Consider the following 72,089-nt stretch of genomic DNA (forward strand, 5'->3'; position numbering starts at 1 on the left):
ATTTCACATTGCATTTCTAGTCCTGGCTCTCTTCCATAGAAGAAATAGGTGACTGTGCATACTTTGCAAAAGTACATTGTGGTTTAGTCTTCCTGTCTATGATGGACGGTGTTTGGCAAGTGAAAAGATCTGTAGGAGAGGATCTCTGGATTGTGTGAATGTGCACAAACGCCCTGAAAACAGAAGAGACTTCAGAAAATATCAGCTCCTGGGAGTAACTTCTGGAAAGGTTTCTTGGACTTGGAATCTGTCATGATTAAAACCAGTTGTTCTCTTCCTTATCTTCTGTCAAAATTGAAAAGTGTAATGACAGCTCTTAAAGATCGCACTCTCCAAGGATTTGGAATGTTCAGAGTGGCACGTGAGCCAAAGAGAGTGTGGGAGATAAAAAAAAAAAAGCAAGGGTGAAAGTTCTCTTCTGTGTAACACAGAAATGTGGGCCTGCTTTTTTTTTGTTTTCCAAGTAATGATATAAAAATCTTCAAATGTGTTTGGCTCTAGAGTGAAAATCTAAAAGACATCTATTCATATTAATTTCACATACATTGCACTGTGCTACAAAATGAACTATTTTGGCTCATACTGTGAAATGTCATCTGAGAAAATAAGAGCACTCTGTTGTGGTAGCCTTTGATTGTCATATGTGTATATGCATCACACACACACACATAAATCTGTTTAGCGACAACCTCTAGAACAGGGTCTTTGGCAAGGTTACCACCCTACCATATGTAGGAAGTTGATTTATAGTTATATTTTTCACAGCATGACACACATTGTTGGTGAACTGAGGCTGTGACAAAATTGTAGAGGTGTAAAGTTTCACTGGCTGGATGGTAAAGAGCCAAGTCAGAGAGAGTGTAATGCGAGTCAAGGGCTGCACTCCAAATGAATGAACTTGTATTGTGGATCTGGTTACAGCCGGCACACTGCCCTAATCCATCAACAGCAAGTTCACTTACAAACCAGCCTTTGTTTTTAATCCATGAGCCTTTTGGGATTCACTATAATCAAATGACCAATCAGAGGAAAACATAAGAGGAAAAAAATTGCTACAGTCAAGTTTACTTTCAGCCACAAACTCTCCCTCTAGCCCCCTTAGGTAACGCAGATAACAGTATAATGCACAGCATTAAGATGGCAGTCATTAAAAAATTCAACAGTTTAAAGTTAATGCATGGAAAACCAGATCTTTTTTCTTTCTGGGAGCGCTTCTCCAAGGCTTGTGAAATCTTTGCTTTCAAACCACGTGTGTTTATGGCACAGATGTAGATTAGCAATGGAAGAGAGCCACGGGGATTATGGTGGCTACAGCGCACTTGGAATTTTCTCTTGTTTTGAAGGAATGAAAAGAACATACAGGATTTTGCAATTAAAATGTATCAAGCTGAAATAACATATGTTCCTTGGCAAGGAAATGATATTAATCCTTGGGGTGTGTCTGTATGTACATAAACAATTTTATTTAAAAATGTATATGTCTGTTCTATGCTTTTTCAGTTTATTATGAAGTACAAGAAAATACTAGCAGTTTGACTACTTTTCTTTCAGAAGACAGGGCCAAATATCTGTGACTGCCCAACAGCCTGCCTACATTAGGATGACAGAAACATCCATAAAGACAGAGTTGGAGCAGACTGCAGTTCCCATGTTAGTATGATAATCCTACATTTTCTACTCTTATATCCTACTTTGGGCTACCAGAGACACTGTATCTGGCTACTGTCTCCTGCAGTCCCTCAAGATGAGCCCAAAAGAAGAAGACATGGAGCAGAGCTTACTCACCACCATCTGTCTAAGCAACTTAACGTATTGTGTGTGGGGGAGCAGGGGGAAGGTGGCAAGACATGCACACCCTGCCATTAAAGGAGTAACAGATGGTGATGAAAGTGCCATAAAACCATAAGCACTGACAGCTCACTGCCACAACCAAAGCAGCTGCTGAGGTATCATGTTGTGAACAGTCCCTGCGTTGGGTCACCCCCCTGGCAGAGCCTATCACAGAAACTGTCATCTCTCATGAATGCCTCCCTGTCCTGTCACAAACTCACCTCACTGGCTACTTCCTTTGGCCACAGGCTTTTCTGGTGATAGGTGGGTGAAGGAGAAGGACTGCAAGTGTCTTATGGTAGGAGAGGAAGAAACTCATTTATACGTTGGTCCAGACAACCTTAGACATGAAAACAGGGAGAGTGCCACAAAGTCCCTATCAGGACAGGCAGGACATCGGTGCAACCAGTCAAGTCACTTCATATTTATTCTAACTTTTCCACGTTGTAGAGTTTGACTCAATGCATAGGTCTTCTATCTGCATGCAAAGCCAGGCAGTTCTTCTGAAGAGCTCCTTTCTAGTGAAAGCCTCAACCCCTGTCATTCAAGCCTGCTGTGCTAGCTGTGGTGAGCATCCAACCTTAAAGAGATTTCTATTAGATCCACTACAGAAACTCTCTTTACATTTACCTCTTACCATGCTGAAGAGAGCAAAATAGTGTACTTTCTCTACACTCAATATCAAGATCACCAGAATCTTGGAAACAAGCTCTCTGCACTTAGGAAGATCTTCCTTTTAGCCCTTAAGGAGAATGTAATACAACAGTCTTCTCTCAGGAACAGAAGTATTGGATATCAATGTTCCTCTTAGCTGATCTAAAATATCTACGCTATTGTAGAAGTTCTATCTGTTGTTTTGTTTTTCTTTCAAACACATCTATGTAGTAGTATGGCTGTCTTGTGCTGAAATTTCTGATTCCTGCTCCACTCACTCACTCAGCCTTGGTGGAAATGGTGAGCACTGATATGCACAGGGACTTAGGCAGTGAGTAGATTGGTTAGGCCTCATGTTTGATCTTTTGATACTGCTGATAGGGCAGCCCTCAGGCTAGGGCACTAGAAGAGCCCTCTAAAAGCATTTTTGGTCACTTAGAGCAGTCCCAGAGAATGATGGAGGTGTGTTTTAAGAATCATTTCGTGTCACTGTGAGCTTCCCACATGAGGAGCTGTTGGGGGTGAGGTGTTAATTTAAGGACTTTGAGTATATCCCAATGCTGGTCAATACAGTGTGGGTTAAAGCAATTAGGTACCTAGCTTGTCTTGTTTTTAGTGAGAAGAGAAAGCAGAATGACTTCTGTTCTATGCAGCCTAAACTGCTCTCAGCATTTGTCCTTTACTAATTCAGATTTAGCTCTGCTGAAGATCCATATTGAATGCACCGGGAAAGGACCAGAAGCTTTTTCACTGGGGAAATACTGTGGAAATAAACTCTACTGGAAAAATTTAGCTGGGCCACTTGTCATATGAAAAATGCTATTCTCACTCAAATAAAAACTTAAAATTTGCTGAGTTCAAAAGAAATGGTAAGATATTATATACTTTTTTTTTTTTTTTTTTTTTTTTCTAATTCAGGAAGTGATTTTTATATAGCTGGCATTGATTCTTCATACTTTTTACTTTTTTCCTGAAATAGTAGAAATAAAGTGCTAATAACACATCATTAAAATAGTTCAAGTTTATTTTAAGTTTTTTTTTTTTCTTGTTAATTTTAGTGCATAGTGCTGAAGAACAATTTGTCTCCTTTGCTTGATTCATTTGATGTCATAAACAGCAATTTTGAAATTAATTTTCATTCACAACAGAAGAGGTTTAGCCATAGCAGAACCTGTCCAAGGCACAGTCCTTTTTAGCAGCACCAGTGAGCCCACGCAAATCAAAATGTTACAATTCCTGAGAAAGCATCTCATATTTGGACTTGCTCATTTAAAACCACCTGCACAGTATGTCAACCTGCCAAGAGACATATCCATGTTCTCTTCATCACTGAGCCTATACAGTCTGCCTCTTTTCTATCACTAATGTCTTTTCCTGGGTAAGGATTTTCAAACTTTGCCAGCATATGGACAACCACTTAGTACTTTATTTATTTGTTTGTTTGTTTATTTGTTTGTTTTATATGGGCATGGACTTCTAAGTGAAGAAGCTAAGCATCCTGACTACATACTTACTATTCACTACTAGTTTCTATGGCCACCTTAGAAGTAATCTATGACGCCACAGATCATAGCTGAAAAACACTGTCTTGTGGTACTTAGATACTTACGCTAATATTTAGTTAGAAAATGGTACTTACCTACAAACATGCAGATAATCAGGCTTCAATGTCATAAATACTGGAGATTTTTGGAATCACTGATCCTAAACTATGTTGTCAGTGTATGAATCTTGTAGTCTTCAAAATAAGCATAAAGAAAGCTCTCATGAATGCTGTGAAGTTTCCAGTGTGAACTACGTGGACAGAAGATTTTGTAGAAAGCAGAGTGATTTCTCTTCCCTTACCTTCCCCAATCTGGCCTCCATTAAGTGTAATCATTCTTTGAATCTCATGTTTTTGAAATGATTGGACTTCATAACCTGAAGTAACAAAGGAGAAAGGAGGAAAATGTTTCAGTGTCACCACCAGGATATGGCAAATTATCTGTCATCTACTGGAAAACGGGACAGAAACTACATGGTGGCAAATGAAAAGACACAGCATTGGTGATAATGCAGACATCAAATCTGTCTTCTGTTATGAATCCACATGTATGTGGCAGAAAACCTCTGTAGATTGAATTAGTACCTTAAGGAACACATGAACATGTTACTAGAGACTTGGACTTAGAAACAGATTTCTATACTCCATCTGCAGATGTGTTGGTGTGTTGGCTTTTTTTTTTTTTTTTGGCTGAATTAGTTTCTTGTTTCTTATTTCTAGTTTCTTTAGTACCATATTGTGCTGTATACTCATTCACTAACTAACGTAGATATGCTGCTAGATTAAGAAAAAGCACAATGTGGTCTAATAATTGTCAACCCTAAAAGATAGCTAGAAACTAGACAGACTTTTGTTTCCATGTGTACAGAAACTGGCCCCTAGTTTGGCAAAGAACTGACATTTTATGAAGGTAAGAAAGTTGAAATTGGATAATGTTATTTTATTACCTCTATTATTGATAAACTTGGACTGCTAGAATGTTTTAACAGTGATCCTGGACAGCAATCCTTTACACACACAGACTCCGGGTGTAAGCTTAGGCCCTTAAATGGTTGAACTATTCTTAGTCTTATGTGGTGAATACCCAGGAATGTTCATGGGTAGAATATTAAGGATAGAAGATGACCCTAACAGTACTTGGCAAAGGCAAATTGGAATTAACAGAAAATTTGCTTTGATACTGTTGACTTCCAATAACTGCCTTCTGATGCTGTCCCAACATACAAAATTAGCATTAAATTTGCATTCCAGATGAATGACAGAGACTGAAAAGCAAGTGGGATCTGAGTAAAAATCTATAGAATGAGATTTATGCACATGATCCTGCCTGGCTGGATTGCTTCATCTGGGAATTCCTTTATTTTGAGAGACTCTCTGGCCACTTACTAAGCAATATCCTGCCTCTGTAACTGCTTTATAGAAGACCTATCTATTCCAAGTGCTTTTACCACAAAGTGCCACAAAGATGCTTTAAAAGTGCAGCCTTGCCACACAGACATCTGATTTTGAGGATTCTCCTTTAAAATGTGCTCAGTGAATACAGAACTTCTCTACAAATCTTTCCATAAAGTTGTGCTTGCTTGTTATCCTTGAGTAAGAGAGAAGATTACCCAAGCAAAATGAATATGCTATTTAAGGAAACAGAAAGAAAAAGGAAAAAAAAAAAGATCTCAACAGTTATCCTACAAAATGAATTCACTGTTACGCTGTAGTGTAAAGTGAAGCCACATGCAACTAATTATTAAAACCAGTTATTAATTCATATTGTTTAAAACTGAAGAGAAGTGACAAAATTCCAATTGCAGTTGATCGTATTTTGTTAAAGGATGGCTATCTGTGCACTGTTGCAGAAACCTTGAGGCTACCACGCTGTATAATTCTAAGATAATATTTTTTTATTTCACAGACAGAATAAGCGTTGTTGTTGTTGTTTTTGTTGTTGTTGTTGTAATTACCACAGCACTGAATTATACAATGCCTTTTGCAAACTAGAGATGAAGAGTTGTTCAGTCTGTGTACTAGGGAGACACTTGACCTCTCATTTTGCAGCATTTCTGCACTGGAACAGAGCAGCTTCCAGAACAGCACCACATAAATATGTGAACAAATACCTATTTGAGGGCAGAAAGTCAGGACTCCCCTCCAAAACAAAGCCAACCAACCAAGCACAAACACCACATCCATTCAAACATAGAGGGAAGGTAGGTTGTGTTTTTGTCTTGTGACCAGAACGTAGGAGACTGTGCTTTTCACTGCTGGGAGAAGCAATGAATGGTTTTGAACAATCCCAAACATCAGACTCTGCTTTAGAAGTCCTGAGCCCCAGAGGACTACATAAATGTATTGATTTAGGATGGACACAGAGGGAATAGTGCCACCTACTGAAGTAATTATTTTTAGCACTCTAATACTTTTACCTAGGTTCTTTACAACTTAGGTTTAATAATACTTTGGCATCAGTATTGTATTTGTCATATGAAACAGCTCATCTTCCTCTCTAATTTATTCAGGAACTGAAAATAACGTTGCAAAAAAAAGAAAAAAAAAGCAAAAAAGTTAGTAAACTATGTTGTTATAGAGCTACTATTTCTAGAAATGAATTCATGGTATAAGGGTGTCTTCAAGCAGCTAGAGACTTAGATCTACACTGACTCTATTTACACAAATTAAGAACTGAAAAATAATTTTGATGGGGGTAAATTCAGTTTTCTGCGATTTTCTTTCAGACAAATTTATTTACTGCAGGACCTAGAGACTTGAGCTACAAATTTGATATTGTTTGATATAGGGAATGGACATGGGGAGAGGGCTTTAAAAATCATAACTTAAGAATTGGTTGTTAATTTTTAAACCTATTTTTTAATTAATTTATTAGTTAGATGAGCAGAGCTTTTTCTAAAGCATGATGGTAAAAAAATTCCCTGCCCCCTATCAATGAATGTGTATAATATATCCAGAGCAAAGAAGAGCGCATTTGATTTTCATCAGTTGGATGAAAAACACTATCTTCAAATATTGATTAGTGCTGCTATGTGCTGCCAAACAGCTGTGTAGTCACTTCACTGACTGCCAAATACCAGCACTGTGTGAAATGGTTCCTTCAGCTTCCATTGACTACTAGAAAGACTTACATAGATAATGCCCGTGAGCCTTGTTAAGAATGCTATAGGAACACAGGGACATAAAAGCCACGCCATACACTACAAACTAAATTTATCAGCAAAATTATAAATTAACAGCCATAAACAAGTCATAAATAACAGATACAATTGCAATTCAAATGCTGTCTTAAGGATTCAACCATATCTGGATGCAGTTTCTGTTGACCCATCAGTAATTTTATTGCTGCAAAGGCAGTGCAGTGTCATACCATGACAGATTTGGGCTCTTCTGACATTCAGCTGCTTACTGTTACTGTTGGCTGTCGCTGAAGCATTAGAGATAACACAGGTGTTCGGTGCCTGACTGTGCTGAAGAGAAATCTGGGACAAGGCTGGGGTGAGGATATGTCTTCTTTGGGGGATGAGAGCAAAGAGTTGGATAACACAGATAAAATTGTCAGATAGGATTTTCTTTAGTCCACTTCCAAATTAACAGAGGACTATTCTACTAGATTCCTGATTATGTAGAGAGTATGATCTATAAATACAGATCTCTTATAGCTAGGCTGATTCCTTCCTATCTTATTTTTGCAGACAGGCTGAGTATCTCAAACGTGTCAAAATTACTAGTATGTATTTAGTTATATGTTTTATAAATTTAAGTCTAGTACCCACATCTGGCTGGTATCTAAAAGTCATCTTCATAGACAGGTTGACTGACATGTCAACCAATTAATTGCTCATTGCTTCATCTTTGGATAAAGCAATTTGTCCAAGGCTAAATGGTAAGTCTGAGAAAGAGCCTTAGTCAGTACACAAGTGCTTCTCAATCTTAGGCAGAACAGACAGGATAGCTCACGCTGAACACAAACACAGGTGAGTGGTATCTCTTTCCAGTATCAAGGAAGCAATTGAAAGCTAATCCTATGCCTCTGTTTTTATAAAAAATACTTGACAAATATAATGAGTAAATAAGCAGCTGCCTCCGAGTTATTTACAGTGCTGTTAACTGGTATTTAGGCTTCAAAATTATCACCAGAGTCAACAAAGAGTTGAGCAAACATATCTGTGGCTGAGTATTTGTATTTTAGATTAAGTACACATATATGACTGTGTACACATGTTCAGTCAAGCTATACAGGCTAGTTTTGAAGAGACATTAGACAGTGTGAATAATATAGCAATGTGGTAAAAAATCAAAAAGCTATTAATGCCACCAATGATAACTGTCTTCATTTGTCTTCATTTCCTTGCTTCTAAGCTGAACACTTACTTGTAACTCCTGTCAATAATTTATGTCTAGCTTTGATAAATAGCTTTTATTTTGCCCTTTTTAAACTTTTACTGATGATACTTTGTCTGAAGCTTTGGTATCATTTGACAGGAGTAGTTCAATGGCAAAGGCTTCCTCTCCACGCATGTTCTCTCACAGGAAAACAAGGAAATAGACTATACACGTCCTTGCTGGAACTTCACTTGAACTCAGGAGAGTCACATCAGGAAAAAAAAAATAGTGAGAGCTTTTTCTATTTCAGTCTTCCTTTTTTCATAGCGCAAATAAATTTAACAACACAACTACTTCAAGGGCTGGGTTTGCTCCTCTGAAATACTGCAAGTGAGCAAGTATTCAGATGGGTGGATACTGCAACTTTTCACTAGAGTCTTGAATAAACAACAGAACCAGAAATAACCCAGCTGTAAACTCAAATAAAAGCAAACAGCTTGGCCTCTGCACTCATGTTTACCTTTTTAAACTTTTTTTTTAACCTTTTTTTTTAATCTTCAGGGAGCCATAACTACTTGATATCTATCTGTTCTTTCCACAAAACATCCACCATCCAGAAACTGAAATATCAGAAGAAAATTAATTCTTGGAGCATTTGGCTTTGCAAACTTCTTGCATTAGACATTTTAAAAACACTACATAAATAAATCAGTCTAAATGGGAGAGAATTTGTGTATCTCTTAGCATATAAAGATCTTACATAAAGCAGTATCTTGGTTGGAAAAAAATGTATTCTACACATTCAGAGAACTTGGAGATACATTAGACTAGAAAATGTTTTTGTGGCTTTTCATCTGTCCTCAGAAATAGAGATGACTCAGGTCAAGTAGTGGTTAGCAGGGCTGATACTCAGCTAGGATGATCTAGGTTTCCATACTCCAGTGACTTTGCAGTAAAGGCAGACATAGAATGAAAGAGAAATGCCCATATGTGCTCTCATCTCTTCTGTGGTATCCTGATACCATTTTGAGTTGAGTCTTTGTTGTTAGCAACCAATGTTTACTTCATTCTGTAAGTAGACCACCTTTTTAGGTGGCCCACTTGGAAACCTTTCATTATTCACTCTGATTCTCTGGAATTAACATCAACTTTTTTTTCATACTGCTAATTATGGCTTTGGACTATAGTGAAAACTGCTTAAGAGAAGATGACTCTCCCTTGCCACAGGACAGCAAGGTAGTGGGTAGAGGTTCAGTCCTATTGACATTTCCTACTCTACAGCTATCTCCATCACCACTGGCACTAATACAACAGACATGATGATGCCTCACCACTGAGGGTGGGTGCTGGACACCTCCTGTCCAGCCAGCCAAGAGAGAAGAGTGTGTTGGGAAGCTCACAGTGCTGCTGCCTCTGTCAGTGTTATTTCTGGAAACAAAAAAGGCCTTATTATCTGGGGCTGCTAGTCTAGTACTTTTTGTCAGCACTAAACTTTCATGGGATGAAAAAAGAGTTTAAAGTAAAAACAATTCTTCCATTCCATTTAAGAGATTTCAGGTGCAAGGGTTTGTGTCCTGAATAACAAGCTACTTGACTAGGGACTATTTTTAACAATACCATGTTCTTACATTCAAAAAAGCCCCTTAACTGCATGAACTGTAGCTGCACACCCCGTTTCACCCTGGGTCTATTTTAACAGGGTTTTAAAGCTATTTCACCTGAGTGCCTGCTGATTAGCATGCTGAGTTTTTTAAACCAATCCATTGAATTCACTTCCTATCTGCGTCTCTAGTGCCCATTCACTTATAGAAATATACAGGCAAACAAGGCCACAGGTGCAGAAAATTGGGCCTTTCCTGCTGTTTATTACAGTGTTGACCTCAGGGATTTATTAGGAGGAGGGGAGAAGTAAAGAAAAAGAAGATATACATACATGCTTTCAACAGGATCCTGCTAACATACTACTTACCTTTTCTTTTTTTTTTTTTTCCCTTTTTTTCCCCCAGAGTTAAAAAATAAAGACTCTTAGCTGCCAACAAACACAGACATTGAATTATGAAGAGATGGAGTGGGGGCAGGGTTGTTTCTTTTTGTCTATGAAGGGATTTGGGGTAAATTGCTTCTGTTCAGAAAGCCTGCTCTTTCCTCAGCACTCCCCATCCACCTCACTCCCTTTTCCTCCCATTTTTGCCTTCTGATTATTCAAAGGCACATGAATTATCTGTGCCTTGTAGTCATGGGACCTGCTGGCTACTTTCACTCAAATCACCACAGGAAAAGCAGCCACCTGCATGCCTTAAAAGCAAGGTAAGCAAGGTCCCCTCTCAAAACAGGACTACCCAGTGCCAGGGACTAGCCTAGAACACGATTCAAAACCTCACAATCTATACAAAACTTGTTCTCCCCTAAAATAAGGTGTTTGTTTTACAAGTTCACATAGCTTTAGAGTGGGAGTCTCAGGACTATTTTGAGATACTTAGCCCTTGGAAACTGGTGTTTGTTGGATCTAGCTGACCCAGATGAAAAGGCTACTAACCAGGTTACAGAAGACGAGCTCTGTCATTTTTTGTACATGAAGCTGATCTCCAGTGTCTGGTCTGAAATTCAGCTGTGTTGCCTTCACAGGCACTTTAGAATTTAGGTGAAGGTTTACAAGAGCATTCTCCTGCAGAAGATGGCAGCCCGTGGCTCGGACAGGTACATTCTTTGCTGGGTAAAGAACTGGCTGGAGGGCTGAGCCTAGAGAGCAGTGGTGAATGCAGTTAAATACAGCTGGAGATTGGTCATGCAAGCCTCAGGGATTGATACTGAGGCTTGTCCTGTTTAACTTCTTTATTGATGATCTGGATGAGGGGCTTGAGTGAATCCTCTGTAAACTTGCAGATGATGCTGAGTTGAGAGGGAGTGTTGAAGTTCAACAATACCAGGTTCTGCATTATGAACTTCAGCCACAACAACCCCAGGCAACATGAAAGGCTTGGGGCAGAACTGCTGGAAGACTGTGGAAGAAATAGCCCTGGGGATGTTGGTCACTGTATGCCTGAACAATCAGTGCTTGGTCAGCAGTGTGCCCAAGAAGGCCACTGGCATCCCAACTTGTATCAGAGATAGCGTTGCCAGCAGGAGCAGGGAGGTGATATTCCCCATGCCAGCTCTAGTGAGGCTGCACTTCAAGTACTGTGTTCAGTTTTAGGCCCCTTACCAAATAAAGGGCATTGAGGCCCTGGGGAGTGTCCAGGGAAGTTATAGCTGTAGTTTGTTGTTACACCACAGCTGTTTGACTTTCACTGCTGCTTACCCCAAAGGAGAATTCAAACCTGAAAAAAAGATATGTCAGTGTCTGAGATCGTGTCCTTGAAAACGTCAAGTATAGTATTGGGTTTTTTTTTGTATTCACCCACATTCCAAGCAGGGGGAGGAGACATGAAGACTGGATTTTTTTGAAAAGCAATTATTTAAACTTTTCTACTTTTTATTTTCAGATCTCCAAACTGAAACTCCATGGTAGAAAAATGCATGTTCTAAAAATCAGATCTCACAAAAATATCTCAGAAAACAGAGACATTAAAGCTGTCACTCATTCTTAAAGCCAAACTCTCAAACACTTCTAAAGGAAAATTACATTTGGAAGCAGAGTTTGATATAATATTTGAAATCAGACAGTATTCTATGATTTCCCCTTTTAGCTGTTCTAGATTTTCACAAGTAAAATACTGCTGATAAATAAAATGATCCGTAAAATACTGCTGATAAATAAAATGATCCAACTGGTCTGATCACATCTCTGAATATGTCCACAATCATCATAGTATCCTTTCTTTTGCTATTTTTTTTTCCTGCATTCAGAGAATACATTGCTTCTTGAAGCTTATTATTCTGTTTTGCCATAAATCACAAATAATTAGGAAAAATTCTGGTTGTCTAAAATGGATATGAGTAAAAAAGCAATGAAAGGAAAGTTAATAGAGCATATTGTCATGTATTACATAGGAGGTGAAGGAAAGCGATGCTTCTCAGTGACACGTATCATTTAAACTTTGTCGATATGTGTATTCACAGAATATAATTAATAGAGAAATCTACCCTGCCATCAGGCATACACTGAATATGGTAGACAGTGCTGTGTATTATTTGTAATGCTAACATTTCAGAACTATGAAAAGTACATAACAGAATGGTTGAAACAGTCTCTAGTAGGGAGATGGGAAATGAATTATCAAGAAAGATAGCCAGAATTAAGCAGCTTTGACAATAGGTGGCTCTCATGAGATACACTGAAGGCAATACTGGAATGGCAGAAACAAAGGGAATGAACCCTGCTGATCTCTTTGAGAAAGCCTCTAATTTGAAGAGTCTGTTATCTAGGATTGTAAGGGCGACTCAGAAATGGTAAGCATTTCTGACACATTTATTTGGTGTTGTTGAAGTATTGAACAAATAACTGAAGTCAAGAGTGACAAGTCAGGGGTTTAAAAGGAGATAGTTTTTTTTTTTTTTAAAGGTTTTTTTTGTGTGTGTGTGTGTGTGTGACTACAACATTAGCTACATATTTGACATTAAATTATGCGATTTATATTTATTGGAGTTACATGGGCAGGCCTCAGTGAACCATATATTTTTCCAGAACGGTTTTCATTAAAAGAAATTGAAAGAACTTGTATTAACTTTTTGCAGATTGACAGACAAACAAATGGTCTAAATAGACATGTTTACTTACAGAGCAGTGAAAGAGAACTTGATAAGGGAAGATGATCAATGCGTGTTTTCTAATCAGATGTTTATCTACAGGTTTGAAGTTTCCATTTCCTTCTCTTAAGAACTGGCTGGGAAAAGGGGCAGTAGGAGTAAAAATAAATAAATAAATAAATAAAAATACAAGAAGGATCAAGATGAGAGAATAATGAGTGTGAAACAACTTAGATTCTCACAAAAACCAAACCAAGCCAAAACAAAATACAGAAAAACAAAAGGAAAATTAAAAGAAGAAAGTTAAGTAAGAGAAAAAATTGTAACACTCAGGCAGTTTGCACACCACAGGAACAAGTTTGCTCATTCTTCCACCTGGATAGGCAAAGTCATGTTTTTAGTGAAAGATTCTTTCCAAGCTGTAAAACTCTCTTTCTCCTGGGCACTGTAATTTGAATAGAAGTATTTCCAAATTAATTATTTGGAGCAGGCATAAAGATGTAGTTTGCCTTCAAAGAAACAAAATTTTAAGAACTGGATGCCATGGTAAAAATCAGATGAGTGACTAAATGTCAACAAATGGCAATTTAATTTTGATTTACTGGAAGCGTTACATTTCTGTTGTTATAATACAACATTCTGGGTCTGAGAACCACTGACTATTAGAAGTTGGAAGGGTACAATATGGGAAAAGATTATTTTTATCTTCTTCAACACTTCCTCCTATTAATCAAGGCAACAGACAAGGTAGCGTGTTATGTGGAGCATGTGTTTGGCCCACAGTGGCCAGTTTTATGATGTACAGTTTTCTGAAGTACTGAATACTAGAGTGAAAGTTCCAGTGTGTTTATCTGTAATAACTGTTGTGTGTGCTGTTATTTTTATCATGCATTTACAATTACAGCAATTATTCCAATATGGAAAATTTAACAAATCAAAAAGAGAGAGATTTGGTTTTACGTGAAAAAGGACTAAACTGAATTTCATGCTGGGAGTTAACAATATGTCCTGCTTACAGTACAGAAAGTATTCGCTTAGTTGCAATGACCTGATGTTTGTTAATTAATTTGAGCTAAACTGATAATTCAGACAAAGAAAGCTTTGGTCTTGGATTATCATCAAGGCAGTGGGAGAAAGGAAGCAGAAGAACTTCTAAACACATCACTTAAAAAAGTGAGCGTTCCCAAGTCAGGGGAGTAATTATTAATACTAGAGATTGCATATGGATATTTGTGACTGTAAAATCATTAGTCTTAAACTCCAGGATTTGCATTCTAAGATGTAATTGAGAAAAATAAGCAAAAATAAAAGAAAGTATCTTGCAGATTTTTGCCTGTGACTGCACAGTACCTTGAAAAGGGTCTTCTAGACCTATGCCTGCAATGCCTCCAAGAGTTCCAGGTGTCCTAGTCTAGTCCTAACTATCACCAGGGGGATCCTTGTGATGTGGTGGCAAGCATTTTCCAACAAATTGAGGATAACCTGAATTGAAAACACCCATAAGCCTTATCTGTCCTTTTGACAGGTCTCAGCAGGACTGTCATCCAGTACCAGTTCATTGACCTCCTAGCTTCAGTATACCACAGAGCTTATGCTATAGCTGTGCTTCATCACCAGCTTGTGCCTTCAGTTAAAGCTGTAGTCCAGTATAGGCAGAGCTCTGTTCTTGATAAACGATATTCATGCAAGTCTCCAAAGGCAGTATGGCAGGAGTCTCTGTACTTTGAATGGGAGATAAGTTCTCTGATCCATCCATCATCAGTATTGTTTAAGAAGGTGCCTCTGCATAATGGAATTATATAAGTGAGGGTACACTTTTTGAAATCTTCTCTCATGCCAGCTGTCCTTGACTGACAGTGCATCCACCAAGCTTGTTACCTAGAGATTTTGGTTGCGGTTATTGAAGTCAAAAGTTTCTTCATTCAAATACGCTGTAGGCTGCAGGCAAGATAGTAAGCATTAGGCACAAGGCCCTGTGACTAATTCAGCCCCAGAAATACAGTGCTTAAAGAGGAAAGTAGTAATAAAAATACAGGGTCATGCTCTGAGTATTTCCTAATTATTACCCATAACTTGTAATATCAGTAACAACCAACAAGAATGCTCTGTTCAAGCCTCAGAAGCTGACGTCTCTGTAGTCATGATATAGTCATCTCTTTTCACTAAAGACCAGCTTTATGCAAGGCTTGCAAAAGTTGTTGTATTCACCTTTTTTTAGATTTTGCAATGTGCTTCACAATATTTCTGAATTAGGACCTCCAGTCAAGGATTTGAGATAATTTTTGGCATCAATTTATCATCAAAATAAATGAGCCCAATTGATATTCCTAAATAGGCGCATAAAACCTTTATCTGTTATCACAGACCTATTATCATTGTTGGAAAAGACCTCCAAGATCATCTAGTCCAACCATCCACTTACCACCACTATGTCCCACTAAACAATATAATTTAGAACAACATTTAAATGATTCCTGAATACCTTCAGGGATGATGACTCAATCAGCTCCATGGGCAGCCTGTTCCGCTGCTGCAGAGAATAAGTTTCTAATATCCAAACTGAACCTCCCCTGGTGAAACTTGAAGCCATTCCCTCTAGTTCTATCTCTACTTCTGCAGGAGAAGAGGCTGACCCCTACCTCACCACAATCTCCTTTCTGGAAGTTATAGAGAGCAGTAAGGTATCCCCTGAGTCTCCTCTTCTCCAGACTAAATAATCCCAGCTCACTCAGATGCTTCTCATAAGATTTGTGTTTCAGTCCACTCTCAAGCTTTGTTGAGCTTCTCTGGACAGCTCCCCAGTGTAAGGGGCCCTGAACTGAACACAGTACTCGAAGTGCAGCCTCACTAGAGCTGGCAGGGGGAAGATCACCTCCCTGCTCCTGCTGGCAACACTATCTCTGATACAAGCCAGGATGCCGGTGGCCTTCTTGGGCACCTGGGCGCACTGCTGGCCAAGCACTGATCGTTCAGGCATACAATGACCACCATCCCCAGGGCCATTCCTTCCACAGTCTTCCAGCCATTCTGCCCCAAGCCTTTCATGTTGCCTGGGGTTGTCATGGCCAATGTTCACTAAGTTCTGGGTCCTGTTGTTGAACTTCATCCCATCAGCTGCAGTCCAGCAATCCAGCCTGACCAAGTCCTTATGAAGAACTGCCCTGACATAGGCAGGCAGGCCCAACACTTCCTCCCAACTCAGCATCATCTGCAAGCTTACAGAGGATGCACTCAAGCCCTTCATCCAGATCATCAATAAAGAAATTAAACAGGACAGGCCCCAATACCAATCCCTGAGGAACACAACTCATGACCGATCTCCAGCTGCATTTAACTGCATTCACCACTGCTCTCTGGGCCCAGCCCTCCAGCCAGTTCTTTACCCAGCAAAGAATGTACCTGTCCAAGCCATGAGCTGCCGTCTTCTGAAGGACAGTACTATGGGAGTCAGTATCAAAGGCTTTGCTGAAGTCTAGGTAGACTACATCAACAGCCTTACCCTCATCCAACAGGTGGATCACCCAGTCATAGATCAGGTTTGTTAAGCAGGACCTGCCTTTCACGAACCGCGCATGCCATGTGATCTCAGCCAAGACAGTTTGTTCTATGGATGCTCCTATTCTCACTCAGCTAAGGAATGAAAATTATGCCATATGATTCAGCTAATGAAAAAAGAAAAAGAAATAGGCTATTTGGCATCAACCCACATGTCAAAACAGTTTTGAAAGAGAACTGTGATTTAGATCATTACAAATACATCACTGTTTACGCAGAGATACTGCGCAAACACAGAAAGATCAGCGAAATTCACTGTTGTGCTATAAAAGATCAAAAGCCTCTCCCTCATCCACCAGGTGGATCAGCCATCCATAGATCAGGTTGGTTTAAGCAGGCCTTGCCTTTCATGAACTCATGCTGCAAGATGTAATCTCCAGAGGGTTTGGGGAAAAATCCCAGGATAGACCTAATGCCACACAATTGCCTCTGTACTTTTTAATTTAGTACCCATTACTGATGCAAAAATTACACCCACAGCGTTATTCAGTGCAAAAAACATCTGTGCTGATAATTGCTTAAGTGCTGAGGGAAGGACTGGTAAGAATTGCTTAATATTACTTTCGTCTCTGTTCTTGGAGCTGTCCTGAGTAGAGCTCTTTAAGTACGATGCAGCCCAGACACCTACCCTTACTGTGTCAAGTTGTCCGCTTGCTCCAGTAAATGCTTTGTATTTTTCCCTGTCTGAGGAGAATTAAAATTACAGCATTTTTGCCAGACAGGCTGAGAATTTTGTAGTATTTTGAAGAACAATCAAGTTGTTCTTAGTTTTACCTACAAAGTGTTTTAATTGTCTTTACAGGTTCATTCAAAGTCAACTCAATACACTGATAAATGTAGTGAGTTATACTGATGCCTGCAATCCATTCTTTCATTAAGAATGACTATAAGGGAAAACCAGGAGATAGTGAATGAATTTATCAGTAAGAGAAGTATATAATAAAACTAATTAACAAAATGAAATAACTAATCAAGAACAATTAAAAACAGCACAAGAGAAAAACAAAACACATTCCTCACACCCTTTTGTATGACTTCACACAGAAAAAGATTTTTTTTTTTTATGGTGACATATCAGCACACATTCAACAGAATAAATAAGAACAATAAACTTGCAGCCTTCTTGCAAAGTAGCTGCAGCCATCTCTAATTATCAAGATCTAACATATGGCCAATTATGCTCCTGGAAGTTTCTGAAGTAGTGATTTAAGAAAAAAAATCTCTCCATTTGCCTCACTTTTGAATCAAAAAATAACTGCCTAGTGTAAAGATGCTCTAAGCAGAGGAAAAATGCTTGTAATAACATATAGCTTGTAAAAGCATTAAATAAGTAGATGACTTATTTTCTCAGTTCATACTCAATTTTCTGTACATTTAATTTGTGTTCTTGTGCAAAAGATAAAGATCTTAACTATACATCTACTTAAATATAATTTGTTTTAAGAAATAGAAGAAAATATAAGCAACTCATTTTTACCAATATCATCTCTGAGACAAAGTTGATAATATCGTTTTAAAAACATTACAGGCTGTTGCTTCTATTAGATTCTCTTATCGTATATCTGCCTTCTGGTTGTAGGGACAATAATTTGAAGAAGAGATTTCTGGGGCATGAGAGCATGAACAAGTTCACTCCATTAAAAAATACTGCAAAACGTCTGTTGGTACTGAAGCGCATCTGTGTTATTCAGCTTAGCTCTTGGCCTATTCTTTTCACTATAAGTGTTTCTTTGCTTGCATCTCTGTCTGCACTAGTTCTGTTAAATTAGAAACACTTAGTTTCTCTGAAACCAGTGCTATAAAGCAGCACATCTGGCAACAAATACACTAGAGACCCTGCTATTTGAAAATTTATTTTAATAATACAGTCCCCAGTAGATCACACAAACACATGCAGCATAAAATCACTATTAAGTATTTAATGAAAATGAAGTCTAGAAAACATCAAATTGGTAATTTGGGAAAAAAAAAGTTTTGTTTCATCAAATCCCACTATAACAGGTGCAAGAATCCTATTAGAATCTGTTTAAGGATATCCATGCTACTGAGCAAGACCCTAAATATTTTCATATCTGTGTGCATTTGCATTTTTAACATATTCTTGTTTCTTTGCAGACTACTCCCCAGGATTTTGTTTCCTGAAAACTGCTTTGGTAAGTAGCCATGAATTTAAGAGCAGATTTTTTCCATTACATTTTTGGAAATTGTAATGTTAGTGGTGTATAATCAATCAACATACAAATGTTGTAACTAAGAAATATACAAGAAAGTTAGGCTAAGCAGGCTAACATGCTAAAGAAGAAGAGATGGAAAGCTTACCCTTATCCTAGACTTGCAGAGAAGTCTCTAGGAGAAACAATCTCCAGAAGAGATCCTTCCGCGGTGGTAGTCAGCTCTTAAATGGGTCTTCCTGTAGCACAGGTGAATTACCTTCATGTGCTCCCATGGCTGACTCATTGCTCACCTCAGGTGGTCAATCAGAGTTCAGGCTGTGATTCAGCAGTTCCCATACACTCCACCCCTTCACAGCATGAACCAATGATCAAGCTGACTAACAGGTAAGCTTTCTCTATTACAGAGATCTGATACATCGCAATGCTTATACAATTTCTGTCACAACGCATGTTGATACAATTCAAGACGAGTGACGATCGGTGAACATTCATATTCTTTTATGGGCCAGTGCTTGATGATGTTACTGGAGACATGTGGTCGTGAGGTGCAGGTCTGTCCTGTGCTCCATCAGTCCCATGTAGATCATCACCAGGTGTTTCACGTGATCTGACTGTATCACTGGAACACTTTGATGGCATTTCATTCCTTCCGATGATCCTGAAGGCTCAAAGATTCACAGGGAGTAATACAGATGTTTCAGGAGTACCAGGGCAGGAAGGTCTGCTCTCCAGGGCAAGATACAGGCCGTATTTCTATCCTGGATCAACACTTCAGCTTGTACTGGGGCATGTTCCAACCGCCTGTACCACACCTTCTGGCCAGATATGTGCAGCTGCATAACTATATCAGGCACCAAAGGGGGTGTCCTGTTGCCGCTCTCTCTGCAACATTCGTTTTCCACCCCATAAGATGCTGCTTTGCCAGCGAAACCGACCCCATACCAGGTCGGGGCCAAATGCTCACACAGACCCCAAGTATAGGTGAAGCAAAATGGCGTTTATTAAAATGTAGCAGGCACTTAAATATTCTCGTCCCGCTTTGTCTACACCCCTTGCATACACGCTGTCCTATCGTGGGACAGCACCTGGCAAGCCCTGAGCATAGGGAACCTGACCCCGTCACACACCGTGTCCTCGCCACGCCTACTACATCTCCCCCTCCCTATGCTCAGTAATATCCCGTAACAGCGCGAACACAAACGCTACAATTGTTCCCGATACCTGTGATACTCTATACTCTATGCATTGGTCCTTAAGCTACTACATAATCCTTAGCAAGCAATTCTGAAAGCACATAATCACACACGGCAGAATAGCGGCAATACACACAATTACTAAGAGTGCTAATACTATGTCCTTAACGATCTTCGCAATCCAACTCCCGAAGTTGCCAAACGTCTTCTTGAACCAGTCTCCGATGGGGTCGTCGTCCATCTGGATCCTCTCCGTATGGTCTCGCAGGGCTTTCAGCGCTTTTTGGATGGATACGTTGTGGTCGCTAAGATTGAAGCAACACATTCCTTCTAGGTCTTCACATTCATGCCCCTGTGCCAGGAGCAAGAAGTAGACGGCTGCTTTGTTTTGCAGCACCGCATGCCGAATGCTGTTTGTGTCCTCTAGCATCGCATTCAATACTAATGTTGTTAAATTCGCCTGCTTAACTGACCAACATGCTAGGTGTTCTATCTGAGCCAAGCTCTGTGCTGCAGCAACCCCAGGGTCGTTCAGAGATTTTATCAAACATGCCGTTTGGCTAGCTAGATCGGTGTTGTTACGGCAGCTGGAATGGTTTGTAGTGTACCTCGCAAAGGCTTCTAACGTGTATTGAGGGATGCCCATTAGGCAAGTGCAGAAGAGTGAGGTTGCCGATTGCAAGCTAAAGCAAAAGTCGTTTTGGCTCGTCTTATTTACCTAAATAACCCGTAAATTCCCTGACAGTGACAAAAGGTGAATTCCCTCGCTCCCTGTGATAAAGCAATAACCACCACACACACTAAACATAGCATTTGCCTGTTAGAAACGCATTTTCTCGTTGGCAGCAACGGTTGAGTTTCCTCCACGCTTCTCCCGGCCTTCTTTCGGGGTTCCTGGGCTGTCTCCTTCTTCTTCGGTGTTCACAGGAGCCATACCTGCAAAACTCAGAGTCCCTCGTTACTGTTCTCTTTCATCAGATCTGGTTTGACCTTTCTCGCCGGGATCCACATGACACTTCCCGTATTGACATGTTTTACAGCAGCATACCCTCTACCCCATACTAGAATCCTCCATCCTGGCTCCCATATTCCTGCCTCCGTTCTTATTTTGACTAGAGGGCCTTCCTCTAGAATTCTGGGTCGCCAATGCTTTTCTACTGGTGCCCTGCTGGCATCCCCTCTTTCATAGTGATTTAAGGCAAACTGAGCTTTGGCCAGTATCTCTCCTTGTCTTGCTATTGGGATTCTGTCGTTATATCCCTCCCCCTCCCCAAGAACATAGATCTTTTCTTTGAGGAGGCGGTTAGCCCTTTCAACGATGGCCTGTCCTTGTGAGTTTCCCGGAATACCCGTAGTATGCTGAATTCCCCAGGCCTCTAACCAATCCTTGGTGGACCGTGATGTAAAACATGAGCCGTTGTCCGTTTTAATCTGCACTGGCAAGCCAAGGACCGCAATAGCTACAGCCCAGTGGGCCTGGGCCGAGGTAGAATTAGCTTTTCCGTGTTGGGTAGCCACGATCATCGTGGAGGCTGTGTCAACAGTAACTGCCAACCACGACCGAGGTGACATTCACGGCTCCCACGTAAAGTCCGTCTGCCATATTTGCAGCGGCCCTAAGCCGCGGGGGTTGACCCCCGCCCCAATAGCAGGAGCTGAATTACAGTGAGGGCAGGCCTGCACCACATCCCTTGCAGCTGTAATGGAAATACCACAGGCTCGAGCGAGTGCCCTGGCGCCTATGTGAAGCGTGGAGTGGAGGTCTCTGGCCTTCCGGATCGTCAGGACACGGGACCCTGCAGCCGCATCTGCGGCTGCGTTGCCCTCTGAAAAGAATCCTGGTACATCCGAATGACTTCTTACATGTAAAATTGCTATAGGCTCTACTCGGGTGCACAAAGCATCTTCTAAGATAAGCGCTGCTTCCGTACTAGGGATGCCTTCCTGGCCCATTTTCAAAGCGAGCTTAGCTGCAAAAGCAGAATCTGTGACTATGTTACAGGGAAGGGAGGGCCAATAAACAATCGCCATCGCAACAGCCCTGACCTCGAGCATCTGAACGCTGGCGCCCGGATCTGTGAAGATTATGGAATCCCAGCGACCATTTGTTTCCCACACTACTGCCCCTTGCCCCGTTGATGATGATGCATCAGTAAACAGGGTAGGCCCTTCCACGGGCGAGTCTTGCACCCTGCACCGTAACGACAGCTGCAATGGTCTCGCCAGTTCGAAAATAGGGGGCGAGTCCGCAAATGTGAGGGAAGCTGACGTCCCTTCCAAAGCAAGCAAGATGGGCTCTGGGAGCGGTAAAGAATCACGAAATGATGTAGGGAGATAGATAATAGAAGGTTCTTGTCCAAAGGCTCTGACAGCTGTATGACGGCACTTACGAAGAAGCCTAGCCAATATTTCCAGCCAGGAGGAGTACGCACGCGTGGGCTGAACGGAAAAATGCCACCACAATGGTTGCGGTTTGGCTCCCAAGTCATGGCCTATAACAGCAGCCGCCCCACTCTCGCATTTACAGGCAGCTACTTCTAGCTCCCTTCCAGGATCATATCGAGACAGAGCCGATTGACAACAGGATTCTGTTATTTCCTTCCATGCCTCTGCCATTTCGGGCGTGATGGAACGCGCCTCGTTCGGATCCGAGCCCTTAAGCTGCTCATAAAATGGCTGCATGAGGCGAGGAGGGATCCCCAGTGCCCCTCGAACCCATTGTAGGGCTCCTACTAGCTTCTGCACATCCCATAGCGTGCGTATCCGGGGTTTGATGTCAACCCCGACTGGGTGGACAGTTTTGTCTCCCAGCCGATATCCTAAAAACTGGACCCCCGATCCTCTCTGGATCTTTTCAGCAGAAATAGTGAAGCCGGCTGATGTCAGGAGCGTCACCACTTGGGCTTCTAATGACTGGAGCCCCGATGGGGTCGGGGATGATAGCAGTAGATCATCCATATAGTGCAGCAGGAGGAACTGCCTAGGGGACTGTCGGACCGGACTCAGAACTCTGTCAATCACTATCTGACAGATCGTGGGAGAGCACGCCATCCCTTGTGGGAGCACTCGCCAGTGATACCGACGAGCCGGGCCTTGGTTATTATGGACAGGAACCGTAAAGGCAAAAGCCTCCCTGTCTTGCTCAGCCAGGGGTATGGAGAAAAAGCAATCCTTCAAATCGATAACAACAACCCCCCAGCCTGCAGGCACGGCGGATAGTACGGGCGCACCCTGCTGAACTGCACCAAAAGGCACTAACTGAGCGTTAACTGCGCGCAAGTCATGCAGCAAGCGATAGGATCCTGACCGCTTTTTTATCACAAATACAGGAGTGTTCCATTGACTAAGAGAGGGTTCTATATGACCTAAGCGAAGCTCTTGCTGTACTAATGCGTGAAGCGCTACAAGCTTTTCCGTCGGTAAGGGCCACTGATCCACCCAGACAGGTCGCACTTCCTGTCTCCAGCGCAGTGGGATCGCATACTGCGTCGACAATTGGCAGATCGTGGCCCCCATTATAAATTGTTATGCCTGCTGCCACACTCCGCAGAAAGTCCCTCCCCAAGAGGGTTCCCGGCACCTGCGCCACTAACGGGGTAAGCAGAACAGGCCTTTCCAGGGAACCATCCCTGCTGATTACGATAATCTCAACCATCTGGGCGGACCTCCGGGTGGGCGTTGTTCCTCCCACTCCCGCTATCATCTGTGCCGCCCCTGTAGGCCATGTAGAGGGCCAATCGGATTCCGCAATAACCCGATGCGATAGAGAAAGCGCCCGTGTTTGTAGGGTTAACTATAAACGCGGCTGGATTCGCTAGGCCCTTTTCTTTCGCTTTCTCTTTAACTTTAGCCCAGTCAGTAACCAGGCCCCCCCCCGGCCGCGGGCTCCCCCGCCCCGCTCCGCCCACCGCCCTATCGCGTTCTTCAAGGGGCGGTTCTGGCTGAGACGTTTTGTCCAAAGAAGGGCATAAAGACGGAGCAGGGTAAGGCGAGGGCGGGGCTGTCGGCTCACATGACTGACTCGGCGACTCCTTCTTCTCCGTCTCTCCGCCTCCGCTCTCTGCCGTCGCCGCCATCTTTGCCTCGCTGGATCTATAAGAAAGCAAAGACCCGCTCCCGGCAGCCCCCGTCACGCTCCGATCCTCCCCGAACCCTCCTTCTGCCTTTGCCGCTTTAAGAGCCTCAAGTATCAAGCCCCACGTTTTAAGCTCTGAGGCTTTTTGGTTGGACATGGCGCGCTGGCACAGCGCCGAAGTGAGTGAGTCCCACTTGTTTGAATCGAGCACCTGTTGAGGGGAGTCCAGCTCACCCTCCTTTTCTAGCCACGATAACACGGCCGCAATCTCCTTCTTAGAAGGAACAGTCTTACCGCAATAACTTTTACAAAAATATAAAAGTACCTTAGTTACTTGATCCATAATTACACACGCGACCTGCCGCCACCTCACAGGTTCCACCGCAGTGTGTCTTCCGTAGGCGACCTGCCGCCACCTCACAGGTTCCACCGCCTTACGGGCACGCCGGGCAGCTACTACTCACAGGGTGAATCACGTCGGGGTCACCATTTGTTGCCGCTCTCTCTGCAACATTCGTTTTCCACCCCATAAGATGCTGCTTTGCCAGCGAAACCGACCCCATACCAGGTCGGGGCCAAATGCTCACACAGACCCCAAGTATAGGTGAAGCAAAATGGCGTTTATTAAAATGTAGCAGGCACTTAAATATTCTCGTCCCGCTTTGTCTACACCCCTTGCATACACGCTGTCCTATCGTGGGACAGCACCTGGCAAGCCCTGAGCATAGGGAACCTGACCCCGTCACACACCGTGTCCTCGCCACGCCTACTACAGTGTCCTGAACTGCCATAGGGATGATATGATGGGAGTCCCCTTAGCAATGAAGATTGGAGTGTTGACCACACTATCAGTAGGCCATGTACCTACTACTGAAGGGAGTACTAAGCCTCTCACCTCTAATAATCTCCCCCAAGGTGCAAGTAGGCCTCTTAGGTCTTACCTGCACCTTCCAAGGCCATTTTATTCTATGGGTACCTGGATCTAAATTCTCAGAGGCAGGGAGCAGAAGATTATTTTCATTACCAATCTGGGGTCTTACCTGATTATCAGTGCCCATAATTTGGATTCTAAGCGGGGTAGCCCATGTTGTCTGCAACATTCTCAGGGCACTGGGTCTGCCGTCTTAGGGTCTTTCATTCAGGTCCCGCAAGGTTTCATAGAGTCTTTTTATCTACCCCTGCAGGGACTGGGAGTCCGTTTTCAGGGCAGCCTTAAGAATACCATTATAACATTCAGTGAGGCCTGCCCCCGTTGGATTATATGGCAGGTGGAATCACCATTCGATGTTGTTTTCATCTGCCCAGTGCTGTATCGTTGCACCAGTAAAATGAGTCCCTTGGTCGCTCTCGATGACTTGAGGTGTCCCATAGGCAGACATCAGTTTAGTGAGTGCCTTGTTGGTATATGCCTGTTTGCTTTCGGTACTGGATAGGCCTGCAGTAGCCCACTTGCAGTAGCCCACGCAGGTCAGGGCATATCTTGCCCCCTCAGACCGAGGAAGGGGCCCAATGTAATCGACCTGCCATCGCTGGAGAGGATTGTGTCCTCTAGAAAGATGGGCTGTTGTTTCGGGCAACAATCTTGGTCTCATCTTAGAGCAAACATCACAATCCTGGCATGCCTGGACGATGCCAGGTAGCTGTATGGGCAGTCCCCATGCTTTGGCAGCTGCCCACATTGTCTTTTGTCCCACATGCCGTAGCTTCTGATGTATGCATGTCGGCTTCATTATTTCCTGGTGATTGTAGGGGCTGATGACCAGAAACATGGTAGACACATATAGTCCTGTATTCCGTATGTCTAACCACATGTCTTTGCCCCAGATTGGTCAGGTGTGGATAGTCGATTCCTGGGTGGCCCACTTTGCAATCCAAAGAGTGAGCCCCCAGTATACAGCCCAACTATCTGTACAGATATTCAGAATACCATCACCGGGTTCCTTGGTTATAACCATCCACATGGCTCCACAGCTCGTATTTCTGCCCATTGGCTGCTCTGACCATCCCCCATCCCCCTCGTCAAACCAGTTTGTCTTGGTGGAGGGATGGTATACTCTCCACTTGCTTGGGTTGCCCTTGCTGGACCCATCTGTGTACCAGGCACCTTCAGGGCTAAGATATTTTCTCTCCTGAATAGGACTCTTCTCTGGTGGAGCGACCAATGTTTCTTTTGGTGCATCACTGTGATATATGTCACTAGGCCTAGGATCTTCTAAGTTCTTATTTCAAGGGTGATGAAGACAGACTACTCCTTTGGCTGAGGTAGGCAACCCATCATGCCACTGTTTGTGCTTGGGCCATCCCTGTCTTAGGAAGGTGGATCAGATCTTTCACCCACTCCTGAATCAGCAGAGTGGTCTTAACTATAACTTCATCTGTTATTGGCTCTACTGCCTGTAATGTAGAGTAGGCATCCAATAACTGTTTTTCCGTCATACTGTATCTTTCTTTTACTCAATGCCAGACCTGAGACCAGAAACCAATGGGGATCTGAACAGAACTCTGGTGTTGCCACAGGCCCCAACCAAAGCCATCTTGAGTAATGTGAACATCCAACTCAGCTGGAAGGGTAGGATCAAATATACAAATATACAAATATACAATCCTAATGCCTGGGCTTGTTTAACTGCCAGTTTTGCTTGTTGGAAAGCGTCCTGTTCTTTTTTGTGAGCCTGTACAGTGGCCTTAGCAGCTGTGCTAAGTGAGGTATAAAGGAACGCCAGTACCCCAATATACCTAGAAACTCTTGCAGCTGCTTAGGTGTTCTAGGGACTGGGAACGCCTGAACCTTATCTATGACAGCACTGGGTAGTACTTTGGTCTTTCCTGACCAAACCACCCACAGAATTTTACAGACAGGCCCGGACCTTGCACCCTTTGAGGATTTATAGCCTATCCTCTCTGTTGCAAATAGGTAGTTAATGAATCTGCTGCCTGTCCTACTGCCTCCAGTGAGTTAGATGTCAACAGGAGATCATCAGTATAATGATATGTTAACATCAGGTTTTTTCCAATTAGCCAGGTCACACGCCACTAGACTATGACAATACATTGGTGAATGCACATACCCCTGTGGCAGGACCTGAAAGGTCCATTGCCTGCCTCCCCATGTAAACGCAAACTGATCTTGCGATTCTTCAGCAATTGGGATACTAAAGAATGCATTTGATAAATCTAGGACAAAATGATAGGTTTTTATCTCTCTACTTAATGTGTCCATTAGGGAGGCAATACTGGGTACGGCCATGTGAATAGGCGGCGTGACCTTATTTATGTAATCCACTGTCATTCTCCACGTGCCATCCAACTTTCACACTGACCATATGGGGGAATTATATGGGATGTGTGCAGGTCTTATAATGCCTACTTTTTCTAATTCCTGCACCGTTCTTGATATTTCATCTTGCCCACCCAGCAGTCTATACTGCTTTACATTAGTAATCTGGCACGGTTTTGGCAGGCAAACAGGCCCATGTTTCGCATGACCTCTTAATATTGCCTGCACCGTCTGGATACTGATACATCTCTGTCGAAGTCTGAACTCTCGTGCAGTTGTCTGAAGAGCCAGACCCCATAGAATATCTATGTCCAGGATGTATTCCTGGACTGGGGCAATAGACACTTTATACTCCCGGGGTAGGAGATGCCGAACCCCCAGTTTCAACCATGTTTGGGTGACAGGAATAGTCTGTCCCCCAAAACCACGAATCATACTCTGTCTCCATCAAATTTAGTCGGATCTCCATAGATAATTGATGTTTCTGCTCCAGTGTCCACTAACATCATAACTCTGAATATTTTTTCAGGACCAATAAATCGTTAATTCTACGTAGGGCCCCTGGTCCCATCTGGAGGCCCTAGGGGGGACTAACATCCCTCATCACGCCATGAATTGTGCTATGGTCAATTCTTTTGGCTCCAGTGGCTCAGGCATAGTGATCTGAGGAGGCTTTTTTTTCCTACTGGGGACTAGAAAGTCTCCTAAATTCCATGTTGTAGTTGGCAGCCTATTTATAACTCTTACCCTAGGTTTCTTCTGAAATTTTTGATTTTCCTTTAGTTTTTTCCAAAGCTGGAGGAGGATGTGATTGGGCTGGTGGTCAATCTTAGCGAATTGGACCGCAGTCCAAATTAAGTCATTAAATATTTGCTTTTGGGAAACCCTTATGGGTCCTGACTGAGGAGCTTGAGTTGCCAGCCTCTTGGTTTTAATCACTGGCAGGACCTCGGCTTCTTCTAATGTCTTTATGTTGCCCCTAGTCCGTAGGTGTTCTGTTTCTCCTAGGTCAGCCACTAACTGGGCAGCCTGCTGGTCTACCGCTTCTGAGGCCACCAGGGAATTTAATATACAGATCAAAATACCATATAGATAGAGCGGAGCATGCTGTAGAATCAAGTCTCTCATCCCTGCTAAGAATTTGACCATATCAGGGCCATCAAATGTATCTTCCTAAATTGCTTCCCTTATGCCTAGTTCACAGATATAATTTTGAAGGTCTTTCATGGAGGACCACATCCCTGTACACAGAGGTATATCACATTTATTCGGCCATACCATTCTATTATAGAATGGTCGCCATTAACCATTCTATTATAGAATGGTTTTCATTAAGATATTGAACACCTGCATATAACCTCTGCCTGAGGACAGGATGGACAGTCATGGTGGCCAAGTTGGCTATTTCCGGGCCAGTCACCATAACACTTTCTGCCCCAGAATCCCACAGCGTTAATAACCAAGCTGGCACACTTTCTCTAGGCTTTTGCCGAAATCGCTGTCCTAAATCCCTCAATTCTATTGCCATGTATGGCTGGGCTGTTATGTGCAAATAAGTCTGGGCAGGGGGCAACAGATCAGGCAGCACCCCTGCCAGTCTATCCTGTATTTTCTTTGTTTTCTAAATTGCAACAGGATGGACCTCTAGCAGATCTGTTGCAATCAGAGCTTCTAGATGTAATTTAGAATTTTTATTTTCCTGATCAACAGTCTGTTGATTCAGGAGTCTGGTAATTGTCTCTTGAAATGTTGCGAACTTGACCTACTGGAAGATGCAAAATTGGTTTCTTTGTTAATATGCCAAGTTCTTGCTCTAACTTTTTAATATGGTCATTCAAAAGTTGGTTTTCATCTTCTAAAGTATCATTCCTCATTTCAGTGTGATTTAAAGCTTTTAATAGTGGCCATGCCACTGTGGAGGCAGTAATTATCATTCTTTTATGATTAGTGTATCTTTGCTAAGTCCCTGAAAGTAGTCTGCCATGCAACATGGGGAGATATTTCCCATAACGTGTAGGGGACCCTATTTTTCCATGATAACCACTAGTTCTTAACAGGAAGATCCCACAAATCCTAGGATATGTCCCAGAATCATTTTATCTAGTGAGGTAAAGTCTTCTCCCCTCCCCCCCCCCCCCCATTTATAGAAATGGTGAAATTGTCTTCACCTGTGCTCCCAGGGCTGACTCATTGCTCACCTAAGGTGGTCAATCAGAGATTCAGGCTGTGATTCAGCAGTTCCCATACACGTGTTCATATATATGAGGGCTCATATGTATGAGAGCCAGAACTGCACCTGTGAATTAGTTAGAAACAATACAATTTGGTCTGCCAGAGAAAGTACAATACATCAGCACAGCTTGGACGGAAAACTGTCAGAGTGAATACAAAGATTTTTCTGTTGAATAACATGTATGTCTTAAGAAACTGTTTATTTTGTTCTGTAAATTAAGGAGTTTAGCCTGTTTTTAAAAGCTGAATCTTCATTTAAATCTCTTGTTTGTTAAAAGAAAATTCCCTATTACATAGATGTAATGTGAGTATACAAAGAGAAGTTTTCCACCCCAACCCAGCTTCTCTTTATAACTTTTCTTACTTAATGTCTCCCATCTCTGATTTGCTCTATGTTGCTCTCTGAAAAACTCCTCTGCCTCTTTCTCGCACTTCACATAAGCAATGGCTAATCTATCATACTGTGATGATTTTCATAGCTGATTACTTATGCAACTTCATCCTTTGTCTATCACAGCTGAGAGTGCTGAGACTGCAGAGAGTGCTTACCAGGGATGAAATGAGGAGGCAGTTTCTGAGGAAGTTACTCCAATATGCACTTTAAGCAGGAAAAACAAATTCCCCACAATCCTTCCTGTGTCAAATGCCCCCAAAAGCATGTGAGAACAGGATATGTAAACAGATTGCAGGGCTGAGCTCACCTTCAGGGTTTGAGTTAATACAATTTATAGACCATCCTGAAGTGCTTAGTAGGCATGGTGTCAAGCAGCTCTATTTTGAGGCACTTATATCTCAAACATTCTTATCATAGAATCATAGAATGGTCTGTTGAAAAGGACCTCAAAAATCATTTAGTTTCAACCCCCCTGCTATGTGCAGGGTTGCCAACCAGCAGACCAGGCTGCCCAGAGCCACATCCAGCCTGGCCTTGAATGCCTCCAGGGATGGGGCATCCACAACCTTCTTGGGCAACCTGTTCCAGTGAGTCACCACCCTCTGTGTGAAAAACTTCCTCGTAATATCTATCCTAAACTTCCCCTGTCTTAGTTTAAAACCACTCCCCCTTTTCCTATCACTATCAACCCATAATAAAAAGTCCTTTCCCCTCTTGTTTAAATGCTCCCTTCAAGTACTGGAAGGCCACAATGAGGTCTCCCTGTATGTTTGTGCACATGTTTACAGGCTGGTGGAAGTATATGTGTTCATATCAGCATGGTACTGAAGAAAACTTCCTTAGCACTTCTCACATCTCTCATCACTCTCTCTGCTCCTGGGCATAGCTTGCTTGTTATTAACAAACTAGGGCTGTGGCTAAGAGTGCCAACTGCGTTCCCCTCCTGCCGGGTGCCCTACAGATAGAGAACAAAAAGACTGCTTCTAATCTCAAGAGTTTATTGTTCAATATTTCCAAATTCCTGGATATAAACATGTATACTATAAATATGTATAAATATAAATACTATAAAAACTATAAATATTTCCTTGAATATTTATGATATAATGCCACAGTAAAGTTACAGCTGAATATGTGACATTACAACATATGGAGATAGAAGAGTGCCGCAGTATTCTCTCATTCCCAAATGAGAGAATTACATAGAATAGAATCCTTACAAATGGTATTGCACTTCTTGACTTGCCAATAAAAAAGTAAAAAATAAAAAGAAGATTAAGTTTTACTAAGCAGGACTGAGCTTCAGATAAAATGCCTTCCTTCTCTGCTATCTAGAAGGAGAATGTTATTCAGAGGTAAGATAGGGAATTGATAATCTGCTGCTTGTATGTGATCCATGGGAACCACTATTTTAACAAAGAAAAAGCCCACGTGAATAACATTCCCCTGACTAATGATTCCATATACTGTATTATTTGTTGTTTTTATTTTTGTTTTTCTTTTTAACAATTCCCTTCTTTGCTCCTTGTGCTATGCTGTAAATGCCACCACTAATGAGATAATATCAGTGTGTTTGAGAGCAGACTGACCCTGTTGTTTTCAAGCAGTTTCAACTTCTCGACAGTCAGGAGCCTGCCTAATGTTTTGTGGCTGCCTCTGGTCATTGACATGGTACAAACTCCCTTATCTTCCTGTGGGAGGAAGGTCACTGCCAAACCCATGGCTACTTGACTGGAGAACGAGGCAGTTTGCAGCTATCCAAACACACGGCCTTAGCCAAGCAAAGGGTATATAAATAATTGCCTAAAATAGTTCCCATCTGAATGTGTTTCAGTTTTTCTCTGTGTGTCAACAGATGATATGCACTGTCATGGTGCTATATATGACTCAAGGCTCACTTAAGAATTTTACAATAAAAAAAAAAAAAAAAAAAACATTGTTTAGGATTTCTGCAACTTGGACACTTTCTCAAGTATCTTCCTCTATTTTTTTACAGAGGCCTTTCAGTGAATCTTTGTGCACTGAAAAGCTCACCTCACAAAGCTATTATTCTATTTTTATTTCCAATATTACAGGTCTTACAAAAGAGCTTGCAGGATGATGCCGTGCATTCTGCCACCAACTCCTTGCAAATTCTCTATGTGCTCCCTCATTGGGCCTAAGAATAGCAGGAAAGTGTGAGAGTAACAGGAGTTAAAGCATTTTTAGTCCTCTGCCCTCTCACATAAGAATTACTGGTGTAGACCATTTATTTGGGAGATCAGATATTCACTTGAAAGGAGTAATGACCATGAAGCTGAGCATCTGGGAAGTCATAAAAATGGCTCCAGAAAAATTTGTGACTTATGGATAGAGGGAGCACTAAGCCTAAAACACATGTGAACTTGAGCTGCTGTGAGTTGCACAAGCTGTCAAGGTTCAGTTCACTTTGAGCACCTCCAGCTCTGTCCACACACAACAAGATTCATCTGTTTGTGACTTCTCAACCTCACAACTCACCATACATGATTCTAGTGTCAAATTTCTTTCCAGGATCTCCCATTTACAGGAGTTTCTAGAGCACAGGGAAAAGTCTCAGATTCATCTTCACCATCCCCTCACCCAGAGGCATCTAATGCTCCTCAGCTCCACAGGATGCAGTCAGTGCCCTAGAACAAAGGCGTAGGAGAGCACAGGCCCAAGACCTTGCTTCCCTGCCATACCCCTATTATCCTGCGAGCCAGAACCTAGGCCACTAGAAAGCAGTGCACGGCTGACAGGGATCCAGTACTTCACTAACTCTCATGAAGGTACTTAGAGCTAAAGATTGCACGTATGCAATTAGATCACAGTCTTGCTATCTCTGGTGGTGTTTCCTGGCACATCCATTCCTGAGAACAAGGCGCCTTGTTGCAAGGCAGGGCACCTGCAAGATGGATCTTTGGGTGGAAGGCCAGGGCTGGGTGTGAACAGCAAAACTACTTTGTTTGAAGGAAGCTATCATTATTCTCTCTTTGAGGCACCAGTAGCATCCCATCATGGCGGAGAGACACTTGCTGCTCCCCACAGTGAGAGACCTCCATGCTCCTCATGATATTTTTTGGCAAGCTGAGCACAGCTTGTTTCTTTGGCTAAGGAGTGCTTTGCTCTTTCCTTTGATGTTCTTCAATCTCAAAATTTTGGGCCAGAGTTAGCATAGGTATCTGCCTGTCTGTAACAGTGTTAAAATCTAAGCCAAGAAAAAATGCTGAGTCAGGAGGCCTCTGTGCTGAAATTTATTAAGCTCCTCCTCACCTCTTATTCTATAGCAGATAATCAGTCATTAAACTGTCATGAATGATAAAACCCCAGTATGTTTTATTCACATTTCTCAGGTTTTCATCTGAAAACTACTTCTCAGCATGAAAGAAAGATACATGATAGGCATAGTATCCCCAAAACAAGTGTGTTGCTCTTTTTGAATCCCTAGTAGAAGCATGTACAAGTAAGTACAGATATACTTAGATTGCAGTGGCCTTATGTCTTGCTATCTGATAGCTCTTTCAGTCACTCAGAACATCTCCAATGGATTCTGCTATCTGACCTGGTCTAACCACAGTACAGAATTTTGGAACACATCCTGTGCCTACCTTCTCTTGAGATGCAAATACATTTTAGTGTTGGCTGTGGGAATACAGCGGGCTGTTAACAAAATATAATTATTATTGTTCAAATATTCACCTTTCACTCGGAATCCTGTGTAGAAAGCCTGCTGAAGGGACACTGATTTCTAAAAAGTCAAAAAATAATTTTCAAGGTCTTTTTTTTTTTTTTTGCATCATCTTTATACAAAACATAACTGGCTTCTCTATACAGAAGTTACCAGAGAATACCACAAGGAGTGATAAAGTAAGATAACGTGTTCAGTATGGCTGGCAAAGAGTAATCTTTGCTAATTTTCAAGGCCACAGTAGTATCAACTGATGACTGCAGACAATAGGAAAATAACAGTATTGCCACACCTAGAATACTGAGTTCAGTTTTGGGCCCTTCATTACATGAAAAGCATTGAGGCCCTGGAGTATGTCCAGAGAAGGGCAATGAAGCTGATGAGTGCTCTGGAACACAAATTTTGTGAGGAGCACGTGAGAGAACTGAGATTATTTAGTCTGGAGAATAGGCTCAGGGGAGACCTTATCACTTCCTACAACTACCAGAAAGGAGGTTGTAATAAGGTGGGAGTTGGTCTCTTTTTCAACATAACAGTGACTGGGTGAGAGGTAGTGGCTTGAAGTTTCGTCTGGGGAGGTTCAGTTTGGATAGTAGGAAAGATTTATTCTCTGAAAGAGTGGTGAGGCACTGGAACAGGCTGCCTAGGGAACTGGTTAAGTCACTGTCCCTGGAGGTGTTTAGGAATCATTTAGATGTTGTTCTAAAGGACACAGTTTAGTGGAGAAATATTGGTGGTAGGTGGACGGTTGGACTAGATGATCTTGAAGGTTTTTTCCAACATTGGTCATTCCATGATTATAGATTCTATTACTCTACAATTAAAGACTCATTGCCATTAAAAAGAAACTACACTCCCCTCACCACTTCAGAAAAAAGCATTTACCTTGCATTGCTTTACATCAGCAAACATTCCTAAATCAAATGTAAGGAAATATATTTAGAAATGTATCATTCTCAGGAAACCGGGTAGGCTTCGGTGAAACCAAAATGGTCCTGGGCCTTACTCTGTCACCTCTGTGGCAAATGAACTCAAGAGGAGATCCAGTCTCCCTGATGAGCAAAAAGCTAGACCCAGGAAGTGCAATGTCTCTGACTCATGCAATGGAGGTAAATCCTTCCTTCTAGGCTGCACATACAGGAGAATATAAAAAGCCATGTGAATCAAAACAAACTACAAACTGTTTAAAAAGGAACAGCATTATTGAAAAAAAATGTTGTAAAAGCAGTGGTAAACCTCAGTGGTCTGGGTTTCAGACTACAGAAAATCCCTTTGAGAAGTAGTAAACACACTAAAAATAGTACTTGGTTTATTTTAAATCATCTTAAAATAATTCTCTTTGCTTTTTGTATCCTGTTTTGCAGCTCCACATTAGAAATCGCCAGCAATCTTCCACCAGTAGTAAAAAGGCCATCATAATATTTCACAGGCTACTGCAGAGTCCAGACCCAATACAGAAGAACGCACTAAGTGAGGAACATGTATTCAGGACAAAATTTGAGCTTGTAAGGAATGTATACTTCTCAGTGTGAGATTTTGATGCAAAAATACATCTGGAAATAGAGTAATGCTAATCTTAGTGTCCTGAGCAATCAAAAGACAAGACAGAAAGGATATAATCTAACTGGAGAGCAATTTACTTTAATTCATCTCAGCAATAATTCATCCAGAATAGTGTTGTGACCGTATCGGGAATCATTTCAATCTGGGTGAAGACTATCACTCCCCATGCACCCCTTCCCATCAGGACTCAGCTGTCACAGTGAAGCCACTGCCCTCTGCTAACAAGAGAAAGAAAGTGCATCTCTTACAGCAGCAGGCAGGAACGGGGCTAACTTCATGGCCTTTACATGTGAGCTCAATGTCTAGACTAGTTTTGCAGCCAGTGGACAGAAGCAAGTACCTCCAGAGGATTTGTCTGACCTATGTCAGACTCTTTATGATTACTTTGGTAATCATTTTTTTTTCCTACACCGATAAATAGAGATGGAAGGAATGGCTCAGTTTTGTTAGATAAATTCTAACCTTAGGACGACCAACTTTCAGCCTTGCTTCAATAACTGACATCTTTTGCAAAATCACCGTATTCTGGATTTGTTACGTGTCCAGAGCACCTAATACTACTTCTCTCTTGAGACAGCTGACTAAATGTTCACAATAGCTCTCAAATCTGACTTCTGGTCAGGTATAATAGAGAAGGTGGGTGGAAGAGACATTGTTCCTATATCTACCCTCTGGTACTAGAGGCTTAAATGAACGTTACTTATGCAGTCTTTAAAATATTCCTTTCTCTGCATCCTGTTACCCTGGTTTCAAACCACCATGGTAATAGCTCAGAAGAGTGAAAAGCCTTTTTTTTTTCTTTCTTTCTTCCTTCCTTTTTTTTTTTTTTTCCTAACCCGCCTGAGTATCTGCAGGAGTTTTTGAGACTGGGAGAATTACAATCCAAGTACAGGTTAATGTATACTTTCAAAAAATTCTCCTGCTTTGGAACATATATTAGTAAATGTGCTTAGTAAAACATCCCATGTGTTTCAAATATTTTCCATAAGTTTTTCTCATTTTCCTCTCACTTTGAAGTTGTTTTCTTGCTTTCTTTCTTCCCTCCTCTCCATTTATTTATTTATTTATCTACCCATCTATCTCTCTATTTATTTATTTATTTTAAGTCTGTAATTTTGACAAGAGTTTCCTTTTCATTCTGACTCAACAGGCGTTCCCACCCCAGATGGAACTCTATGATCTTCTATTTTAGTAACTGTGTATCTGCAAAATATACTTGTTCTTCATTGCTGCATCTCCTGTACAGCTACAGCTAAAATTAATTATCCCGATGCCTGCTGCCTTTTGTGCTCTTTGATTTTCAGTTCAGTAAGGTTCTCTTTAGCTTTTCTAGAAATATTTCCACAGTCATAGAAGTACTAGCTGGGGGAATACAAAGCCTTTGAACATTTGGCACCATAGTTTGTTTTTTAATATTCTCCTTCTGCGTGAATATAAAAGAAAAATACATTGTTTATAGAAGCCTTCAACATAGAAAGTAGACAAGCGCTTGCTTAGGTATAACTCCTCAGTCAAATGTAATGCAGATTACAAAACAAGGACGGGATTACACCAACATTATACCAGGTGATGTGGTCTGTCACTTAGACTTTTCCTAAATGATGAAAATGCTTTGTAAATAACACAGCACACTGTAATCATAAAATACAAAATGGCCATTTTTTATTAAAATTCACCCCAAAACAGAAAACCTGAAGAAATCTTATTAGAAAGAGACGGTTCCCCTTAGTCAAGGCTGCTCAGTTCTAATGAAATTCTTGCCCTGCAAAATCTTAACCAAATTTTCATGTACATTTTACATACACAGGTTTCCCATGATACTAAATGTAGCACGGAAATGTAAGAATTGAAGAGGAATAGATCATGGAAACAGTTGCAATGGACTTTAGATTTCTGATAGAAAAAAATTAGAACAAATAGTAGATATGCTCTTTAGGAGGGTGTCTGATATTTTACTTAATAGTACTTTATTAATTAACTAGATGTCACAATGTATCTGCTAGAGATGTGCTTTGTAATGCATTTTTACTAGCATGGAAAGAAGAAATGATACAGAGAGCTGACCTCTGTCTCAGACCTAACTGCCACAACAAAACCGGAGTGTCAGTCCTTCTCACCTTGCCTCTTTGGAGCTCACTGCACATGCATCGCTCCACGCTTTCTCAGGATATCACACACGTTCATGCTTTTGCTCCCTAGACCAGAATCTAGGAGTATCCTAGAGTAGTCTGAAACTTGAAATTACCTGCAAAAAATCCAAGCTGCTCCCCTGACTTGAAAGAAAATGGCCCTGGCTGTTCTGTTTTGCATTTTGTTTGGCATTATTGCTGCATGAGAGGTATCCACCAGAGACCCCACTGGCATTTATCACAGGGGGCTTAAGGGGTGGGGAACCCAAAAACATTTTAAGCAATGAAATGATGCCTAGATGTTCAGCTTGGCCAAAGCAGTGCCAACCATATGCACTAGAAGAATTTAGAACATTTGAATACATTTTCATTATCCAAGATAGGTATGCTTGACAATGAATTATTTTGTCTGCCTGACTGGGCTACCTGCTTACCTCTGCAGAACTCATGGTCTGTATGAGTTAAATTCACTGTTTTGCCTAGACTGTTGTGATTTTTCAGATGAGAGTGTTGAATGACTTGCCCACAGATGAGAAATGAGGAATAAAAGCAGTGGAAAGAATCACCATCTCCTGCTGCCAGCTTTTTGAATGATTAATGGCGCATCACTTTTGTCATGTAATCTCTTTTATAAGGAAATAAGGAAGGGCCCATGGCCCATGCTGAGACATTTTAATATGCATCTTTCCGTAGAGCAATGTACTAGCCCTGAACTTATTTTAACATTCTTATTTCAACATTGCTCCTCAACTAGCTGTTACTAAAGCACAAACATGTACTCATGGGAAATGGTATAATTAACCATAAATCTCTGCTTCAAACTGAAAGGGCACTGAGACTATTTCTGTGTAACTGGAAGACTGGAACAACTATTAGAAAACTTCCCTTTGAATCAGTTTCTCAGTGTGCTTTTTTTGGTCTAACCCACAAGTTTGTACCTATATGGTTTTTCCAGAAATGAATATTATTTACCAACATCAGCATTAAAACTCAAGGATCTGGCAGTATTCCATCTTGGAAGTAAAGAGCAGATATTGTATGTTTCCTTCAAGAAAATGAAAACTATGTCTGAAAATACTGCCCCCTGTCTAAGACCACATGGAACAAATAGAAATTTCTTCAAGTTCTTTAGTCTTTTGTTCATCAAATTGTTTTGGATTCATAGGAATTTAAAGTATATGTTCTCTCAAACACAAGGATGGACTTTGCAAGGCATGTTGCACCTCTGTTCCAACTGAGGTATCTAGTGAAGCTATTTTAAAGCCTTCCTTCACCACAGTATATAAACAATTCAATATTTTGAAGCAAAGCTAACAGTATCTTTTTTGCTTCATGTTTTAACACAGGCTGACTGCAGAAGAAACACTGAGTGTAACAGAGCTCAGGATTTTCTATAATTAAAGGTGGAAAGTTCTGAAACGTGGGCTGAAATTGGACCAATTTTTAAGACTTAAAAAACCTCAAGATTTACTTAGCTTACACTGCATTTTGCTGACATCACGGGCAAGGAATGCCCATATCCCATATGCGATTGCTTACTGGAAGACTGCTGAGGTTGGGGACTATCTACATGAGCACCCAGGGATGCTAAGAAAAGTCTCACACTGCTTGTGTATTGGCAAGAAAGCTGATGGCAAGAAAAGTACAAGCCTGGCTAAAACATTTTTCATAAATTGTATCAAAATACTCCTCTGACCGTATTTAAAAGATGGGAATTTTACTGATTAAAAAAAACAAAACAGAAAGCAGATTCAAGCTTGCCTGCTGACAGCCCATACAGTTCCAGAGCACCAGGCTCATGTCAGCAACTCCCAGGGACTGTGATAGCCTCTACTAATATATGTCAGGACTCCTCAATTTCTGCTTTTTATTGTTTGTTTTGTTTAATAATTTTTTTTCCATTTCTGTTTTGAATTCTGTTGATAAAGACAAGCATGAGAAATCACCAGTCAGTTTTAACACTGTTAACAAGCATAATTTCTTTTTGTCATTTGATTAGTGCAAAGAGAATTTGCTTTAACTTTGTCAGAATGTGCTGAGAGGAGTTGCAGATGAGAAACGATGCTTTTTTAGATGAAATCCTCTCTGATCAAAATGCTGTAGAATATTAGAGATTGAACAGTGGGGAAAAAAACAAACCTGTATCCAGAAGAGTTTGAGGGGTGTGAGTGTAGTTAGGTTTCTGTGCCTATCATCTGTCCCTCTTGAAGAGGAAAAATGCGTAGAGATGAACTGAGTACTGTCTGGATCTATTTTATACATGGAGACTCTTGATATTCACCATGAACTCAGGACAGCTGTGCATTTTCTGAGCAGCATATTATATTTATTTTATATTACAGTGCATTATATTTTCCTTTTTCCCATAAGTTGCACATGATGAAGTAATCTCATTCAATCAGTGGTTAAATATGTACTGCAACCTGGTTAAAAATAGCTTAAAGTGAGTTATCTTTTTGATTAAGGATTGCCATCTCAAACAAGAAAAAGCCAGTAGCAGCTTTTTAAAACAGAATCTTTTTCCTTATTATTTCAGACAGTCTTCTGAATTACAAAAAGCACAAAGAGTTGTTTTGATTATGCTGGTCTGGTTTTACTTTTCGGTGTTCTTCTAGCTGCTGGGTTACATATGACTTTGACTGGAGTTCCCCCACATTTCACCAGTTTTTTGTTCATTGTTGTGTTTTTCAGGGATGCTTACAGTTACAGTTATTGAAGTTTGGGTACTTTGTCTCCAACAAGCTTATCATGAACTTTAGAGAGCTCTTAGAGTGTTTATAGGGTATTTGTCTCATGGGGTAATTTTTTTTTCAAAGGAAAACAGGGTCTAGCATCTGGGTCTGATAAACAGAAGATGTCTCAGAGTGGTGACTGCATTATTAGTTGATTGCTATGGGCAATTCTCTTAAATCACAGAGGGCTAGGCTGATGCTCTGAAGCATGAAGTATCTGTCTTATTGAGAAAGAGAAATAATGTGCACTTACTACCCACAAAGTATAAAATCCTGCAGAATTCTCACATTTGACAGTCTATTTGGCACTGACTTCCATAGATATGAATATGCTTATCTGGGAAAAATAATGAATATCCCTAACCTGCCTTTAACTTTCTTATTTCACTGCATGGTTCCTTAGATCTAGAAAAGTATGCAATTAACTACATGATGTTTTATCTATTTTGAAGTATATTTAATTATAGACTTCAACTTATTAAAAAACATATACTTTATGTCTGTATGTATTTATAGGTATACACATAGGATATATTTGACAAACTTGTGTCTTACCAGAAGAAACTGCTGACAGTTATCTCTTGAGATGATTAAAAACTCAGAGGGAGAAAAAGAAAGCACTGTTCTGATGTAGTTTAGAAATGTTCTGTTCATTACTACATTTGCCACACTGTCCTTGAGGTTAGATCTTGGGATAATAAATATTTGGTGTTGGTTTACTATCATGAAAAATGCTACATTTTTCTGGGTGAATCAGAGCATTTTTTACTTCTATTAGCAACCTGTAGTGAAAAAATAGAGCAGGGCAGAGCAGGACAAGGCAGAGAGGGCAGGGAAGGACAGGGAGGGAGAGAAAGGGAAGGAAAAAGGGGATTTAGGAGTGAAATTAGAATATCACAAAACATGCCTTTATGCTAGTTATAAATGAAAGAGACTAAAATAAAATACTCCACTTATACTAAGCACATATAGAGTTTATGCTCCCTCCTGCATGCCTAGAAGATAGAAATTAACAGCTGGGAGGCATGCTTCCTTCCCACAATGCTCTCCATACTACAGAAGCACAGAAAAGGAAGGGACTAAGATAGTGGTGGTGTGGCAAAGCCTGTAGACAGATTGTAAGATTTTGTTGGAAAGTATTTCTGCTTTTTGCAGTAGCTGTTTATGATTCCTGTCTCCTCCAACCTTGGAGAGTAAAGAGCTTTCAGCAGCAAAACCATCCTAAAACTTTATTATTTAAGCTATTGAAATGTTTCTACTTTGGAGACACTTCCTTATCCTGTACACTTACTGACACTACTGGACCCAAAGGCAGAATTTTCCTTTGCCATCTGTATGTATGCAATTTAAGATGAACTCATTCTTCTTTTACTGCTTTTTAAATCAGACACTTAACTCTGACTGACCAGTGCAACTTCCTCTTTTGCCTTTCGATGTCACTGTCATTGCTCACTGGGCATCAAGTCTAATGTTCTAGATCTTCTACGTATGGACATAGTCTAAACCAAGCAGGAACCTCAGGACAAATGGCTCTGGGAAGGAAATGAAAGAAACTATCACTCAAAAATCAAATGTTTTCTAGAAGACAAAAAATAGAATAGCTCATGCTGTTGTAAGGTAAAAACTATGAGTGGAAGGGAAGCCCATCTACTAGCTTAAACACTATAATCAAGAAATCCAAGTCAGATGAGCTATCCGCATCTCCCAATCTCTTTAAATGACAAAATTGTGTGCAAGTCAAGTTCTGCAGGAGAGTGTATCTGTGTTGTCATAAAATTTTTATAAGTGGAGAGAATTCCCTGCTTTGCTCATAGAAATCCTGTCATTTGTCATCTAAGAGCAAATGAGAGGGTTGTTTTCCTTCCCTCTATTCTTATGTGGGATTTGGTTGATGTATGAACAAAACTTTCCAGGCTCACTACAACAGAAGTCTGACCAAGCTCCAGCTGCCTCCCTTTCTTTAAAATCCTTTCACTCCTGTATTGGCTTGGTGTGTGTTGAGGTTTTCCTCTACCTTTTTCCATAGTACCTGAGAGAGCCTGGTCATGGTTTATCATCTGGCTGACGCTGGTATGGGGTTCTTTTCAGATAAAGAGGCATCAGTCACCTTTAGAATTTCCTGAACCTGTCATTTTTAAACAGGATTGTTTTTCAAAATCACTGAAAATTGACTAGACCTCTTTTTTTTTTTTTTCTTTTTTCCCTTTCTTTTCCTTCCTTTTATTTATTTTTCTACCTGGATTATTGCAATAGATATAGCATCTTCCCACACATGCTCAAACAAAATCATTTGCATTCTTATTCACATCTTATGCAAGAATACTGTGGCACTAACAACCAAATTAGCACTTTTGCTGAGCTGTCAAACAAATGCATAAAAACTGAACAATAGCAACAAATCAAACAACCAAGAAACCATTATCTTTTGTTAAAATGACAACAATTTGTCCATTATATTCATTGTTCATGAGCTGTGTTTTTTCCAGAAGATGTGTCTGTTCAACATTTGCCACAAATATTGAGTATGAGTAAAAGGATGCTAAATCCTTTATCCATTCTGATCTCTATCTCCTTATCAACTATTGAAAATCCAATCAAATCTCAACATTTTTAAACAGACAGTAAGAAAATGATAAATCTAAAGAACTACATATATGCAAATTAAAATGAAGAAAAGAAATAACACTTTCACAGCTAGAAGTGTGTATTTTATCACTTAGTATTGAAGTTAGAGGCAACCTGCTCAAACTGTATGCAGCTATAAAAGAGAAAAAAGAGGAAATTATATGCTAAACAAGATGTTAAATAAAACACATTAAGCAAACACTGTAACCAGCATCACACATGAATGTGCACACTGGCAAGAGGACCCACTTAAAATATAGAAAAATGTCAAAAGATCTGCAGCATATTTTTTCCAGTCTATTTTTTCCTTCTTATTGTTCTGTACTAACAGTATTCAAGAGGCCAAAGATATTCAAAATGACGTCACCATTCTTACAAGCTTAAATAAGCTACATGTTAAAGGTAGACTAAGTACTCAGGAAAATTTACTTTGACAATAATATTTATAAATGGTGAAGAAGTATTGTGACAATGTACTAGTAGCATTGCAGTTTTCCTATGAGGTTTTCTTCCAACCAAGAAGTGCACTTGGGGAGGGGGGATGAATTTTTCTGTGTGTGGCCGGCTAAAAGTCCACAAGCAACACTGAGGAGAAGATGAAAATGCCCTAAGCAAAAATTTTTATTTGACACTGCCAGTAAATAAATCCAAATGCAATAAATAAATAAATCATTCAGATTACAAAAAAAAATGCAGCTTTTAATGGTTCCTATGAAACTCTGCTGTTTGTAGCTGAGAGGTCTAAATACATACAGACTGGCTGAAGCAGGCAGTGGAGTAACTCAACAACAGTACCATGAGGGCTGTGGGACAAATTGTTGCAGAACACAGGTTCCTACTGAATGTGGAGGCACACTTGCTTTGCATTTGTTTGGACAATTTTTTTAACATATCATGACAGTAATGACAACTGAAAACCAACAATTAGGTATTCCATACACAACTGCTATTTTAAGAGCAGCAAACTTCATTAATGTTTTGGGGAATGAGGAGGGCTTAGAAATAAAGAACGTGTGTAAACACGTAAAACTAATATAATTTAAATGCTAGTAGTCCACACCTGAATACTTCTCCTAAATAATGTAGAAACCAAAATTGTTGCAAACTATTAATCTGTTTTATAAGATGGCCCATATTGGCTACTTGGTGTTTGTCCTCCACTATTGGACATTTAAAAACTTAGAGTAAATCAAATTTATTGGTTTCTTCTAGAACTGGACACTACTTTCTCCAGTCCTGATGGCAGTTTTCATCATGGGGATAAATAAGAAATAGGTTAAAAGGGAAAACTGTGGCACAAACACAAATATCACAAAAATGGTCTAGATCTAAGAGATCTAGACATGTCATGTAGAACGTATTTCCATATACCATCTCACAGAAACTACAGACACAAGTTTGCTTAGTTAATGCTTGAATTGATGTATGTATAATTTCTTAGTTCATTTCCTACACTGTGCTATTCTGCATTACACTATCATCCTACAAAATCTACATTACCCTGTATAACTGCTGTTTCACAGAGCCAGCTTAGCAATTATGGTGAATTTCTCTGCATTCCTCCTCAGTTTTCATAGTAGGTGTCTCATGCACTAATGCTGTACAGGTTGAAGTCAGGTTGAAGTTCTCAATTTTTAGATCAGTAGTAACTTCTGAAGTTACTTTCAGTGAAATTATAGTTAGAATTATGAGAGTAAAACAGGAGAATGAGAAAACAAAACAAAACATTTTGAATGGCATATAAAAGCCAGATTTGCTATGTGTACAGTCCCTAATAACATACACCTAAAAGACTGTATTTAAAGAAAATTAGATGAGAAGGAAAGTATTTATGAAATGGGCTCTTAGTTCTATTCTATCTATTTTCATCATATTTTCTTTAGTCTTTCTATTTTGCTTTACCATATTAGATAGTAGTGTAAAGACTTAAAGATGGACTTGAAATATCACATTTTTAAGTTTTCATTATACTTCATTTTTGATGTGGATATTACTGACCCCTAGTTATTACTGCATAAAATTTTAAAATTAAATAGAAATCTCTGCTGAGATGTGGTTAGGAGCAGGTCCCAACAATGCACAAATCATGGGGTGTGTTGTGATCTTCATCTTGACAAATACATCAAACCTTGGTTCCTCAAGGTTGTGGCCCTGGGTGTGAACCTCTACAGACTTGGCCCAGGTTTCCTGTTTATAACAGAATAAGGCGTCTTTCATCTCAGTTGTGAAACAAGCACAGAACTACTCGGTGTTGAGCTTCAATATGTTCTTCTTAGCCCTGCTTCTCACATGGCACAGCTATATGCACTGCTGCATTGTGTCTCAGCCCCATGTCAGTGTGATGATGTGTGTATAGAAAACTTCTAGTTTCCTAACCAGAAATAACAGCCAGTGAGTATGCATTAATTCAACATTTTTAGAGTATAAGACCACAATGACAAGGCCAGCAAAACAGACATTCAGAATCATAGGATTGCCTAAATATTTTCATTGGAATTATTTTCACTTTACTTTGTAAGACCTTGTGTTAAACCCTTGTGAGCACATGGGATTTTCCCTGCAAAAGGTCAAGATACTGTCACACAACTACAAATCAACCTACCAGAGAATCCTACAAATTGGGTTTGGAGGAAAGTCAAAGATTAGGAAGAGATGTGGAATTAACCAGTAAGCTGTTGTGTGGCATGCACCTGAAGATCCAGGGCAGAAGGCTCTGCAGCAAAGTTACTATCTGAGGTCGGGAGAACATGCTGCCTGATAGGGCCTCACTCAGCAGCACACCCACAGCTGCATTGCTGGACTGTGGCCTTTCCACTGCTGCTTGATGTAAATGATCAATAATTTGGAAACTAAACTAACAGCTAAAGCCAGCGCTGGGAGTATTTTTGGGGCTTCAGCCCAGTCCCATAAATGAAAAAAGTTCAGTTCAGGCTAGATGGGAATGTGAATCCACATTTGAAGAGTCGAGCTCTGCCAGTGGAGAGAGACATATCTCCATGCCCCCATGAAAGGGACAGTCAGAGGAACATGTTTTCCTATTTTTTACTTCCTATGTTAGGCTTTTGCCTGAATATATTTCAGTAGATCAATATAATCCTCTCTCAGCTTTATATTTGAGAGAGAAAACTATATTCCTCAGCTTACTTTCTTCTCCTACATCTCTCCTCCCCTTGTTAATCTTATCTTGCTTCCAAACATCTTTCTTCAAGTCTTTATGTGCAGATAGGATGTGCCTGTATGTATGCCATTACAATGAAGAAATGAAAAGATCATAAATGCAAACTAATATATTAAAATGTGCAATACAATATGTATTTTGATCATAGCTGAATCCTCCTTCATCTATTTTGCCTGCTTATTCTAGTAAAATGTGCACGCCAACATATAAAAAGTTATTTCAGACTGCAGAATTTCTTAACCCAAGCCAAGCCAAACGAACACAGGAATAGCAGAAGTACACAAGCCAAGGAAAATGAGCTGTTTTTCCTCCTACTGTGACAGTTTTGGAGGCAGCCAATTATACATTAAAAAAATCATGAATGAGCAGTGTAATTTTGGAACTATAACTTAAAGTGAAGTATTCCTCTAAATGTTAAATTATTATAATCATGACATCTTAACAGTTTTTCGTGGTTCTGCATTCTTCCACAAGGACTCATTCTAAGTAAACCTATATACTAAATAGAAAGACCATAATCTTTTACTACTAGTAAGACTGCTACTCTTACGAGTGTTACATGTATAGAAGTTTTTTTTACATACAAAAACAGAATGTGGTCATTTGTGGGATCTATAGGTTACATTGGAGGCATATTAAGGGAGTGATGCATGTGCCAAATCTGTTAGCATATTTTACAGTGTCTAGATTTCTCTATTTTGTGCTATTTTGCTCTGACATAAATGCCCTCATTAAAAAGAAATTGTAATAAGTGTACATAGTTTTTTCAGTGTTTCAAAATAGGAACGTTTCTGGCTACAGCTTAGTTCTGTTTTTTGACCCCCATCTGCATGTTTTGCCTTAAAAGAGAAGAAAAAAATTAAATAAAATGAATCAAAATTCTGCTCACACAAGGGAGTTAGTTCTCTGCTGAATGACATAACCATTACTACAGTCAGCTATAGTCATCCTGCCCAACCATTCAGCAAAACTAAGTAAAAGAGGAAAAGGATATTCTGAGAACTGAAAATTACCTTTCCAATTCAGGCAAGTTATTTTTGCTTTCCAAGCCAATGGAGGAAATCACTCAGCATCATGTTGAGTACACTCTTCCCTACATGTTAATGTTGTGTTAGATTTGTAGCAGTTGCTGTCACCATTCAATATCTTACACCACAAGAAAGTACATTTTTATTACAAGAGTGAAAGTCCATTTTTGCAATCACAACTTGGGACTTCGGGATCTAGCCCATTGCAGTGATCCTTGCCGTGATAGTTACTCTGTAGCTGGGGCTAGAAGTATTGTTTTCAACATCTGGAAAAATGAGTGTTTTTTTTTTCCTGTGGATAGGGAGTTGAGAATATACTACTGGGAGCTGAGCATATTTATCAAAACCTCCAGTCAAAAATAATAACAATACTGAGTATTCATAGAGCTCTGAAAACACTATATACTCTACAAAACGAAGGCATAATATGTAAAAGATATCCAGAAAAAAAAACATGAAAGTACAAGAATACAAAAAGTTAAACCAAAACTGTACCACTGCACACTCAATTTACATACAGTGACCACACAGACACAAATAAAGGCTGAATAAGTCACACAAGGCTAAAGGACCAGGCTCAAACTAAATATGGCTTGAAGCATAATTTAGAAGTCAGGCTATGAAATTTTAAGAAAATCCAATTTGCAGTTTCAACAATCAGCAAGAGTCCATATTTCACCTCCATCCTCCTCCCCAGTGCTCTCGTACAGATCATAACCTCCAGCCTTCCCTTAGACCACACACATGATGTTGTCACAGGGCAGCTGCCCACTGTACTGAGTCAATGATGAGAGTGAATGGACTGGTCAGACCTAAGGGGATCCCAGAATTACATTTCCTCAGGATATCACTATGTTATTGACTATCAAGGTATATGTTTCTGAAGTCAGATATTCCAGTTCTAAGGTAATTAAAAATTCGCAGTGAGCATACTCTTTGAATTCAGAGATACAGAATACCCTTCAAAATTGCTTTCTAAGTGACTTGTGCAAATTGATTTCAGATGTATATTTGTGCTGGCATGCATCAGTTTCACCAAGGACCATCATTCTCCTTCAGTTTTTTTTAAATACGTTTTTGAAAGGGAGACCCAGTTACATGGAGATAACAGCTATTTCTTCTAATTGATTACAAACACTCAGGCAAACTGAGCACAGCACAAATATATTAATGCTCTTTGCGTGGGAATCTGTTAGTCTTGCTATAGTTTATAAATTGAATTCTCCTTCACAGGTTGCTAGTTTGTCTACTGGCAAGCAAGGTGACTTGCTAATTGCAGCTTTAGAATCTCTCCAGATACATATGGTGACAAGCTCCAGAGGGCATGTAAAGGCTGCAGCCACTAAGGACCTCAAACATCAATAACAAAACAAATATTAATAGGCAGTGCATGGAAAAGCAGAATAAGAAATTCACAGGTTCACGTGTTTCAGGTTTCTAACAGAGAACATGTGCTTCTGCTGCCTCCTAGGGTATGTCTTTATATCAGTGCCTGCTTCCTGGGAGATTTCTGAACCCACACTAAACTTCAAAGTTGCAGAAAAGATGTCATCGCACTTATAGTTGTGAAAAAGCCAGAACGCTTTAACTTTGAGCTTTAACTTTTTAGATGACTTTTCTATGTCCCCAGGGCAGGCTACAGGAATACTTACCAGTGTCTGATAACTGTCATTAAAACCTTAGATTTTAATAAATCCTATATATTTGGCATTTGTCCTGTTACTCTTCTGATTTTTGAAACCGCAGGTTTCCTAATTTTATATGTACCTACACAGGGAAAAATAGCAGTTTTAAGAACATGCATAGAATTACATGTCTCAGAAACCAGCTTTAAGAAACTCACAGAGCAGATGAGACTTGAGGTAGCACCACAGAGCTAGTAGTCTGCAGTTTTCAACCCTGAGAAGACAGGGAAGCTGTACAAGCCAGATCTTAAATCCGGATGGAAACTTGACCTGTGTATAATCAATGAATGCACAGATGTTATAATTATGAAATATACTAGATAGTCCAGCTAAGCAGGTTATTAAACAAAAGAGAATAGATAGAATGCTTACCTGTGTCCTGGGCTCACTGTAAAACTCCAAAGGAGAAATCTCCAGAAGAGTTCCTTCCCCACTGGCAGTCAGCTCTTAAATGGGTCTAGGAGCGGTGCAGCCAGGCTCCACCCCTTCTGGCAGAACAGGTGAATTGCTTTCACCTGTGCTCCCAGGGCTGACTCATTGCTCACCTCAGGTGATCAATCAGAGGTTCAGGCCGTGATTCAGTAGTTCCCATACAACCTTGTAGGTGAAAGCAGGCCCTGTATTGGCCTATAATGTGAATGACTGTTTTGGCCAATTTCTTTATCTGTTGAACTTGTTTTATGTGCCGTTGCTATAACTATGCACTATCTGAATAGTGCATTTCAGTATACCTTACACCATAGTATCTGGGTACCTTAAAACAACTGAAGTAGCAAAATACTGGCTTATAGAGGGGAATGCTATGCCTTGTTTGCATTTGAACTGAGATTCTCTGGCAGAAGACCCTGTGTCTCTGAAATTGGAGCTACTAGACCTTGTTTCCTTCCTTTTGGTTTATTCACAAGCACATTTGTTCCACACAAAGACATTTTAAACTACAGAAAAAACACACTGTTGATAATAATTAAAAAAAAAAAAACCACACAGGTCTTTAATCACAAGATCATAGATAAATCCCTAGATAAGCCAACTAGAGGTTTAGAATTCTTTGACTGTATTCTGGCAATGCACAAAAAAGCATGCGAGGATCAAGCTTGTGACAAACGAAGCACTGTGCCTATGTGATCAGAAGAGATCTGAGGTACCCCACACAACACCTCCCCAGGCTTGAAACCCAGCCCCCTTCTTCTGGTCTCGAAGGGCTGCAGCACGTATCAGACACGCTGACTATCATGTGCTTTACTAAAGCGTCCCTGTATGCGGTTCTGAAATCAAAAGCAAACTTCTAAACAGGAAAAATGTGAATGCCATCTATCAACATTGTTTAGTAGTAGGAAAATATTACAGAAGTATGTATCACTGATTTTCTCAGTATTTTTGCTTTATGTAATTATTTGCTGCTATATAAAATTTAAAGCTATATGTTGCAGATATAGGGAGAAAAATGTTCTCAGTTTCTTGAATTTTTTTTTCCTTACCTGAAGATCTTTTTAAGAATGTACTGTTAAGAAGGGTGAAGGCTTTCATCTCTAAACATAGACAACTTACCACGGCAGGTTGCCACAGTGTTCCATTGCATCTTGATTTTTATGTGTGTGTGTTGTTGTATTCTGTTTTGTTTACCTTTTACAAAGCTGTGTTGTCCTGTAAAATGACTTGTGCAGCAATATTGTTTGTACTGTAGGTTAGATATAATCCATTGCAAACAGCCGATTTAGTTGTAGCAATTTGAACTCAATCTATTCTAATCTTCTAGTTCACCTTTTAGCATCTGATATTGGTCAACACTGAGAGAATAACTCCAGGGATACTAGATAACCAGGTATTTGTTCTGGCTCAGCATCACAGTTCCTGCAAAAAAACATGAATCTCTGCTAGTCTGGTAATACCTTGAGTCATATAGATCTGCATTTTCTAATGTATTTTCCTTAATCAAGAGGAAATAAAAGTCAATATTCTACATTATATTTAAATAACAATAAAAAATTTCTTACTAATGTGAAAACTGTGGTAGGTGAAATAGCTGTCATAATTCTGAAGTAAGGAGAACTGGAATAAAGTTACAGTTTTTCCTATTGCAATATTACTTCACATTCTCTGTGAAATAAAGAAGCCCCCTTCAGGTACTGGAAGGCCAATATAATATTTTCATATTAGAAGATTTTCATTCCAAAAGAGAACAAAATAACAAGTTAAAACAAATGACTTAAGAAAAAATCAATTCAATTACAATGATCCCATGTGAAAAATTAAGCTATTTTGCCTTAATTCTGATTTTCAAAAAACTGCTTTGAAATAGAAAATTGGAAATCCTTGCTTTCAATATATGATTTAAAATACAGTTCAATAGAATGTGATACCTTTTTAAAAAATGTTCCATTGAAACAAATTGTCATTTTCAGTTGGAGGGACATTCCAATGTAAAACTTTCAACTTATCTGTGTGACATCACTTGCAGCACGCAGTCATAAGCAAGTGAGAACAGCTGCAAAACCTATGTTTGAAAATAGCTTTCAAAATCAAATTTTTTTACATTTGCATCAATTGGTGCTCATCAAAATTGTTCAAATTAAATTGATTTTCATGAGAAAATAACAATTTTTTAAAAGTTGTTTGTAAGAAAATATTGGTTTAATGTTATTTATTTTTATTATTTAAGGAGTCAAGAAGAATTATTGAAATACTTTGTTTTCGTATTTCTTAATTAAGACTTTTTTTTGAGACTAGGATGATTTACCATTTAAAACATTAAGCTGATTTAGAATCCTATTAAAAAAAATAAAAAGCAATAAAATAAATAATAAATAATATATAATATAAATAATATATAATATAAATAATAAAACCTGATTTCTGTCATTTTTTGGAATTTCATTTCAAAATTTTCGTGGGAGGATTTGAGGCTTAATCAACAAAAATCATCGAGATTCAGTAGTGACAAATTGCTTCATTGCTTCCATGTAACAGAGCTAAAGGAGCTTTGCTTTCTATACCTTTGTTGCCAGACCTGTGAACAGCTAAGCTCACATGGCAGTTTTTTCTTCTGGGAGCCAGAGGTTTAGCAGAGTATCTGTTCTCTACCCAAGCACTTCTTTTCTCAAAAATTACGAAGTCAATAACTCTGAGCTCATGATCCCTTTCCTGATTTTGATTCAAAACAGTTGTGATACTGAATGAAGTGAGATGACATTTCACAATACTCCCTAATCAGATTGAAGAGAATCATAGAAGGGTTTGGATTGGAAGGTACCTTTATGATCATCTAGTTCCAACCCCCTTTCTATAGGTAGGGATACCTCCCACTACACCAGGTTGCTCAAAGTTCCATCCAGCCTGTCCTTGGATGCCTCCAAGGCCATTCACAACCACTCTGGGCAACCTGTTCCAGTGTCTCATGACCCTTACAGTAAAGGATTTCTACCTAATATCTAGTATAAATCTACCCTATTCCACTTTAAAGCCATTTCCCCTTGTCCTGTCTCTACATGTCCTTTTAAAAATTCCCTCCCCATCTTTTCTGTAGGCCCCCTTCAGGAGCTGGAATGTCGATGTAAGGTTCCCCCTATTCCCTTATTCAGCATCTTCATCAATGAGATGAATGAAGGGATACAGTGCACCCTCAGCAAGTTTGCTGATGATATAAAGTTGAGAGGGGTGGCTGACACACCACAAGGCTGTGCTATCATTCAGAAAGACCTGAAGAGGCTGAAATGTTGGGCAGAGAGGAACCTGATGAGGTTCCACAAGGGAAACTGTAGAGTCTTACACCCGGTGAGGAATAACTGTACACACAAATACAGGTTAGGGGATGACATGGTGGAAAGGAGCTGTTGCAGAGGAGGACTTAAGAGTTCTGCTGGACAACAGGTTGACCACAAGCCAGCAGTATTACTTTGCAGCCAAGAAGCTCAGTGGTATCCTGGGGTGCAATAAAAAGAGAGTGGCCAGCAGGTAAAGGGAGGTGATTTTCCCACTCTATTTTGCTGTGTTGAGTCCATATCTGGAGTATTGTGACTAGTTTTGGGCTCCCCAGTTCAAGAAAAGTGATTACTGGAAAGATTCCAGTGAAAGGTCACAAAGATGATTAAGGACCTGGAGCATCTGCCTAATGAGGAAGGACAGAGTGACCTGGCACTTCTCAGTCTGGAGAAGACTGAGAGGGGAGTGTATCAACACATACAAACATCTAAAGGACAGATGTCAAATGGATGGGGTCAGGCTCTTTTCAGTGGTGCCCAATGATAAAAAGAAAAGGGGTAACAGGTGAAAACTAGAACACAGAAAGTTCTACCTGAACATTAAAAAAAAATAATAATAATAATAATAATAAAATAAAATAAAATAAAATAAAATAAAATAAAATAAAATAAAATAAAATAAAATAAAAAATCACAGTGAATTCAGAGGGATTCAGCAGTGGAACGTGCTTCCCAGAGCAGTTGTGGAGTTTCCTTCTCCGGGTGTATTCAAGAACCACATGGACACATTCCTGTGCAACCTACTGTAGGGAACCTGCTTTAGCAGGAGGTCATTTCCAGAGGTTTCTTCCATCCCCTATGATTCTATGATTCTGTGCCTACAAGCAGCAGCCAGGTTTCCTGTGGGTTACACAGGCCAGGCACATCAACATAGATTAGACTTCCAGTGTCATACTAAGCTTTGAAAGACTCTATTCCCCAGAGGCTTCATTATGTACCAGTAACACTATATCACTTTTATGTTTCTATCTTCCTCAGTTATTCACAGCTCATCTGCATGCTCTCTTAGTATAGGGTCTATCTTATGTGAGAAACTCTCCTTGTTTCTTTTTAAATGTAAGGTAGCTGCTAACTGGCTTTGATCTTCTATGCAGCATATGGCCACAAGCCCCTTCTCCCTCCCACCTAAGTATATTCCAAAGTGTCCTGGGCAGAGTATGCAGTTTTGGTTCCATCAAAGTAATTCCAGCCAAGAGAGCAGAAAAGCAACAAATCTGTACCAATTGCCTAATCACAGCAATCCTTGAGACTGCTGTAAATGGGATCAAACTATTCAAGCTGGATCCTAATCAACAGTTAGTGCAATCACTGGGGAGCAGACACTGTCATCTACACACTCATTTTTGGGGTTTGTAATATTTAAAATTTGATGTATAGTGGTGAATTTTGTCCTGGAAAACACTCACGATGTGAAAATCTTTGCTCCGTCACCCATTAAAAATCAAAACCTTACCCATGTGAAAGCCTCCTGCTGGGTTCACTATGTTTTGGATCAGGACTCTGGATCTGAAGTCTGGAAGATAATATTCCATTTCTGTCCAATTTTCTTGCTCAGATTTAGAAGAAGCTCAAATGTTTTTCATCAACATTTTTTTGTTTAATTCTGAGAGAATCTTCACAGTGCATCAGGTTACTGTGATATGTGACCCACGCTCACATATAAATTTTCCAAAAAATCTCAGGCTGAGGCAGACCTCTGCCTCAGCAAATTTCAGCCCAGATGGCTAAAGTTTAGCAAAGATTCGAGCAACTAAAGAGTTTTACAAAGGACTTTAATAATAGGAGAATACTACCATGTACCGTGTGTGATAAGGTTTTACAACACAAACCATAAGGGGAGAATTCAGGCAGGATTAATTCATCTATGCTTTGGAATATATGATCTATTTCTGTTCTTCTCTTTTTTTTCAAAAGTTGTTTCAGAATTAGGTCTTATTTTTTTATGATCCTTCAGAGATTGCCTTTGCAACTAGGCAGCTCAAAACAGGTCTTTATCTCTCCTACTTTATTAAATGAAGGTTATTTCAGAAGTGTCAAACCATGCCAAATGGTTAAAAGAGGCCCAAACTGCCATAGTTACTCTCATTAAGAAGTCATCTAGCAAAGGAGAAAAGCTGTGCAGCTGAAATCTAAGCTGTTCAACCAGCATTGCTTCATTTTCAAAATAAAAGCCTGAGTTGAGGTGTCAATACGAGAACACATGCACAACTTCAGATCCATGGTTCCTTAAATCCCCAGTATGTCACAAAGACCCTCTTAGGCATAACAAATGAAAAATATGATTTAATTCAGATTAATTGTAAGTTTTTGAGTTACATTTCTGCTTTCACCTCATCTCTGTCAATTCACTCCTACCAAGCAGGATGTGCGGATGTGAGCTGGAATTTTGTTTAAGGCCATCTAAGAAATTTGCTGTAATTTATACCTGTGCAAATTCCAAATACCTACACTAGAATCAATGAAATCGCAATTTGGCTTGAAACATCAACTACAGTAAGATTAGATTTTTTTTTTTTTTTAATAATTAGATGATAGCTTCATAATAAAATCCAATGACTTCGTAGGCAGAGTGCAGATCTGATGGATTTGTGCTAGTCTGCTCTACAATAAGTGAGATTGGGCTTTGACTGTGTTTACTGGAATCCCATCCCACATATATATTCACAACATCTCTCATTGTGAACCTCTTGTTCTTCTCCTTGAACAGAACATGCTCCAAGTATAAGTACAATGCTCCTTCACAAGAGATCTGCAAATAACTGCAAATCATATTTGCTTTGATAAGTACTGACCCTCCCACATTGGTGCTGAGAAGATATACTACACAAATCAGCACTACTTAGGCATATTAGCAAATAATAAAGGACCAGGATGAAACATGTTTCCTATATACAAGGAGTAGCTCTGCCTCTCAGAGAATTACTTTCAATAACTATCACCCTACTTTAATTTAAAAAAAAAACCTACTAAATTTCCACTTGCAAAAAGCCTTCTGAAAAGCATTATATTACAGAATGATTCAACCTTTAAGTAACTGGGGGCATATAACCCCCAAACACCTTGATTCTAAAGTATGTTTTTATTAGTGAATGCATTTTTTAGGTTTATATCAGACGTATCCTTGAAACCTCAAAAATTAGGAAGCTCATTTTGTGAATTACTCATTGTGCACTAATTTTCAGTCCTTTCCCGTTTTTTTTCTTTGATTCTGTTAAACTATGTCCATCACCCCACCCACAAATTAGGATTTTATGATGGAAATTCTGAATGGGCCTTTGCTTCAGTGGTGCTTGCAGGCATTATCATCATACATAATTTCCTATTTCATGAATCCTGATATAATCACAGCAGGAGCTGGATTCACTAGCATCCCTCTCTCTCTGTTGTTATACAGGAGGAAGAAGGTAATAGGGAAATATCCCTCTTCTCTGAGCTCCCAACCTTAAAACAAATTTTTAATCATAAAATCATAGAATTGTAGAATTTTAAATTAGCTAAGAGAGAGTTTACTGCCACAATCCAACCTCTACATTTGTTTTTGTTGGATGGCACCTTTGATCTAGTTCACGTTATTCAGATGGATAAAGCTCAGAAGGGTTCTGCTTTACTTCCCTGTTTTCCCTTAATGTTTCTGCATTTTTAAATGCTACCAAATGGTTGCTTTTGGCTCTCAAAATTATCGCATGTTGTCTGTAAGTATGGAAATAGTTATGGTAATGCAGACATAAATCATAACTGCAAATACCACATAAATAAGACTGACATATAATTATAAAAATACCTAATAGATTTCAAAGACAACACAGCTGTCCCTTCTAACCTTTCATTTGTAGATTCTTTTCTCTTCTGTTTTTGTTTATAGATTGCTGTGCAGTTGGACACAGAACAACAAAATTTTCGTTTCTAATTTTGAAAAGACTAGGAAAGAAAGAATACTCATTTCATCATAGAGAATCATTAGTATACAATTTTTAAAAGAAACTAACACCAACTCTAGAACATCATCTTGGAATCAATCTTCCACTTAATACATTTTAAAAGAATCTGTCAATGCCTACACACCACAGTTTAAAATAAAATCCTGCCATCAGTCTAAAGAAAGGGTCGGCCAAATGGCACATGTTGGGAAAAAAGCCTCATTCTTTCTTGAAACATCTCAATGTTTTTATGAAAAGAACCACAATAGATTATTATACTGTCCGCAACCAAATAAGTTTTTTATGCCCTGCTCAGGGAAAAAAAGGTTGAAAAGTGTTTGGGGTAAATTTACTGTGCCTTGTTAATGAGATGAGTAGAGCCTTGCCCAGAACTGACATTGCCAAAAAGGGTTTAACATATTGCCTGACAAGTCCCACCTTGCACTTTATCCCTCTCCAGTCAGCTTTGGAGCACTTTAGAGTGAAGTAATTCAAGTGTATTTCAACTCTGTGAGCTTGCATACTGCTTTATCCCACACAACCATGTGCCCACCTCTCCACAACCTTAAACTCACACATAGAGTCCCAACAGTCACAAAAGAGAGGCTACAGACAACATTGCTCAAGCAAAAATTAAGGGAAGGCTGTTATCACTGAAACTTTTGGACATTTTTTTAATAAATAGGCAACCACTTCCTTCAGAAACCTGCGCATACACCTCCTGCATAACAAATTCAACCATTTAACCCAAATTGTGGCAAAATCTAAAAGGAGTTAAATTCATCCTAACAATAAAAATGCACAATTCTCTCTCCCTCCCTCTCAAAATTTGCCAAAACATAAATATAACTTTATATAGGACTATGCACAGCTATGAATGTGTGAAATACTGTTCAGTTTCTTTCCAAAGAAACAGCAAAAATGAAATGGAAAATACTGGAAAGAAAAAACATTTTGAGCTAGATTTGTCCTAACAGCTTATTGATACAAATTATTAAGCAGATTGAACATTCAAATCTGCACTGTCTTTTCATCAAGCTACACCAACTGGCCTTTGTCCATAAATATGTCATGCTATCAGATATGTCACTTGGCTGGGAGGCTGCCATGGCTGTGCTGGGTGACTGAATGCTAAAATAATTTCTCTAGGGGGATGAGGCTAATCTCAAAGGTTTTCTAGTTCCAAGGGGAAGATAATTTTTCACCACTAGCTGGAGCCTGATGTCAAACATGCGTATACTTCATTTATTCTCCTCAGAAGCTGAAACCCAGCTTGTCCTTCCTGACTCCAATATTGTCTCACATCTGGGCACAAAGCAGCTACTATGCACTGAACTATTAAAGTAGGAGAGCCCAGTAGACATGGGAAAATAGTTTAGGGGAAACAGTTTGACAGCAGGATGCAGTTGTTTCTATTGTTCTATTAGAATAGAGGTATCTGGGAAGCTTAACTTTGTTTTCACTATGTAAACACATGTATCTTAGCATTAAGATACAGAGCCAAAAAGTTACTTAAAACAAAAGCACCAAAATCAAACATATCCTACAAACAAATGTTTGCCCTTTTTTTGCGCACAGCTTCTACTTACTTGGCAAAAACACAGAAGTTCAGTACACCTACCAGAAGGCTAATTTGTACTGAAAGTAACAAATGCCCTGGATTCTATCACACTGTCATCTTTTATTTTACATTTGTATCTTTGTTTGAGAACTAAAAAGAAGCTGCAATGATTGTGTTTTGTAGCATCATCTTATGAAAACATCTTGACGTATTTTTGTTGCCTTCTACTTGCTTTCTATAGACATTAAGATCATATTAAATAGACATTTAATATGATTAAGATAAACCATGTTTCTTCATCATCTCTCTAAGCATTTACAATCAATACAGTATTGATGAGGATAGTAGTCTTTGGAATGAGCTAGAATTTGGTCTACGGGTTTAAGCTGTAAAGGCAGAGCATAAGAAGATACCTGCTATGTATATCCTTCATTGCAACACTTACTGTGTATGCAGGTATTTCCCGTAACATTCCTCTTCTTACGAGAAGATATCGCTGCAGTACTCAAATTAAGACTTTGAAATCAAAAGTTATCAAACCCACAGCATATTATGTGAAAGCTGAACCACTGCCAAACACTTTCATAACATTCTGACCTCTTTTCTTCATAAATATGGAACAGTCAGGAGACCATGAACAGCTTCTTCCAGAAGTATTTACAATGTTAGCAATGTTTCTCAAACAAAACAATTTAACTTTTATAACAAACAATTTTACTGCTAAATTTTCAAATCCATATTGTGAATGTTTCTACAAGCATATTCAAGAAATCTGAATGAACTTGTTTCTCATTTCTTTCTCTTGTGAAAACAGGAAAAGAAAATTTGCATGACAAATTTGAGTAATAAAAGGACAAAAATAAGCCATGCATGTGCTAAATTTAAGTGGCTTTTGTCTGAAACGTTGCACCATATTATACACAAAAGGTACTGTGCCACTGCTGTTCATGGGAAGCATACTATTTTAGAATCACTACTGTTTTAGGGATAGGCATACTGACTATCAGAAAAATAGACCCCTTCTCTAAGCAAACTTGTACTTTTGTTATCATTCAACTAGGAAAAACTTTTGAGGATATTTGGAATCAGGAGAAAAAATGCAGTGTAAAAGATAGGAGTTAATTTGTCTGGGTTCTGTTAGCCTAAAGGGCAACCTAGACCTTGGTGAAATCTTGAACATGAAGGTCTACAGAGAGAATCCAAATTGATCTGATTCCTTCTTTAATTATCTCAATCAGCTGCACATAATTAGATGGAATAGGTATGATCCATAGGTATAAACTCCTTTTTGAGTGTAACTGAATTGTGCAGAGTACATTATTTTTATGTAAAGGAATATAGATTTAAATTTATTTTGTTGGTAGAAGAGACAGCCCCCTTGGACTTGGGACCTGGGACTGGGAGTGGAAGAGATCCACCCCTACTGTGAAGGAGCTGTGCTAGGAAACGCCTTCACATATTCATCCTCATTTTCCTTTCTGGCCTTAATGAGTCCTGCTTATCTAAAAACAGTTATTCAATTTGCTTCACATGTACACTGCAAATAGTGGGATGGGGAGTTAAGCATGAAAGCAGTGTAGAGCAGAGGATATTCTTTATATTTACATGGCTGATAGCAAAGGAATGTCATACTTTGGGGGTGTTATTCCACAGGAAATGAGGCATAAGAATGCATATATTTTGAGCTGGGAGAAAACATTCACAAGAAAACAAAACAAATAAGCAAAAAAATACTCCTCAAAACATAAAAAAATCCACCAAAAATTCTAAAGTAACCTAGAATCCCTTGTCAAAGGAAGTTGGACACACTTTTTTATCTAAACTTTTTCCAATACTCAGCTGTAGTAATTTTTCCTCATTTGTTCCTTAAATTATCAGATGTATGACTGTTTGAGTCTTGTATTTTTAGGGCAATTTCAGCTCATTCTACCTAGGGCATGAACACAATGTAAAGGGCTTGTGGGCAGGCAGGGTGAGGTATAAATTTACAGTGCATCGTCCTACAACTTCACTGCCTTATTAGCTCTCATCCTGCAGGAAACTTACATGCTTGCATTCCTCAGTGATTAGTCTTGTTTTCCTACTAGCAGAGTATACATTTGCTAATGTGATATGTTCAGTTATACATTAGTAACCAAAGTTCATCTCCAGATAACTTGTATTCATGCACAGGACTTTGGGTAAAGACTTCTTTGGAAAGCAAATCTGCCTAGTTTCTTTCTCCTCTTCTAGAATATTAAAAATGTAGTCTCTTGACAGCTTTGACAGAAGTTTAGATATCATTGCACATATACATTTGATTTTTATCTCACGTTTATGTTTTCTCTCTTGTATCTTTCCAAGGAATATGACTTTAGACTTTCTATGTTGGATTTATTACCTTTATGTAATTGAAAGTATGTTATAGCTACCTACAAATCTGAAATATTTTCGTTTTTACATTATTTTCTTTGTAATCCAGAATAACTTTCTTTCACTATTGAGTTTTATTTGATCTGCAATAAAAGATACAGATAGTCTAACACATTCTACTAACAATGCATATACATGTTAAAGGTGCAGATGGAAAGGAAACACGCATGATCATTAAGAAAGGAGATAGTCATTTATAATGAGATTACAAAATGTGTGGAAAAATTTTAGTTCAAAAGCAAAAAGAAAAAAAGCAATTCATTTACCTCCTAAATTTTCACAATAGTACCGTATCCATTTTCTGATCTTATGATCAACATAAGATTGTAAAAAACAAAGAAACAAAAAACCTAAAAAACTTTAAATGTTAAAATATTCCCCACGATAGCTGAGAAAACAAGAAAGACCAACCTCGAATCTTTCTCCAACTGGTAGAACATGATACAAATGACACTTTGCTGTCAATTTTATTCAATTTTTGTTTACTTTTACAAAAAAACCCACACAATTCCATTTGAAATGAATAAAAGAGCAAACTAAATGATTGACAGTACCTTGATCTTAATTTTTTACTCAATTACTTTATTTCATCTCATCAGAATATATCAAATTTTTAAGAAAACAGATTTGTATTTTGGTTAGAAAAAATATTTACAGAGAACATTAGGACAGCAATTAAATTGCAGCAGGATGGTCTGAAAATGATAAAAGCTGGAAATGACCACTCTACTTTTAAAAATTAGCAGTCCTTCCTCCATTTTCACTTCTACAGTGAATACCAATATAAGTGAGCAAACTCAAAAAAAATTTTAAATCTCTCTGAAAGTCTTTTTTTTTTTTTTTTCAAACAGAAAAGTAAGCATTGGAGCTATGCTACACCTATATTATTCCAGATTGCTAAAGACATATCAAAACCTCAGGAAAGTATATCAAATGAAGCACCAGGACTACAGAAAGTGAGGAATAAAGAAGTGGAACTGCCAATATTTGCAAAAAAGCCTTTTTCTGCAGGGATTTCCATCTCTTCTGGACACAAAAGTTTTGGATGAACTACAGATAAATGTCAGTACTTTACCTAATTTTATGAGCCCATACACTGGATCTTTGTTTTACCTTGGCATTTTTCTTGACCTTTGCCCCTGAAATACTACAGTAAGTCTCAAAAATTGCATTCAAAACCAATTAACTTCATCATGTACAGTGAAGATTAAGCATTACACTCTTATTTGCATTGTTAAGGATATGTCTTTGTTAATTCTGTACATTTTATTAATGAACTCTTTGCCTCTATAGCAATACTTTGAAATTACTAGGATGTTTGCCAATTATTACAGGAATCTTTGTTTCATCTTACAGAATAATTTGTGTTATCTGGAATAGAGAGACGGACTTTCAGTAAAATTAGAACTTTCTTCTGTGTAAATTCATAAAAAATGGAATTTAGTTCCTTGGAATATGCATTCATTACCTTAATATTTTTAAATCTGTTCCTTATACTGGAAGTTTCAAAGAAAGCTGGTAGAAGTCAGGATCAAAACAAGCAGAAAGAGAGGAATCCTGACAATATGTGTATATGTAAGTTAACTCACGAAACTTTGGTCACGGGATATCACAGATGTTCAAATTTTACATAGAGTTCAGGAGAAACCAGGCAAGCTAGTTAAGTGCAAACAAATTAGACTACTAAATAGACAGAAACAACATCGGGAAATCTCTGATCAGCAAATGGCTGGAAGCTTACAGGAAGGTTAGAGGCATTTGCATGCCCTTTTCTTCTACACTTCCCAAAGCACCTTTGTTTTTGGCTCCATCACAGACAGGACCACCCTGACCCAGCTTGGCTGTTTTTCTGCTATTTAATCCTTATCTTGTTCTAACACGGATTTTAATACTTTTTATCTTTGAGAAAATATCTTTAAAAAACAGAAAAAATTGCTTCCAGTGAATTCAGATTGTGAATTAAGATCGTTTATGACATCATTCACTTTTGAAAAAGGGGTAATACTATTGGCACACTAAAATTACTTCATATAATATTATCAGTGTTGACAACAGGGTTTCAGTAACAGCCTGATCCAAAACCCACTGAGGTCACTGGAAAGACTCCCATTCATTTCAACAGGCTTAGAATCAGATCCTAAGATTCTTTGAATAGGAGTAAAATAAAAAAAAGGAAAATAGAAGAAGATTGATTAAAAACTATTTCATGTTTTTCTTGTTGGTTTCATTTTCTTTCCACTGTAATTTCTCTTTTGTTTGCCATCAATACAGAAATAACATATGCTTGAGGAAATAGCCTCCTTTACTATTTTTAAATTATGTTTTTAGTAATTTCTTTGAATTGGAAAGATATGTCAGACAGAAAATATATTTTTGATGTATAACTGCCCATTCATTCTGTAAAAACTCAAGCAGAACTCTGTTTTCCAGAGGAGGAAGATAGTGCAAAAGTATGTTTCCACTCAGACAAGACTAATACCATAACCATTCGTCACTGTTTGTCACAGGAATAGTGGTGAGTTGTATAATATTGAGACTAATAATAAATCAACCTTAATTTTAGTTCTACAAACTATTTATCTTGAACTACTTATTTTTGGATTTGTGGAGGGCTTTGATAAAATAACTACTAGATCAGAAAACTTTTGGGTTTGGTATTGCAAAACCATAACTGATCTTGCCCAGTTTTTCAGCCCTAACAACTGTTACTTCTCCCACTAAGTATTCATTCAGTTCTCTCACTAAATATTCATTCAGTCCGTACGTCTATGCAAGTGGTGTAACACTGTACAGTTGGTGGGTTGTACAGACAGACATCACAAGGTCATGTTGGTTCTCCACCTGAGAGAGATGTATCAAAGTAGTTTATCAGCAGTATAACCTTGTTGTAAGAGAAGACTAACAAGGGAAGATAATGGAAGACAGAGATGCCACAGTCTTCTCTAGAGCACAGATTATGGTTTACCCACATTTCTCTGAAGTCCTGTAGGGCTCTCTTCAGTAAGACTATACACAATATTTTTAAAAAAATTAGATACAAACCTATAAAAGTTTATCTAACCTCAGTAGAAACTGGTGATATTTTTTTCCAAATATAAAGTAAAAGCAAGATTTTTTTTAATTTAAAAAAATGATAACAAAAGATAAAAACCCTGTAGCAGACTTGTCTCAAACTTTCTAATCAGCTGGTATTGTATTTGAAGTATCTTTCTACAGGATGTGCCGGAAACAATAAGTTCTGCTGTGTTACCTCAGGTCTACTTTTATTGTTCTACGTGTGGGTTTTCCATATAATTTGCTTGGGACTGAACCAATGATAGTTCACAGACATAACCCCAGGGCTATTTCTCAGTAATTCTGAACACTCAGTCAAATCCAAAGACCCATCTAAGATCCTCCCCATGGTTGCTATGACCTTTTCAAACAATTTGGTGACTAAATTTGGCACTTCTCAAACTACTCAGAAAGCTATTTCACAGTTAACTTATTTGCAGCCAATGCTTCTAATTATTCCAAACTATTGAAACAAGATGCTGTTTCATAAAAAGGTCCTCAATTGTTATTTTTTTAGTAAAAATTACAGTTCTCATTTGGTAATATTAAATCTGAAATAAAACAATACATTTTTCATGCTTTGGAATGAATTCCCAAGCATAAATATTTAAAGATGTACTCAAGCAGATTGATTATTTTCTTGTGGTCTTAAACCATACCATCTACACAGAAGAGGACTGTATTTCTGAGCCTTCTGCAGTAATCAGATGTCCAAAATTTGTTGTGTTTTGAGAGGTACTCCTCATTCTGATATTACAAACAATTTTAACCTCTGGTAGTATGACGGCATTTTTTAAAGGCTCTGAAATAACTTCGGCATTCCTTGACTCTCATTTACACATATGTCCATGTGTGCTCTAAGTCACTTGAGGATATGGAACATGAGTTCCTAAGTCCTTTTTGAGCTTATAGGGACAGAGAATGAGATGAGACTTCTGGAAATTTGAAGACAATTTCTTATTATAACAAATGGTCATTACTTTCAGTTCCTCCCATACTCAGATTTCTGATATCCACGATTCCCACCAGAAGTTTCTAACAGAATCTCACTGCTCTGCATGGCCAGACAATTTCCTCCAGTTTTCAGCCTAGAAGTATTTATGACCAGTTTACAAACATTTGCTCTTCTGCTCATACTGTCCTTTATCTTACGTAATTCTTTTGCCACACTGGTTATTATTCCCCTTGTGAAATGACCAGGCTAATCTCTCCAGTGCTTTGTTTTGCTGGGTAAAAAATGCTAATAGAACATGTTCTTGTTTTGAACTGACCATCCTAATGTTTCTTCTCTGTTTCTTGCTGTTATTGCATCTTAAAGATGTGGAATTAGAATTTTTCACAGTACTCCATATAAGGTTTTACCTGGATCTTGTGCAATGATATACATACATTCCTGTATGTCTTGAAACTCTGTCTGTTGACCCTAGAATCAGAATAATTTTTTCATAGCTGCATAAGAACATTTTCTTACATTCAATGGGTATTTTCTTAAAATTAATTAGCATAAAAACTCTTATTCTTAAATATGCCAGACTGATCAATACTACTGCAAGTAGGGTTGTTTTTTTTTTTTTTTAAACTAGTTTCTGTGCCTGATCTTGCATTTTTCATGACTGAATTTCATAACATTTCTATCACTCTAGCTTTCAAGCTATCCCAGTTCCTCCAGAATTGTACCTTTGATCTACCTTTGAGCTTTCCAAAACTAAAATCTATAGGTTGTCTAGAAAGGAAGAAATCTTTTTAATCAACATATATTCTAACTCATGCACAAAAGATCTCGAAAGAATAAATTTTGTGGAAAAATTTTCCAGGCAGATATTTCCAACTTGTCATGCACTGATACACATTTCTAACATTTATTCTTAATTTCCACAGTCTTTTGAGAACCTAATAACAGGATTATATTAATTCTTTTTTGAGTAGGTTATAAATCCATATTATTACAACCACGGGTATTTTCAACAAGTTATGAAGGTAAATACTTAAAATACAGTCAAGATACTTGGGAGAAAAAGGCCTAGTTTTCCCAAGGAATGGTCCAATCTGAAAAGCAAACAGAGAATTACTGGTAGTGGAATTACCAAGCAACTTAAACTTTGCTGTTAAGAAAAGCATAAGAGAATAATTAACATGAGAATTTATAGTAGTTTTAAACTAAAACCACAAGACTAACTTGATTTGCTGCACATAAATGCAATCAGCACTTCAGTTCCTTAGAGGGCTTTTATCCAGAATCAAAACATATTATTATTTTTATTTTTTGTGACTACTAACATTTTATATCTTAGGCATTCATATTGTAAACAAATAGTGGTATTCCTTCCTCAAATGTTATCTAATAAGAAAGATAACAAAGATAATAAAGACTACACAGTCAGAATGGTTTATTATTATTACTATTCACAATGGTTCCTTGAATTTCATGTAGGTAGATTTCATGTTTGTATATGTTGGCACGGAAAACTCAATAGGGTTTTTCCTGTGTGTGTGTGGGGGGGGGGGGGGAGGGAGAGGTTGTTTGTTTGTTTGCTTTTTCATTTCATTTAAGAGCCAAAGGAGTTCAGTTTGATTATTTGTACAGAAAAGTACACTTTGTGCTGAAACTAAATATAATAGTTTTGCGGCAAAATGCTTCAGCTGCAATTCCAAAACTCAGACAAAGTCTGTGCAAGAAGGAATGTGGACAGGAAAAAGGTTCAGAAGGAGAGAACAGTGCAAGTGATCAAAACTTCTCTCAATTATGGAGAAACATAGAGGAGACAGAAAGGTAAATCATTATTTGTAAAGCTTTTCTCTTCCAAAAAAAGTGAGCAGATAGGCTTGCATCGTACTATAAACTTCACAGCATACATCTTAGCAATTTTTAAATTTTATGTCAAGGAAGGGGGGAGAATAAATGAGAATTGTACACTTGGTCATAGAAAGGGTTACAAGTAACTCTTTAAGTTAAATACTCTAGATACTGTGCTCCCTGTTGTGCTTGCAATTTTGGACATTTACAGTTCATTAAGAACACATCTCCCCTAAAGCCAGCTGGCACCAGAGAAATCAAATACTTCATGAGTAACAGGACATAACTTCTTTGAAGTTCCTTTATCCGAATGATCATATTGAGGTGTCCTTATGAGTACTGTTCAATCACATCACGTACGTCATATGGCTTCTGAGCTTGCTGTGAAAGAGTCATGAGATTGAAAGGTAAGCGTATTATTTTTATTTCAGACAGATCTCCATTCTATTTCTTTGTCTTTCAGATGTTTTTTGTCTTCCATTTTGCAGTGGTTGTTGCAATGAATAAAAAACATGTAAGCACTGCAGAAGTGTATGTTTACTGTGGAGATGGAGACAAACAATTCTGATTAGTGTCAGTTAGAGTCATGTCATCATGTTAATTCTAACTGAGCAAAATAGCAGACCTTCATAGTGTATTTGAAAACACAAAACCAAGGTACATGAAGATCACTTTGAAAGTAATGCTTCCTATTTATTTCCATGGAAACTACAACAAATACAAGGAGCATAGTAACATGATTTGATAGAGCAAATTCTCAGCTACAAAAAACTATTTTTCAATATAGCCATCACCTTTAGCTATGTATTATCACCAGTGCAGAACAGAAGCCTGCACACTATGCTCGTTAAAATCTGCACCAGTGGAGATAATCTGCTGTTTCACAGTTGTAATGACTGTCATTGCTAAGAAAATGCTGCCCAGGCAGCCCAACTTCAACTGTCTTAGCATCCACTGTTTGGTCTTCATAAACTTTCAGCAAGCATTGATGAATGTTAATAGGTGCAATTTTTTCTACATGGAGGAATTCAATGACACACCTTTACTTCATATGCACTTCCACATCAGATGTCATTTTGTCAGACAGTCCTTCTGCTGACATCTGTCACATTGCAACAAAATGGAATGGAATATTGGTGGTGTGGTAGTGAGGGTCTGGTGCCCGGAAGATATCGCGTTGTACGGGAAGACAGGGTCCCCCTCCCGATAGCCAATAGCGTTCAGTGCCCAGGTTATATAAGGCTGTTTCTCCTGCCAATAAATGCCATTTGCTGTCCACCACATTGGTGTCAGCGAGCCGATGGACCGAGCGACCTGGGATTGGTCGCCGTGCCGTTCCCGAACCAGGTCGCCACGCCTACGATAGGCAACAAGTGGTGCCGAAACCCGGGATTGTCGCCTGGACGGGTGAACGGCGGCCGGAGCGGCAGGACCAGCCCGGCGGGGAGGACGCTCCCGGACCAACAAGGAGGATGGAAGTCCTTGTGAAGGTCGTATCGCAGTTAGATAACCAGTGGGGCATCGATTGTAAGCCCAAAGATTTTACTCTCGCTATTGCGAGGCTTTTGCGAATCGGGGTCATTGACCAGCCGGTGGATATTCTCCACCTCGAAGTGTGGGATAAGTGCACTAAAGCGTTAACTGAGGAGACGATGTCCTCGGGCTGTGGGAGAAGCCTAGAGTCGTGGGGGAGAGTCGTGCAGGCCCTGCGCAGGGCCATGCAGGAGCGGGAGAGCTGGAGGGCGGCAGAGAGCCGTTTGTCGGCCACCCCGGGACTGGGAGTCGGGGCGGCCACGCGGACTTTGCACCCCTCTGACAATGACGATTACATGTCCTCTCAATCGAACCCCGACCCGCCCACGGAGGGACAGAAACGTGCTAAATCCTTCTGGGGTGGGTTAATCAAGGAGGCCAGGGCTGCCGCGGAGAAATCGGAGCCCGAGGAAATTTGGGCTCGACCGCCCCCCTATGCGCCCCAAGATGGAGCCGAGCCAGGAGAGGGAGGGCGGGGGGAGGACGCCCTTGGCGGGAACGTCGAGGAGGTGTTAGATAAAGGTGGTGGGAGCGACCGGGAAGGTGAGGGGAGCGTGAGTGAAGGGTGGAAAGCCAATCAGAGCAGCCGTCTGAAGAAAAGCCGCTGTGGGGCGAACATCCCGCTGGGCAGAGGGCGGGACGAACCAAGAGGGAGGGAACGGCCTGCCCGCAAGGGAGGCGGGCGGGGCCGGAGCCTAACAAAAAGGTACGAGAAACCGGAAGTGGCCGCTCAGTCGGGCTCTGACTCCGGATCAGACACTAGCTGTGACGAGTGGTTCGCAATTGACTTAAACTCGGAGGAGGAGGGAATGAATACGAACAGAGTTAAGAGCCGCAATAGTCCCATCCAAATTAAAGAGAAACCGTGAGGGGGAGAAATCCCTCTTACAGACTGGATAAAAATAAAGATTGCATGTGCTGACTGGGCCCCATCGGCCACACTAGTGTTCCCAGTCCGGGTGATGGATGGGGGACAGAGGGTCCACTCGCCGATAAACCCTAGGGATATACAAGCAATTGTTAAGGCAGTTGCAGATAAAGGGCTTAACTCAGCTATGGTCTCCACCCTTATAGATGGTGTTTTTGGGGGAGATGATATGCTCCCATTTGACATAAAACAAACCTGTAGACTAATTTTTGACGGAGCAGGGATGATTGTTTTTAAACAAGAATGTGAAGATAACTGTGCAAGACAACTAGCTCAAGTAACTGGGGCGGATCACCCACTACATGGTTCCAGCCTGCAGCGGCTGATGGGTACAGACCCAACAATGATTACCCCCCAAGCACAGGCCCTGGGCCTCCAGGCCCATGAAGTTATGACAACTACTTGTGTGGCCAGGGATGCTATTTGCACAGCCTCTAAAGTTATTGTTAAGCCATTGCCATGGTCCACCATAAGACAAAATGGAAGTGAGAGCTTTACACAATTTGTAAATTGCCTCCAGGCAGCAGTCGACTCCTCGACCCTGCCTGCGGAAGTGAAAGGCCCGGTTGCCACCAAGGTGGCCCACAAGAGCGCGCCAGCCACAGGTGGCATGACCAGCCCGGCACGGTGGTGCTGCACAAGATCCGCCGCTACCGGAAATCCATGGAGCTGCTGATCCGCAAGCTGCCCTTCCAGCGCCTGGTGTGCGAGATCACGCAGGACTTCAAGACCGACCTGCGCTTCCAGAACCCAGCTGTAGGCGAGCGAGGCCTACCTGGTGAGGCTCTTCAAGGACATCCAGCTCACCTGCCGCATCCATGGGGAGTGCACCTGAGGCCACAGCCCATCCCCTTTTTTCTTCCGATTAACATCATGTTGGTAGAGCACCAACAACTGTTATAAGAATGTTCTTGTTCAGAGCACCTTATGTTTTCTATTCGAGTTTTCTATTGAAGATTGTTATATATTGTTATATTTTACCTAATTTAATTGTGCATAGGGAGGGGGGAAATGTGGTAGTGAGGGTCTGGCGCCCGGAAGATATCGCGTTGTACGGGAAGACAGGGTCCCCCTCCCGATAGCCAATAGCGTTCAGTGCCCAGGTTATATAAGGCTGTTTCTCCTGCCAATAAATGCCATTTGCCGTCCACCACATTGGTGTCAGCGAGCCGATGGACTGAGCGACCTGGGATTGGTCGCCGTGCCGTTCCCGAACCAGGTCGCCATGCCTACGATAGGCAACAGGTGGGAAGGTTCAACCTGCCATACCATGAGCATCTGCCTCTGATGTTGTAGGAGAACATGATAAAATAGGACACAATACTTTCAGAGCAGCCCTCATATAACTTAATTAAAACTGCCACGTGTTATCTATCAGCTAATTCCAAAATTATACATTAATGATCTCAGTCAGAGAACTGAACCATGGAGACAGGCTCAATTCATAGCGATTGGATGCAGAATTAAATGCCTCTGGAGAATAAAGATGACTGGTGACAGAAATGTTGTTGTTTAAATAACTGGGAGGACAGATTCATAAGTATGACGACAGCTGCATGTAGACTTATTGGTTCTTTTTCTCTAATGTTTCTTACTAGATCAGACAAAAAGTTCAAATAATAAAAAAAAAGACGGACAAAAACTGCAAAACAGCTTAAAAAATTTGCCATCTGCCCAGCTTTATTCCCATTCTAATGAGTATCCAGTCGCTTCTGCCAAGCCGTGGTTTATTCTTGTAAATAAAAAGGCAGAATTTTGAAGCAAGTCTACAGAACTTGTGTAAAGTGATGTGATTATAATAAGTGCACAATATAAAATTTCATCAAGTAAAAATATTGTGTGTAAGGAGTGGAATAAGTATAAATTATATTCCTTTTGGAAATCTACCTAACCCTCTTGGGAAATGTGAGGCAAGATGTCTCCTTTTTGGCTCTGACTCAAGAAGAGAATTAAAAAAAGAAAGGTAAACTGCAAATCTGGTAATAGGAAATTACTGAAAACAGCTCATTAGTCATCTTGTTGTCTGTTTCCACTCTGTCACAGCTTCAGCCAGAGCCATTAGCATGCACCAGTGCACTCATGCATTGAACACCTACAGTATGTGCTGGAGTCATGTTTGGAAGGCAGCCACAGGATCCTAGAAATTTCAAATGAAAGCATGGAACTGGAATGGAAACAAATTCTGTGAAATGAATGAAGAAACAAAAGCTCTTCATGACAAAATGCCTCTCTTGAGCTCAGCTACCAGCCCTTACCTTCATTATTACTTTCAGAAGATTTCATGGATTTGAAAGCATGCGCATACGTTTTTGTGCATTTCTGAGAAGAGATGCTTTGGCAGGGGGAAGGTTTCAGCTTTCAGTTTATCACCTTTTTTGTTTTTTTTCCTTTTCCCAGCTTCATTTCTTGCAGACGCTGACACATCACTATTTCTGGCCAGAAAAGCAGTCTATTGTCTTCTTCCAGAGAAACAGTGCCAGTATTACACTTTAGATTGACTAGTGGGGGTGCTCTGAGAACATGTTGGCTAAATTTTCTGTCCTTTCCTTTGGACACTCTATTTAAGCATGATGCATGGCTCAGTGCCTAGATGTGCTAGGGATTTTTCCTTACCTCCTCCTCTCTCCTCCATGGGCAACTATGTGCATAATTAATTCTACTCATTACCAATGAAATTTCCTTTCTTTCTCAGTAGAAGTCCTCTATCTTTTATCCCTTTCACTAAATCATTAAATCTGAATCTTTCAGTAGTAAAGTACTGAAAGCTGCACTCTGCCTGAGCCCTCTAAAGTATAGTAAAATATCTTTCCAACTTTCACCATTTCTATTTCTTCCTTTTCCATAAAGCCTAGATCTAAGCATTTTATGTACTGCCAAAATTTGCAGGCATGAAACCCTTGTCATGTTTTTATTAAGATATAATGGGATGTACAATGCAACTTAGGAAGGAGTGTAATGTGGTTCCATCATATTAGAAAAGTCATGTCAGCCTGCTGAAGTTCCCACTGACTGGAACAGTGGAAACATAGTCCCCATTTTCAAGAAAGGAAAAAAGGAAGATCCAAGGAACTACAGGTCAGTCAGTCTCACCTCTGTGCCCAGCAAGATCAAGGAGCAGATCCTCTTGAAGCCCTACTAAGGCACAGGGAAAATAAAGACAAGGTGATTGGTGGTAACCAATACGGCTTTACTAAGTGCAAATCGTTCTTGACAAACTTGGTAGTCTTTTATAATGTCAGTAGAGAAAGAAAGATCAACTGACATCATCTACCTGGATATGGGCAAAGCATTTGACACTGTCTGCATGACATTCTGTCCTCTAAATTGGAGAAAAATGGATTTGATGGATGTACAATCAGAGAGTTGCAGTCTACAGCTCATTATCCAAGTGGAGATGAGTGATTAGTGTCATTCCTCAGGAATAAGTGTGGGACTAGTGTTATTTAACATCTTCGTAGGCAACATGGACACTGGGTTCGAGTGCACCCTCAGCAGGTTTGCAGATGATATGAAGATGATTGGTGCAGTTCATACTCTAGTGGAAAGGGATACCATCCAGAGGTAC

General features: G+C 39.7%; 1 long non-coding RNA gene across 3 annotated transcripts; it reads right to left on the reverse strand.

Annotated features, from left to right (window-relative positions):
• Nucleotides 1-40,572: 40,572 nt before the first annotated feature.
• LOC116235204 (uncharacterized) lies at nucleotides 40,573-48,982 on the reverse strand. Of its 3 annotated transcripts, XR_016469907.1 has the most exons (5): nucleotides 48,940-48,982; nucleotides 48,726-48,837; nucleotides 48,535-48,649; nucleotides 41,458-41,583; nucleotides 40,573-40,833 (listed from the first exon to the last, which is right to left on the reverse strand). It is a non-coding gene; the product is annotated as an uncharacterized LOC116235204 (long non-coding RNA). The 3 variants fall into 3 exon arrangements; XR_016469902.1 differs by lacking the exon at nucleotides 40,573-40,833 and having other exon boundaries at nucleotides 40,855-41,583; XR_016469896.1 differs by lacking the exons at nucleotides 40,573-40,833; nucleotides 41,458-41,583 and adding an exon at nucleotides 44,676-47,694.
• Between the last annotated feature and the right edge of the window lie 23,107 nt (nucleotides 48,983-72,089).

This window comes from Phasianus colchicus, chromosome 1, assembly GCF_987193195.1.
Source record: "Phasianus colchicus chromosome 1, bPhaCol1.hap1.1, whole genome shotgun sequence".
Taxonomy (NCBI): domain Eukaryota; kingdom Metazoa; phylum Chordata; class Aves; order Galliformes; family Phasianidae; genus Phasianus; species Phasianus colchicus.